This window comes from Taurulus bubalis (genome assembly GCF_910589615.1).
Source record: "Taurulus bubalis genome assembly, chromosome: 3".
Taxonomy (NCBI): Eukaryota; Metazoa; Chordata; class Actinopteri; order Perciformes; family Cottidae; genus Taurulus; species Taurulus bubalis.
The window spans coordinates 21,241,051-21,313,139 of record NC_136591.1 but is presented as its reverse complement, the minus strand read 5'-3'; the positions used below and the strand labels follow the sequence as shown (position 1 = coordinate 21,313,139).

Here is a 72,089-nt window from a genome sequence, read left to right as displayed (position 1 = left end):
ATTGTGTGCATCGCCAGCGAGAAACACAGCGGCAAGCAGGTGGCCGTGAAGAAGATGGACCTCAGGAAACAGCAGAGGAGAGAGCTGCTCTTTAATGAGGTGCGAAAGACGGACAGAGCTGAACACAGTGCATCTCGAGCTTGTGGCTCTGGCTAACATTGCTGCATGTTATTAGTTCGTACAACACATTCACTGTAGGTCTGGTTTTGGATGTGATGAACGTGAGAATTAGGAGAGTTTTGATTCATTTGGAGGCTCGATGCTGGATGTTGTGCTGCTCCTTGTAGGCCAGCTGGACCCAGAGCATGACACCCACTCCCCACATGTGAGATCAGAGCTAACGTTTGTCTGACTGCTGAGAGCTCAAACAGGGAGCAGCGGCAGAGACGGAGCCGCTTTAAATAGCGCCGTTAAACATGGCTTGTTTTCTGTTAAATACATATAAATATATCTTGCCATCGCACAGCAAAACAGCAGCTTGCTTGCTAATGAAAAAGAAAAACACACACAAGTTCACTTCTGCTTCTCGTTCCCTGACACATATCGATGGCAATCAAACCGCGAGCACATTTTGTACATGCTCGCAAAGGAAATTATTCATAACTGTCTCCGTTCACGGTATGCAGACTATTGAAAATAATGAGCTCCGTATCATTTGCACTTGAACATATTAAATAAATTGAAATAAATCATATTTGCAGACAAACTTCCTGATTGCTTGTTCAGCGGCGAAAATGTGAACTGAGTGAGGGGCGAATCTTATCAAGCAATATTGCACTGATTCTATTTAATGTCTGAGTGTGTTTGTGTGTGAGAGAGCGAGAGAGAGAGCGAGAGAGAGAGAGAGAGAGAGAGAGAGAGAGAGAGACAGAACTAATTTGCTTTGTGTAATCGTATTCATTTCTGAATATAATCCTTTTATAGTCAAGCCTCCAGAACATGTTTACATTGGAAAAAAGGAAAGTTAAATTAATAGATAATTAAAAATGACATGACAAAATGTAATACGTTATTGAAATAGTATATGATTTATTTGTAAACATATATATTATTAAATGAATATATTATTTATTGCAGTCATAACATGAATCCATATATTTGATTTAGTGTATCAAAACAAACAGTTTTGAATTGAGCAAATATTATCGTTATTATTAATATTATGGCAGTTATTATTGCTGAAACAATAATACCCGTTACATGAAGATATACAGAATAAAGTCCTCTCTGTCTCTGTGCTTCAGGTGGTGATCATGAGGGACTACCATCACGAGAACGTGGTCGACATGTACAACAGCTACCTGGTGGGAGACGAGCTGTGGGTCGTCATGGAGTTTCTCGAGGGCGGGGCTCTCACCGACATTGTGACTCACACCAGGTAACACCTCTCTTCAATATCGAAATACACAAGACCCTCCTTGCTTTAAATACCAGGATGTGATTGAGTTATTGTTAGTGTGTCGAACTTTTATTGTGAAAGGTAAGAACGGAAGGAGTGAATCTGCTCTGCCTTCATCAGAGTAATTACGTTTGTAAACCATCATGTACATTTATATATATATATATATATATATATATATATATATATATATATATATATATATATATATATATATGTGTGTGTTTAAATGCTGCGACACACAGAGGAAGCCACCATATGGAGTCCATTTTTATTTTACATTTCTGAATGACAGAATGCCTAAGATGTTCTGGTGATGCTCTGGTAATGGTGGCGACATCAAACAGATGAACTGGGAACCAGCAAGTAAAGCTGTTGTGCATTTGATAGTTTTTGAATTATTGTTCTCCAACTTTTCCTAATTGCCTCTCTGTTGTTGAGTCGTGTTTCTGAGCCGCCGCCGCCTCATTGTTTTAAGCTTACTTTGTGCTTGGTGTTTAATTACAGTCATTTGCATGGAGTGTCAGCATTAGCGCTGCGCGGTGTCGGGTGCTAATAACACGCTTTGGCGAGGCTGAGCACCGCTGCTGCCGTGAAACGCTCTCCCACACAGATGTTTGCCTGTGTGTGTGTGTGTGTGTGTGTGTGTGTGTGTGTGTGTGTGTGTGTGTGTGTGTGTGTGTGTGTGTACTTCAGAGAGAGAGTTTCAGTTCACGCATGAGAGCTTTTAGAAGTACTAATGAAAATCTCAGTAAAGAGGAGATTATTGGGCACGCGTGTTCTCTCTTTTACTCCCCTCCCCCCATTTTTCTGTGAATGTGGACCTTTTTATGCTTTCAACAAGATGCTCTTGCACTTTTCAACATCAGAACAAAGACACAAAGAAATGACAACATGTTTGTTAGATTGATCTTAGTAGCTAAAACTTTTTTGAGTTTACTCAGCAACCATACAAGCTGACCACTTGATTTAATTATCAGGCGTTTTACATCTGCATGGTAATAATATAAGAAATATGGCAGTGTGTTTTTTACTTTATATTTATATTTGTCCAGGTGAAGGCTTTGTGCTATTTCTGTTAGCCTTTTTTTGTGGAAATAACTGCCTTGCGTCGTGTAAGCCTCATCAGCATGAACACACACACACACACACACACACACACACACACACAAAGGCACGTTAGAGAATAGAATGGGCGTCCGTCTTCCTGAACTATTGCAATCACGTTCAGATTTCAATTATCCTTAAGAGTTTGTTAATGAGCTGCACTTCACAGGGACTTGAACCAATATAAGTGCGAAAGCATATGTTTGTGCGTGTGTGTGTGTGTGTGTGTGTGTGTGTGTGTGTGTGTGTGTAATTCTCCCCCTGACAACCTTTTCAGGCTCATTAAAAATGCTTTTCACAATTTTCTATTTCAGTGATTCTGTTGTCTGGGGGGGGGTGTAAGGCGGGGCAGTAAGAGGTGAATTGTTTTTTGCAGACACGTCTCCATCCCGTTCACTTTGAGTTAGCCAGTTGTTTTTCCACCAGCATAAGGCTCATTTCTCATTTATCTTTTGTGATTGTAAATGCATACATGTCTGATTATAAAATCTGCGTGTGTGTGTGCGTGTGTACACACGCGCATGTGTGTGTGTGTGTGTGTGTGTGTGTGTGTGTGTGTGTGTGTGTGTGTGTGTGTGTGTGTGTGTGTGTGTGTGGTGGCCTGGGGGTTGTTTATAAGTGACTCCTCCAACAGTGAGATGTTGTGTTGAGAGTGTGTTAAGAGTTAACGATGTATACTGTGTGTGTGTGTGTGTGTGTGTGTGTGTGTGTGTGTGTGTGTGTGTGTGTGTATTCTCTATGCATTAACATGTGCATGTACTACACATGTATATGTTTACTATGCTCGCAAATGAACATTTCTCTATTTCTGTACATGTATGTGACGGCAGCTCAGAGCGCACACACACACACACACACACACACACACACACACACACACTCATAAACACACGGCATGGCCCGGCCAGCTGGGTCTAGATGTCAATGTTCAGTGGAGCTGGGAGTTTCTGTGTGAGCTCAGTCAGACGCACTGCATCGCCCTGTCTCTCCATATGGGCCCCCCCCCCGCCCCCCTCAACCCTCTGCACATCACAGCTCCAGTCGCTGCCGGCTACACAGGGGCATTTCTGCTCCATTTTAGTTGAGTTGGACTGTAATCTCTCTAAAATGATAGCAAAATCTGGAACAGTGATAATTTCTACCACCCAAAAAAGTGTGTTACGATTTAAATGATATCTTCTTCAGGTGGTAGATGTATGTTCCTTTTGTTGTGTGATGTGTAGATTTACAAATACTTAAAAATAAAAAAATAAAAATGTACCTCTTTCCACAATGCCTCACAAAGAAAGTACAGCAAATTACCTAACAACACATGGATTAAAAAAGATTAATATAAAACACTTGAAAATAAATATACTTTGATAAATAAGTGATTAGAAAAATAGTTTGTATTTAATTACAATGACAAGTTATCATGAACGTTAAGTTGCTATTTACTACATCACAAGAGAGTGAAACAATACAACAAATATATAAATGTATATAAAAGCATAATAAATACATGAAAAGAGTAAAAGACCCAACACTGCACTTCCAAAAATCCATCTAGCCTCACCTCCCCTCAAACTACAATACCCTTCCTATATGACTCCGCCTCTTTTTTGTACAGTCCTTAAACGCCTCTCACATTTACAGGTTGTAGGCTTTACATCCTCCACTCTGATTTATCCAGTTATTTTCTGTATATCTGGACAGATTCAATGTTTCAAATTGAAAGTAGTCTTAACTTTTAAGTTTGTTGTTCTTATTACATTTCAACATGTCCAATATGGTCCCAGATGCCGTCGTCTACTCACATAGTCACTGCTGCTGACACGTATGAATGTGCGTTTTTCTCCTCGCAGGATGAACGAGGAGCAGATCGCTACGGTGTGTTTGTCGGTGCTGAGGGCTCTGTCCTACCTGCACACGCAGGGCGTCATCCACCGCGACATCAAGAGCGACTCCATTCTCCTGACCAGCGACGGCAGGGTAAGCGCACACGAGGATTGCGAGTGTGTTAGATATATTATTCATTCACACACCTCACATCGGGATGTTTATTAAACCCGAATGTCCCTGTTACATCAGGTATTAATAACCAATGTTCCTCCCTTGTTCCTGTCACTGATGATTTCAGTCACACACACATACACACACACACACTCTCACTGACCTTCTCCATGGGTGCCACTCGTCAACAGCCAGTGCCAGAAAACTCATCATCATCATCAAATACCACTCGTGCCCCAGTAATTAAATCCCGCCTAATGCCTCCTAACGAGCTGATAAGACGTGATTAATTGAAGGCTAATTAAGCGCTAATATGGGAGATTAGTGTCTTCTATGAAAGCGCTTTCCCTCACAATGGGCTCACAATGGGTCAGTGCACTTCTTGACATCCGACATGGAGGTTCTGCACTAATACGATCTGTGCTGTGCGTCCGCACACCTGCGTGGCGTTTTGCTCGTGTGTGTTTTTTGCAGATCAAGCTATCAGACTTCGGCTTCTGCGCCCAAGTTTCCAAAGAGGTGCCCAAGAGGAAGTCGCTCGTGGGAACGCCCTACTGGATGGCACCGGAGGTCATCTCTAGACTACCTTACGGGACCGAGGTGAGGACACCAGACACACAGACACACAGACACACAGACACACAGACACACACACACACACACACACACACACTGATGATGGCATACTCTTGTGTTTCACTGCGCTGACTTTGGCTCCAGCACTCAGAGTGAATGTTTTCGTGTGTGTCCAGGTGGATATCTGGTCTTTAGGCATCATGGTGATCGAGATGGTGGACGGAGAGCCGCCTTATTTCAACGAACCCCCTCTGCAGGCCATGAGGAGGATACGAGACAACCTGCCCCCTCGGCTAAAAGAGTCGCACAAGGTACAAAAAACACAAAAACAGTCAATTTTAGTTTACTTCTTTTACTAAATGTGTCTTTTATTGTTTTTCTATCAGACACAGGTGAGGGTATAACCGCTTATAGATGGTGTATTTTGACTTGTTTTCTCATTTTTATTTTATAAAATGGTTCTTACTCTTATTGCTATTCAAGTTTTCCCTGGTGTCAGTATTACTCATTACACACTTTCTAATATTACTTATTATATATTGTTTATTTGTGTTTGTATTATTTTATTTATTTATAAGATAGAAGTGTAACAATCCCTTTTGGGATTGTTACACTTCTATCTTATCTTTTCTCTTTGGACATTCATCATACATGTAGATGAAGGGAAGGGTCAAAGATGCATAACTTGATGCATAACTAAATTAAGTTTGTATGGTTGACCTGACCTTTTGAGGAAGGTCATGCCTGAAACATAACTCAAATTGCAGTGATTGTTCGTTACATGAGTGCAACTTTTTTTTTTAAATAAGCTTTTTATGAACGATGAGTTTACGATGATTTATGAGACTATTTATGACTATTACCTCTGTTCTGCTTTCTAAAATATAAAATTTAGAATTTTCTTAAAAAATAATGAATCTCACAGGCAGAGTGTGCGAGGAAGTCAGTGGACTGCAGTTGTCTTTTCTAATTTCATGATAAATCATCCATGAGCATCCCTTCTGTTACTGTAGGGGTGGAAAATATACGGTTATTGAATTTGACAAGCCAAAAAAACTGAATACCGTTGCTCAGTTTTAGCATTTCAGCTTGAATAGAATGCCTTGAACTCGTCTGGGTTTCATGTTAATTGATTTGTTTGAGCGATAGTTATTTGGCAACATTATAGGCGACAGTCAGAAATTAACACAACAGTTTGTTTACATAATATACATCTTGCTATCAAATATGGTTTAAGAATCTACAGATATGTCTGGAAATATGGGACCCTGGGACTGAAAGCATTTCTTCGCGTCCTCAGGTGTCCTCGGTGCTGCGGTCCTTCCTGGACCTGATGCTGGTGAGGGAGCCCTCGCAGAGAGCCACTGCCCAAGAACTCCTCCAGCACCCCTTCCTCAAGCTCTCTGGACCCCCGTCCTGCATCGTGCCCCTCATGAGACACTATCGCCACCGCTGACCTGCTGGCCCCGAAACCTGGCCCCTCCTCCACACAAAAAACAACAACAACAACGCACACATACACACACACTACCAGGGTGGCACTGCCCTCAACCAGCCGAACCACCCCATCGCTTGGTGGAGCGCCACTAACACTCACACCTGTAACCGTGAAGTAGATTAGCTAGAGGAATATCTAAGAAATAACACTTTTAAAATAAATAAAAAGACGAAGAAGAAGAAAAAATCAATTTTGAAACTATGATCTGGAGTAGAAGAGTTTCCAGAGGAGCTCACTAGTCGTCCAGTAGAAACGTGTGGGCTGGCTCGCCTCATCTTCTCTCTTCCCAGACTGCGAGTCCTCGGCTCCATGTAGAGTTGTTGTAGTAGCCATCAGCGAGGGCTCCCAGAGGGGCGTGGCGAGCTGCTGGCACGGCGGAGGAACCTCTGGGGTGTGCGGCGGCGCTCTGCTCCAGACCCGAGCAGTGGAGAGGTGGTCTTTGACTGGTCCTGACTGGTCCTGATTGGTCTTGACTGTTGGACGGCTGCTGGTCAAACAGGGACGAGCTATCTCGTATCTCACACACTAACAGTGAAAATGTATTTTAGAGAAACTTGTAAGTTTTTCTGTACAGTTTTGATAATTTGCAGTATTTTATCGTGTCGTAACCATTGTGATATGAGCAGTATTAAATAGTTTCTGCAGAGATCTTTCCTACTGTTTATAATCCAGTTTTTGCTTAAAGATACAAGAGATATCCCAAATAAACCCACCTAAACCTAACTGTTACTAAAAATACTAAGTATATTTATTATCTTACATTTGTAGACAGAACTTCCATTAAGTGTTGGAAAAAAAGGGTAATGTCAGAATTTTGTATGACGTTTTAAAGTGTTTATTTATTTATTGGAATAGAAGGATTCTTTTGGTAGTGTGGCCTTTTCTTCTTTCTTTTTTTGGGGGGGGAGCGGTTAAAATTTTACATTTCTAAAAGCGCATCGCAGACAGTGCTATCAGTTGTTATATCATCCAAGCAATACCCCGATCCTATTTATGAAGCCCTGTATTTATGATACTGTAATTACACCATGCATTTAAATGTAGCAAAGGAGGAGTGGATTTGACGGAAGGGGAAAAAAAGAAAAGATTTACTCCATGCAGACCTGTTTTCTTTTATATTTCGAGTCTCATCCTGTTTCTATAAATGCCAAGAGGCGCCCATCCAAGACACCCGCCTCCCGCACAGATTTTAGGATGCCGATAAAAGGTCTCGTTTTCTACTCACATCCTCACTGTCATCATCTCACTCCTTATCCTCACCTCAGTCAGACGCACTACTCGCTATCACTGGAACTGTGCTGCCATTCCCATCTCTGGTCGGACTGGGAGAACAGTGTAATCCTGCTCCCCACATCGTTTTTTACCCATCGTTCACTGTGATATGTAAATACGACTGTGCATACGTGGATGTGAGTGAGTGAGTGAGTGTGTGTGTGTGTGTGTGTGTGTGTGTGTGTGTGTGTGTGTGTGTGTCAAAGAGCAAAAGAGGTAGAGCGTGTTTATCTCTGTACAACATCTGAAAGTGTGTGTGCGTGCGCTGCTGGCTAATCCTTGACAATGTGTCAAGACTTGAATGAGTAACACTTATCTGTGGTGTTGGCTTGTACAGTGATATTGCATGTTTGTTATCAGTGAAGCTGGTTTCAATTAAAAAATGCCCATAAAACATTGAGATGTGTTGCATGGATTTTTCTTTCATCACCCTGTGGTCTCTTCTTCTTCTTCTTCTTCTTCTTCTTCTTCTTCTTCTTCTTCTTCTTCTTCTTCTTCTTCTTCTTCTTCTTCTTCTTCTTCTTCTTCTTCTTCTTCTTCTTCTCTGTGTCTCATATCAAGCTGAGATTCTTTTCCTTTTTTTTTAAACAGCACACTGTCAGATTATTCAAGGAAGTCCCTTTCAGTCATCAACAGTTTTATTTTCTCTTTGTTGTTTGGGTCTTCCATATTCTATAAATTCAACAGTTCTCATTTCCAACTATTTCACCCTAACTTCACCTCCGAAGAGAGAAGCAGAAAGACCCATCCATGGATCGGCGTCGCCATAATATATGAGGTGATTTCTCTTTCTTCCCTCGAAGCCATTTCCCTCTGAAACACTATAATGGGATATTGATTTAGCTTGGACAGAGAATGGAGCCTCTCTCTCAGAGGAAGATACATCCGCTGACAGCCCAGTAAATATAAGCACAAGTACTGGTGGGACTGCAGGGCATCAATGAGCATCAAACTCAAGACTGTGGAGTCCCTGAGTTACTGTTTAGGTGAATAGTGTAACACATTTACACATTCTCAACAGGCCAACTGCTCCAAACAAAGCAGGTCAGCATCACATTAAAGGTACAGGTGACTCAATTTGTTGCCAACGAGGTGCGTTGTTGGTCTTACACAAGCTTCAAATGCCATTAATTAATATATATATATATATATTAAATATATTTGAAATGTTATTTTCCTTTTGACGCGCAGGTGTAGTTAATATAATTAAATAATAGCTTCATCAGAGCAATGTAATGGAAGACAATGAGGTCATGCTCTCTGATTTGAAGGTGTTTCATTACGCAAAGCAATTAAGTTGAATTAAAAATAAATAATAAGACATTTAGTGTTTCTCGCTCTAAATTGTACAAAGTGGAGAAGTCTCTGGTGGGTTTTGACCATTTAGGGATGCATGGCTCAGCGGCGTTATTTCCCGGGTTACTTAAACGAGCTGTCTTCATTAATTAATGATATTTGTTACACCTTTGTGTTTCCAACTACCTCACATGTCCCAATACCTGCTGCGAAAAAGGTAATAGAATATTATGATATATATATATATATATATATATATATATATATATATATATATATATATATATTTTTTTTAATTTATTAGAAACCTAAACCATATCATCGTTAAAAAGTTGACAACTGCATTGTTATAACAATTGTTTCAAAATGAGGAAGAAAAACGGATTCAAGCTAGAAGGCGAATCCATTGTTGGAAGTGAATGAAGCTCAGCGACAGGTGAGTTTTCTAAAGGTAGCAGTTGGCTGTATCGTTGTAGATTTATTGTCTATTTAGTTGGACATATAGGCTCATTCATCTTCTTAGTTGTGGGAATTGAGTACGAGCTTTTTAATTAAAAAAAATTAAATAAACTTGTGTAACGTGTTGTACTGTTGAGTGTCGCAGGTTGTGTAAAATGTCACCTCCGGCCATTGTTACTGTATTTTCATAGCTACCTCAGTGTCGCGTGACTGTCGCTGTGTTCAGGTCAGCTGGAGGAGGAGATGGGATTAATCTTGCATTGGTTTGATTTTAACATAATTCAAATAGGGCCTTTAGTTGAGCCTGATCACTTTCTGACCTCAACTCTTTCGATCATGATGCTTTTCCCCTCCATGTTTACATTTGAGCAGTTACAAAAAAACACCTAAACTCAAATGGTTCAGGAGGACACGTTAGGACTTCCAAGTAGATCAACTCAAATTTGACTTTTTCCACTTGTTTATCATCACATGACTGTGTGTGGCCATTGCAGACAAACTGCTGTATTATGTGAATGAATGAGTGAGTGTAACCCAAGATTGCCCAACTCCCCGTCTAGATGCAAATGGGCGTCTTAAAAAACAAAACACACTTCATTTAAATGCAGGCTCAAGGTCATAATATCAGACGCCAAAAGCAAAATGAACCTCACCAAGTTGCTGTCCTTGTAGCAGCAACTGAGTGGCAGCGATGTACTCAGCAGTGTATGTCCTTGTATCGTTAATTACTGTGTCAAACACTAAAAGTGAGTCAAAAGGTCCACTGTGTCTTTGGCTGCAATTTAGCGGCCGTGGCTCAGCAATGCAACTGTGTTGTCACTAGTAAAATGTTATTATGTTCATCATATTACATGAAATTAGGTCTCTGCATTTAACCCATCCATAGCAATTTGGGAGCAGTGGGCTGCTGAGAGGCGCCCGGGGAGCAACTGGGGGTTCAGTGTCTTGCTCAAGGATATTTCGACATGCGAACTATGGGGAGACTGGGGATCGAACCATGAACCTTGTGGTTGCAGGACGGCCACTCACGACCCATGAGCCACAGCTGCCCCTATGTAGTGAGTGAACAGGTGACAGTTGGCAGTAAATTGCAGTATAAGGTGTCAAACTGTATACTGCAATTTAAAGGTATACTGCGATTAAAGGTGTTTTTGATAAAGTAGGAGTCACCGCAACTACAAGCGGTCCTCGAACATGCAGCCACAACTGGCCACCCAAAATGTGAGATTATTCGTGAACAGACACATGTTTAACCTCACAGGCACACACAACCGATAAGATGATCCTAAAATCCTAAAGAATTAAAGGATGCTTTACCTTTTTTTCATGATGATGATGATGCTTTCCTCCTCTCATTCAGACTCTGGCGGTATGTTCCGCCTGTTGTATGGCTCCACTGATGTGAGCAAATCGTCCATATTTATGTATTTTCGACCAAAGGCATTGAAATTGTAGATATTTTTTGTTTGTTAGCTTTCTGTAAAAAAAACAACATACTGATGTGTTTTATTTTTTAAGAAGATGCAGGTCTTCAGGTGGAGTGGTCGTCCTATATGGGTCAACCTTTAAGGTCCCCTGCTTTGTGAATGGTCGATCATTCTGGTTGATCAAACTATGTTCTAACACGCTCTCGTAAGAAATCGCATTAAAATCTTGTTCAAATTGAAAAGGATGATATCAGAATGTAATTGATTGCCGACCCATTTTCTTAACAAAAAAGACAATTTCTTCAAGATCTCTTCCAACAACCACTCGACTTATGAGTGAAAAACTGTGATGAAGAGCTGATGTATTGCTGGAGCTGACACAAATGCTCTATTTATTTCCAATCAGACTTTTTCATATTGCATTTCCTTCAAAGTCAAAGAGTCGGTGGGCAAAATCAATACTTCTTCCATGTCTCCTCCTCTGACGGGGTATCGGTCAACTTTTTTCCCATTGTGCTATTTTATTTGTAGTCTTGTTTATTTATATATATGTATGTATGTATGTGAATATATATATATATATATATATATATATATATATATATATATATATATATGTGTGTGTGTATATATATATATATATATATATATATATATATATAAAATATCAGAAACATCTGGTTTTTAATGAAATATCTACATATGTATATGTGCATAGAGGCCCATTTCCAGCAACTATCACTCCAGTGTTCTAATGGTACATTGTGTTTGCTAATCGCATAGAAGACTAATGGATGATTAGAAAACCCTTGAAAACCTTTGTGCAATTATGTTAGCAGAGCTGAAAACAGTCATGCTGGTGAGAGAAGCTATGGCCTTCCTTTGAGCTAGTTGAGTATCTGGAGCATCGAGTTCGATTATACTCTCAAAATGGCCAGAAAAAGAGAACTTTCATGTGAAACTCGCCAGTCTGTTCTTGTTCTTAGAAATGAAGGCTATTCCATGTGAAAAATTGCGAAGAAACTGAAGATGTGTCTGGGTGAACCCAAACTTTTGAGCGGTAGTGAATATTAATTTTATTATATATATTTTCATATATATTTTTTCATATATATGTATTTATATAAAATATATATTTATTTCATAGATATATAAATCGTTTTAGTTTGTATGTATATGTAGGGTTTAAAAGATTGAAGACTGTGTGCTGTAATAATGTGATGGTTAATAAGAATAACTTAACAGCTGTGTAGAGGTGATTCCAGCAATTTATTTCAATGAACAGAAGAATACTGCACAAGATTGCATCAGCAGAGGTGTATGCATAGACTTTGATTCTGAAAATATTATACACATATTTTTTTTTATTTGATAACCTCTCTTTTCATAAACACTTTCATATGGCGTTCTGATCAAATTCTTCACTTTTTAGTACAGAATTTTTGTCAGATGTTTATGTATTTCTTTCTTTCTTTTTTTTGATATGTTCCATACATCGGTGTGGAGAAACGATTTGTCGAAGTCAAAGCAAAAAACATCGCAACTCTGAATGCCACTGCACTGCACACACTACAAGACTGTCCACTGTGAAACACTATGGCTGCATTAAAAAAATCTAAATAAAAGTTCAAAATTCTTGAACAAAAAAAATATACATATCAAGATTAGCGAGTACAGAACCAACAATATGTATTCAAATTATTTAGCAGCACTTTCAGAGAGAGGAGGGAATGTCAAACAGTTGACAAATGACAGCAGAAGCTCTTGCAATTTTGGAAATTTCTTTCAAAGACAAGCTGGATAAAAGTAGCCGAGGTGATAAACTAGATCCCAGTGATGTTATGGAGGAACAAAAAAAAGGTAAATAAAATCTGTAACCTCAGATGACGCCCGTCTGATCAAAAATCTATTATATTTTCATAAAAGCATAAATTTGTTTACATTTTATTACAATTCTAACTACTGTAGTACAGACTATGGATTTATGGCCTTAAGATTCAATTCAGCAGCCGGGAAAATTAGCCCTGCAACTATATCCATAGGCCCCAAGCCGTCCCTTTAACTTGTGTTTTCGCTGTTCCAAAGTTCCAGTCAGCCTTCAGTACCGGCTGCACACTTTTCTCTGTGAAGGTTTCGGTCCGTCACACGGTTCCTTCATCTGTGGTGTTAGGCCGGGGACATCGAGGAGACAAGTTTTTTTTTTTTTTTATCAGGTTAGCTTTGGAGAATGCTGAGGGAGCCGCCGCCGTGCTGCTGGCTACATGTTCTTGTACATGGAGCGGTCTCTGGGTAGCTGGGGCTGGGTCGCCGCCGTCAGCTTCAGGTGGAAGTGGTAGATGGTGAGCGTGATGACGATTATCAGCGCCAAAATGAAGCCCAGAATGAGGGGGAGGGTCTCCTCCAGGCGCTCCCGCTGGTCAGTGATGCACTTGTAGGCTGCAAAAAAGAGAAATAATGAACACAGTCAGCACGCTGAGGTTACTGAACAACAATTCATGTGTCTCATCCTTTCGGTATTCTTTTCTAATGCCTTTCAATGGAATCGGATTGAGGTGATATGATCAAATCATGTTGTTTTAATCAATTATGTCCAAATTAGGGCTGCAGCTAACAATATTGTTATGGTTGTTTAATTGTTTACCGATCACATACTTGATTGATTGTTCAGCCTAAACATGATTCCGAAAAAAAAGGAACTAACAAGTTCCTAAAGCCCACGAAAACATCTTCAGATGTATTGCTTTGTCCGATCAAGGGTCCACAACCCAAATATATGAAATTTGCTCTTGTGAAAGATTATTGAAACAAGCAAATATTCACATATTAGAAGCTGGAACTAACTAAAATGCTTAAGTTTTTGTAACACAAGTAAAGAGTTTTATTTCCATGCATACAGTAAAACACAGTTGATTGCATTTAACCTCAGTTTGATCATTTGAATGTCATTTAATTGAATATATATTTGCATGATCAGTCCTAGTGGGTTATCATCAGGTGTAGATTTTAGTACGAAGCACATTCTCTCTGTGTGGCCCCTTGCAGGCATTGGCCAATGGAGGTTGTACGTACCGTATGTGCAGCGTGCATACTTGTGTAAGCATGTGTGTAGTATGTCTGTGGAAAGAGGAGGTAGCATCTGTTTCACAATGCTTTGTCTCCCTTTCATTTATACAATTAGTCACAATGTTTTCCTTATTACGTGTTCAGCTAAAGGTTAAAGGTTAGTGTGCACACATATTTTCTTTTTTCAGTGTATTTGCATTAGTTTGTGATTTATCTGAGATTCAAAGTTTGCATTGTGTTCTCATTTTTTGCTGTTGTGTTGTTTTTATACTGAGATTTATTTTTAAAGTTTTTAACACATTGGTAGCTGCATTTAAAAAGTTTACACTTTAATTGTAATTTCTTTTAATTTGGTAATCTGGTCATTTTTACCAAATTGCAGGTGTACAATTGTATTATTTTGATTTAAAAAAGAAAGTCAGTAAATGTATCTATATTTATTGGTTACGTTTTGTTTAACAAAGTGAGAAAAGCAATGTTTAAGTCAAGCCTGATGTTGCCTTCCACATCACAGAATGACCACAATCACGGAGGCACTCAGTTTATTATTTAAACACTCGGTAGATATCTGTTGATACTCAAAGTGGATGAAAAGGTTAGATTGGTGCTTCCCTATTGAAGCACACACAAACACACCTTTAGGCCTATATGTTTTGTTAACAATGTGTTTTACATGTTTACGGTTCCCCCCTCCTCTGCCTGCACTGCGCCCCTGGTGGGGAAAGGAGGACACCTACACCACAACTGGCTGCACAGGTTGGTTTAAAGTTGGTGTTCCTCCCTGCGGAAAGCGGTAACACACACAAGGAGGGAGGCAGTGAAGCATAGCACAGCCTAGTTTACAGCAGCTCAGAGCAAATGATTCTTCCAAGGTGATTGGCTTCAGAGGACAGCCGGGTACATTCAGTATGTCTATAAAAGCTTCATTGAGGGCAAGGATATGACTGCACTCATAAAGTCCTAACCCCCTCTCTCTCTCTTTGTGTCTATTTTGTCCCCCTTGCATCCCCACCTCCTCTTCTTTTCCCCTCTTGTTTCTCCCTCTCTGCAGCTTCTCCTCATACTGCAGCAATAACCCCCTGATGGGGTGGGTGTGCGTGTGTCAGAGAGAGATAGACAGATGTATAGTTGTTAAACCCTCACCCCAGGATTCCTCATCATCATTATCACAATGGCAGCATGTGGCAAAGGTTGACTTGGCTTTCTCATGGCAGTGTGTTTCTCAAAAGGGATTTTTGTAGATTGGTTGTACTTACGTTCACTGAACATGAAGTCCGAGGTGATGTCGAAGGGCTGGATCTGGGTGTCATACATGGAGACGGTGACGCCCTTCTGGTGGTCGGTCGAGATGAGGGTGAGGGTCTGCTGCGCTAGGCACACATAGGAGAGCCCGGCTGGGGTCACCAGGGCCGACAGGCGGTGAGTGGTGGCTGTGTGCTTCCCAGCTGGAGAGAGAGGAGGAGTTTGACTGTTGGTAGTGGTTATGGTTTGGGGAAGTCTGCAGGTAATGAATGTATGTCTATGTAATGTCCCAAAAAGTCATTAAAACACGTCTGTGTGTGTGTGTGTATATATATATTGATGATGATAATACAACTTTATATATTTTTCCATCTTAAACCATCTAAAATCTGTAAATGTAATGAATGTTTCGATAAACGTGGGCGAAATGCAAAATTCACCATGCGTGAATCAACCCTCTAATTCCATCTGAATGCAAATGTCACATGAATGAGAGCACGTTGCGATCAACGCAGACGGGATGGAAACGTGCACTATACTGTAGTACTGTACACTCTGCGGAAGACTCACGGTTGTACGCGTTGATAAAATGCGATGTCTCCGAGGTATCATAGACGAACTGGACCTTGCTAATCTTCCACACCTCAATGCCCTTGTCACGGAACTCCTGCAACACACACACACAAACAAACACACAGACACACGCGTCAAACTGGGCTTTTTCACTGCATGGAGAGGGCCGGTTGGCCTCCACTGAGGAAAAAACGCCATCTTGAGAGTCGTTTTAGGCTCCTGTCCACTGTTGAAACATGAATATATTCTGACGATGAATTATGTAATGAACATTCCATTAATTCAATGAATCAGTAAAAGCGACATAATTGCAGTATACGACCGTATAAGCATTTAATTCAGGGTAAGAAATTCAAAAAAATTGACACTGGATTACAAAAACACGATTCAAGGTGTTAGTGAATTCTGGAAAACGTATATTTAGGTAATAGATGTGTGTTTGCGTATTTATATCCCCATGAGATGATTAGGACTTTATAAATTATTTGTGGGGATTCATTATTGCCGCTTCAGGCGCGGTCTCGCCCACCTTAGAGAAGTAGATGCGAAGTGTGTAGGCATTGTTGTTCCAGGTTATGTGGATCTCTGACTCCGTGATCCCACATTTCCCCTCGATTTCTGCACCACGGGGCAGAGTAAACGCCGCCTGCTCGGTGATCAGCTGGAAAAGTTCACACAAAATGGACAGATTACAGTTGAGGTTTTTTTAATCCAGTGTAACCAAATATCCAGATACGGGTGGGGTTATTAAATACGTTTTTCTTATAAGTGGAAACAAAAAAGAGTATATTTAATCAATGCTAAAAAAAAAGTTGGATATCGAAAAAAATATTCCTTTTCTTGACAGATGGGTCCAACGACGTTAGCATTTTACGCACAACACACTACAAATGCAGTTCACAAAAATAATTCGTATGTACTCAACATATATACTGTCTTTGTTAATAAGAGCAAAAATAGTCAATTTAAATAAATGACTATTTCGTAAAAACAAAATGTTCCATTGCAGCAACCAGCTTTACGCACAGCGACCATTAATGACTTCCGCACAAAGCAACATTGCATTTTACATGCTTGAAATGTCCATTGCGTTTAATTTGGTCTTTCTCCCTCCTCGTGTGTTAAAATGCACGGGGGTTCCTTACGTCTATCCCATTGAGCGCGAGCACGTCATATGGCACGAGGAATCTCACGGCGAACTCCACCATCAGGCATGTCGTGCCGTTCTCCCGCACCGCGAAGATGGCTTTGTCTGGGTTGGTGGAGAGACCGGACAGGTTCTCCCCTTCCTGCTCCGCCAGCACCACGGACAGCGCCAGCACACCTGGCAACAGAATCGAATAATATGGAAGTTGGAGGTGGGGGCACTCATAGTAACAGATGAGGCACACACGCACACCAAAAACATGCAGTCAGCAACGGCGAAATCATGGTTATACCCTTAGTTTAGCTGACACATTTAGATCACTGGCATTTCACCTCTGCTTCCTCACGGCAAAGTCACAATCAGGTGAAAACACCGTGAGTCTGCAATCTGCAGTATCAGGGGAGCAACAGCACGCCACTGGCTGCGGGCTCCACAACGTCAGAAAGTGGTGAACTGCAACACGTTTCAACGACATTTATATCCATTCGAAGAAGAAATAACCGGTGAAATGTGCCAGAACGCAGAGACTTTGTCATGCCTAAACACGCACAGAAGGTGCACACGCATGCACGCGCACGCACACACTCACTGCAGTGAGGAGTCACGACAGCTGTACAAACACGCACACACGCGCGCGCGCGCGCGCGCCCCCCTCTCTCTCTCTTACCGAACACGCCGAGCAGCAGAAGCCGGGCGCTCTCCGTGGTGCTGAAACTGAGTCGTCCCATCGCTTTCAGCTTCCCCAACGCTGAACAAAAAAAAGGGGGCTAAATGACTGGGCAGCTTGTGCTGAACCCGCGACAAGAAAGGAGAGACAGAAAGGCAGAAGGGGGAGGCGGGAGAGGAAGAAAGAGAGAGAGAGAGAGAGAGAGAGAGAGAGAGAGAGAGAGAGAGAGAGAGAGAGAAAGAGAGAGAGAGAGAGAGGAGAGATTCCTCTACTCAGCGCCCAGTAGTCACGCTCAGATCATCGTGAATGCAGCAAAACATGACTCTGGTTCGGACGTGAGATCCGGGTTGCTGTGCAGAAGCAGCCGGCTCCGAGGAGTTCTGGCTGTCCAAACAGACCGCCCTCTCCAAGGTTGACGGGTTTTAACCCAGTGACAGCTGCAGGACCGAGCTCATTCAACACATCATTAACAGTATCAGGAATAATGATCCTTCTTGAAAGGAAAAAGTCCGTCACCTGAATGTGTCTCTTTTTAGGGACTCGGCCACAGTCTCAAGTTATTCCCGCAATGCTGTAGTCTCCATCTCTGTGGTCGCAGCTGTAGGTTGGGCTGAAATGATGTATGTCTAGAGGATAACGCCGACAACACCCCCTCCCTCCCTCTCTCAAATTCCACTTCTGCAAGGTTGCAGCTGAGAGTTAGAATGAGGGCTGCGAAAATGACTTTAACTTCACACACATCTTATTTTTGTTTTAAATGTATTATTCAATGGAGCGAGATTCTGTAGTATTTAATACAAATAAACATCTAGCTAGAAAACGTTATGGCACTATATAGGGTAGAATTTGTGGATGACTTTACGAATCGTAATTTTGGTACTAATTACACACACATTATTGACACTTGCGCATGCTATAAACCAAAACAAAAACGACATGCAGAATGACAAAAGTAAATATTGCTTGCCATAATGTCCCCTGATTGAGTCTCTCTCTCTCTCTCTCTCTCTCTCTCTCTCTCTCTCTCTCTCTCTCTCTCTCTCTCTCTCTCTCTCTCTCATCCAACACATGACACCAAGTTCATTTCATATTTTGAGATTTTATTCATACAATCAGTACTTGAAGAAGACAGACCACTTAACAGAAATTATGTGCTGACAAGAAAACCGAAACATTTACAAGATAGTAGCACAACACACGTAAATGCTGTATTTAAAAATGTTTGATCATCCCTCCACCTTCGATGTGACCCCCACCCTCTCCAAAAGGAGTGGCTGCTGAACACAGGAGCCAAAGAGCACATACACTGAAACTAGAAGTTACACATTGCGTTTCACTCTAGCAGCAGAATCCAGCTGGAAGGTGCTGGCATCTTTACGCACAGTTTACGCATAGTGGTTTGAGTTGCTGTAGATTTTTTTTTTTTACAATTTAAAAAACAACATTTATGTTCGTTTTACTCGCTTTATCCTTTGGTTGATGGCATCCGTTTGTGAAATGGCAGACACCTTTGCAGGACGGATATAATGTCACCACTCTGTTGTTGAGAACTGTAGATATAGATGGTGTTGAGATTAGTGGCCGATACGGATACTTTTTACGCATGGTTTTCATTTCAGGATGCCGAACTCGCACTTGACTGAGCTGATGCTGTCGATGCTGGGTTTACTGTCCACCTGGGGATGTTTCATTCCCTGAGGAAAAGTTTCCGATCGCGGAATCTGCCCTGCAGGCAACATCGGATTCTCCTCCAACTCTTTGACGCCAGTTTTAAACTCCGGGGAGGTAAATCGGCGTAAGAGTGTGTTGCTCAACAGCGAGAAAGTCGTGGTTGAAGTTGCGGCAGTTGGTGGGCTAAACAGAGGAGGTGCAGCTTGGCAGGGAGACGCGTCGCGCCTCCGTATGGTTCTGGATTTACGCACGGGCACCAGTGTGAGGTCCCGAGGCGGGCTGAGGATGCTGGTTGGCAGACTACATCTTTTCTCGTGAAATCTGAAAACACCGTAGTCTAACAATTTAGATTTTTCTTTCTCGGGTTCAGTTTGTCTTTTGTTGGAAATAATTGGAGCCAGTAAGATGTCCAGGGCAGAGGGCGCGCTGGGTGTAGGGGTGTTGCTGCTGGGACGGGGTGAGAAGAAATTAGATTTTTGAGCCTCGCAGCTCTGTTTCAGAGGGGGGTGATTGTCATCCCCGGTTATAGGATGCTTATAGTTTTGAAAATGGTCGGAAATCCGCGGAGGGGCTTTGGGGGTTAGGATTTCGGAGAATACCAACGCTTTTGGAGGCGAGGAGGAACCGCCATTCTCTCTCTCAAACTCATCCATCGAGTTTATCAATGGCAACACGCTCTGCTTTACGCATGGTTTTGGTTGCCAGGTGCACTTTTGAACCAATAGACAATCTGCATGAGGACACGTTTGGGGGTCCTCAAGTGTTTTCACTAAATGTCCAACTCTCTTCTCAAACTTGTCATGTCCATCACCACATCCCAAACTATGTCGCGGCTGCCCATCCCCCTCGTCCCCGCGGCCCTTCCGGGAGTGGTGCGTGAGCGCAGAGATGCACTCAACGTGGCCGAGGAACTTCGCCACTTCCACCGCAGAGTTGCCAACTTTGTTCTGCCGGTCTATCTGAAGACCCATCCTCTTGAAAGCTCTCACCAAAAACTCCACCACGGGGTAGTGACCCGCTACGGCGGCGTACATGAGCACGGTGTTCCCCCAGGCGTCCACGATCTCCGGGTCCGCATTGTTTCGGACCAGGATCTTCACGGCGTCCAGGTAGCCCTCCTCACAGGCGTGGCTGAGCGCGGTGCGCCCGGTGCCGTCCCGACAGTTGACGTTGGCCCCTTTCTGCAGCAGAAGCTCTGCAAACTTACAACGAGTCTTGCTGTCGGGCAGCAGGACGGAAGAGATGAGGGGTGTCTGCGCGCTCTCCGTTCTGGAGTCCACTATTTCCCCATCTAGCGCGTCCAGGACGAACCTCGCCAGGTGGACTTTATCCTTGGACATCGCCTCCAGGAGGATCTTGGTGCCCGTTTGCCCATCGGACTTCCCATGAGCCTTGAGCATGATTTTTTTTGTTTGTTTTTAATGGATCAAAAATCTGTCATGTCATGTCTCTATAATATAGAGCAGGTTTGGAAACCCCCTCCCTCCAAAACGAGTGCTGACAAAACGAACCCATTACCTCTGTTATATAGTGAAGGGGAAGCCACCGAGTTGCCGGGCAACACAATGACTGCGCTTTGTTCCTCTTTCTAATGGAAATGCGTTGCTTGTAGTGACAATTAGGCGCTTCTGCGCTGGATCTGGGATATAAATTCATCCTGCACTTGTTGAGTGTGATTAGTCAGCAGTGCTCATCGTTTGGGGAATAAGTGCGCAGGCGGTGTGTGTGTGTGTGTGCGCGCGCGCGTAATGTTGTGTATAAATCTGGCCTCCGGGCACAGTTCGTCCCCACTCGAGACACTTTCAATACACACTAGTGATCCGATGTCAGAGCGGACCAGATCGAGAGGAGGAACTCTCTATTGTTAGCGTTAGAATCACGTTTTAGTCAAAGAAAAGATGCATTTTCATAGAAAAGTCAATGGTGGTGCTGCTATTGTACACAAAGCCCCAAACACCAAAATGAATGTTCTACAGAAATTAAGATACACTTTAGCTCATGGCTATATTACATACAATAAATGGATAAAACAAAGTTTTTTGTTGTTGTGACAAATATACAAAATTACTCACGACTGTCCCATTTACACCTGCATTTATTGGTACACATATAATGAAACTGTATTCAAAGAGCTGGATAAACTACATGTCCATTGTTTTAAGTTGATCAATACATTATTAATACAAACAATCTACAGTTCAAATAGAAATCAAAGAGGAAAGACAGTCTGAGGAAATAAAATCTGGGATTTGCTCGGCAAAAACAGAGTTTTTATTTTTTTTTAACAAACCATAGCTCCATAGGTTTCATGTATTCACAGTATATCTCACTCATAATCATACTGCACAAAGTGAACATATATCAGAGACAGCATGTCTCTGGGCTGGAGAGGGCCATCAGCAGTGGAGTGTTTCTGCACCTGCAGGTGTGTGTGTGTGTGTGTATTTGTGTATCTATGAGTGTGTCTTGGTCTCATTCGCTCACACCACCGTGGCAGGTCTGCGGTCCATCTCCTCCTCCATCTTGCCCATCTGCTGCATGTTGTCGGGACAAGACAGAAAACACAGTGAGAAAACCACACAGATACAGAAACTAAATACACATGCAGAAGAACCACATTTTGTCTTTTGTGACCAATTTGATATCTTTACTAAAGTTCTGAAAGTTCTAATGCTCGTCAGTTTATCAATGAGATTATTTCCTCTATATATTAGGTATATAGGCAGTGACTCCAGTCCGTTTTCATTTCCGGGGCCTCAAATATCGATGCATCGTCCGTCCCCTCGGCGTCTGATACAACGCACAAGGCGCCCTTTAGCGTCTGCATGAGACACTCAAGTGACGACAATGTGTCATTATTGAACACTCAGAAAAAATGCTCTGGGAGTGCGATATAGTGTAAAGACATAAAAAAGCCACACACGGTGAGTGGGAGGTGTTCAAACACATGACTTTCAACCAGGAGACCTGTGTCCAAGTCTGCTGTTTGTGTGCCAGACTTACGTTGTTGCATTGTCTATACATTAACGTTAGTTTGTATACTTATTTTAAGCCCAGCCATGAAGTTTTTCTTAAACCTAAGCATTTTGTTTGAATTCACAAAGTTAACCACAACCATACTACTCGGTGCGTTATAAAGTGACACCAAAGGGTCTGACAAAGCGTCAGTATTGGAGTTGGAATGACGCAATATGTGTTGCAATGTCTGCAGTGGGACTCAGTCACAAACTATGAAAGCAAATTATTATGAGCCGGAGTGAAAGCACAGTGGGACAGGTTGTGAGCTGCTGTTTTCTGCTTAGTAATAGCTGAGTCACGGTGATAAATGACTCAAGCTGCTCGTTTGGCACCACTGACACCCTGAGAGCTGCAGACTACTAATGTGGGAACAGGATTTCTAAATACAAAGAAATCTGAATCACTTTAGTTCTGTTTAAAAAAATAACAATCTTGCAATCTCTTCAAAGGCAGATTTGTCGTGTACTATATTTCTCTGCTTTCGTCAGTGAAGTCAGCAGTTATTCACTTCAAGAATGCTCATTATAGCATTTAAATAGCAGGAAAATACGGATTTTAACAGGCTCAGCAGAAAACTGAAGGTATGGAAAAAGTTAACAACATAACAGAGAGGTATAAAGGGAAGGAAACATAACCAAGTGATACACTGATGGACAGGAGGCTTCAGATATCAGATTTTGACAAACTGTTTTCATGCCATTTCTTGACTCACTAAATTATGACCTTTGTATAACATACTGACTTCTTTTAATGCAGCATACTATGAAATTTATTTGACATACTGTGAATTATTCATGCCCGTTTTTGACCTACTGTATGATGACTTTTTCACATCATACACTATTATCCTTTCGTGACATAAATATATTTAAATATGATTTTTTCCATTACATCTTTTTTACATACTGCATTATGAGTTAATAGGGATTTTTTTCATTGCCAAACTATAATTTTCTTAACATACTATAATATGACATTACTTTGTACTCGTTTCTTTTAACACACTATGACTTTTTTTCATTATATTGTTTGACAATCTATACTTACTTCATGGCATATTATATGACTTATATGACATCTCATGACATTCTAAATTATAACTTTTTATGACATACTATGAATTCACATACTTAACTTTGATTTTGGATGACATATTATACTTTGTCCTTTTTAATAACTTTTTTGATTACATACAATATAATATAGCATTTAAATATTCTGGCTAGCCCTGAATACCACACTTAATCTTCCATTATACAGTAACATTACTGTTATCTCAAATGAAAATTGTACTTTGAAGGAACACAAATGAGCCACGTGGTTATATCCCATTTTACACCTGGATTTATTGGTACACATACTATAAAACAGTATTAAAGGAGCTGGATAACAACAGTATTTTCATTGCTTTAAGTTCAACAATACAATATAAATACAAAAACACGCACAGAATGGTTTGTTGACAAGCTACAGTTCAAATAGAAAACAAAGAGGAGATACAGTAGAAACTGAGGAAATAAAATCGGTGACTTGCACTGCAAAAATAATCGGCTTTTTTTGACAAACTAGAGAGCCAAAGGTTACAACAGAAACATTCAACTAGTGCAAAAAAGCCTCTAACAAACAGAATAACCTTAAACTACACTATATATATGCATTTATTCTCATATATATATATATATATATATATATATATATATATATATATATATATATATCTTCATATAAATAACCCCTTAATTTGGCATTTTGTCATTCATAAAATAATTTTACCATCCTAACAGACACGAGTGGCACATTATAAAGCGATGGGATAAAATTTAAAAGCACTTTTTTTTTTAAACTCGTTTTTATCTCTGCACTAGATATGTGGTGGGAGCTTTATACTGTGTTGTGTGGTGCAGTACGGGCAGACTAAAAAAACAAACAGACAAATAGAACAAAAATGAAAACCCGGTGGTTGATAAATGTCTTTCCCCAAACATCCAACAGACTCACTCTCTCCCCTGAGCCACAATTGGTCAAAAAGTAAATTATACTACATACATTCCAGTATCTACAAGAACATCCCGTCTACCCTTTAAGTGTGTTACAGCAGAATAATACAGAAGAAAATCTATAACAAGGCCAAAATGCCTCGAGGTGCTTCTATCCCCGTATTTTATTGTCTTATTATATCATCATGACTTTTGGTTGTTTTTTTGTTGTTTTGTTAGTGGTGTGCCATGCAATGTGAATGTCTGGCATGATTATATGTGTACAAATACCTACAGGACTACTTCATAATAGTACTTCACCCCACATGTCTCTCTCTGCTGTGGCTTCTTTGTCCGGCAGTGAGCACAATAGTGCTTCTAAGTTAGTGGGAACCAGTTCTGGACACTGGTGTGGAAAGTGTGTGGCGAGCCACGTCTCAGGCTTTGTGAGAAATCCGTTATTATTCAGTCTGATATCCCATGACCAAAGGCGAGCGGGGAAATTATGAGCATTACAAGAAGAGGTTGCGGTCGTGCAGTCAAGAAGCTATTAAGGGAGCACTTCACTTCAACGGCGTCTTTAACGACACCGACTAGACGAGGCAGCTTTGACTTCCGTCTGCAAACGTTCTCGTCTGGTGCCGACGAGCTGGTCAATTAACACAATGTCCTGACTGCTGATTCATTTTGTTCACCCATAATGCAAAACGTTTCATTAAGTCCATCTTAACCCTTTAATTTACTGGTAGATGTTCCCTTTATTACGTCGTCATGTTTTCAATTAGGTCATGTCATTGCTTTAGTTTGTGATCAACAATTTTATCACACAACAAAAAGCAACTACATGTTGTTACTATTGCTGTAATATTGTCACTGATTCTCCTTTTGGTCCCTCTTTTTCGGTATTTTGTACAACTTGAACTTTGAGGGAATCGTGTGTTTTTTGTTGTTGTTGTTGTTGCATAGTATACATGATTTTGAGCCCAAAATTAGGTGTACAATTAGTTTAAATGAATACGACTATCACATGTTACTTTCAAGTAAAGGTTTCGGGATTGTGCAGTTACACAATTTCTTGGGTATTTCCTCATAATAAAAAAATGTTTTGACAGGATAAGCGGCCATAATAACAGTAAACATCTATCCATCGTGATCCCTTTATAGTTTTCTGACGAGAGATAATACGCCTTTATATATATATATATATATATATATATATATATATATATATATATATATATATATAAATACGGCTGTGACATGAACATGAAAAGTCAGTAATACATCTTTGTGAAGTCACACAACTTGCATTGTAGGTACAGGTGACACTGGGGGTTGCCACTCCTTACAGTGATTTTCTTTTAAAATACATTCTTACTGAAATACAGACAACCTACAGTAGTGCACTGCTACATTTTCCACATTGTTATGATGGCCTATCACATACAAAGTGCTCCGGACAGGACTGGTGTGTGTAGCATATAGTGTATTTCACAAAGCTTTTAGTCATTTGTGCTGACATGACATTAAAATCCTAAACATATTCTTCTCCCCTCTTCCACACTATCTCTGGAGTGGTTAATCGGGTACCGATTTATTTTGTAAGAAATTAAAAAAACAAAGTAAAAATGGAAATCCACCTTCTGTGAATGTGTTTGTGTTAATGTCTCTGGGTTGTAGAGGGCTATCAGCGGTGGCATGTTTCTGTGTGTGAGTGTGTGCCTTGGTCTCATTCGCTCACACCACCGTGGCAGGTCTGCGGTCCATCTCCTCCTCCAACTTCACCATCTGCTGCATGTCCTTGGCCTTCGAGGAGACGGAAAACACAGTGAGACAAGAAAACAAGATGCAGACGTGCAGCAGTTGTCTCAGAGCCGCGGTTTGTATTTCGTTACCACATTTTGACGCGTGCAAGTTTGAGCTTCAGTCACGGTAGTACCTTGGTACATTGCTTCATGAGGTTGTCAGTTAGAGATTATTTCTATTGCATATTTTCACAGGTAATATAAACCACATTGTTGGTAGGCAGTGGGACTCAGTCACAAACTATGAAAGCAAATGATTATGAGCTGGAGTGAAAGCACAGTGGGGCAGGTTGTGAGCTGCTGTTTTCTGCTTAGTAATAGCTGTTTTTTTTAATATCTTCCAATCTCTTAAAAGGCAGATTTGTCACGTACTATCACGTCAAGAATGCTCATTATAGTGGTTATTTAAATAGTGGGAAAATACAGATTTTAACAGGCTCGGCAGAAAACTGAGGATAAGGAGAAAAAGGAGGAACCTTACAGAGGTGGAAGGAAACATACATCACCAAGTGAAGCACTGACAGACAGGAGGTATCAGAGGTAGAGTCGAGTGAGATGGAGATGCCTACCTTGAACCTGTTTGTTTGCGTGGTGTGATTTCAAAAGCTGTGCCGGGAAAAAAGCAAATCATATTAAAAATAAATGAATATGTGCATACAAGTAATGGAGCGTGGCAGGTGGCAAAATAAAATGTACAGATGGAGATATGAGACCTTCACATGCCAAGTAACCTTAACTTTCTTTTGGTTTCTACTATTTGTTGTGTACACTTGATGCATGTTGAGAGATATGGTGACTGAATAAATACTTAAATACAAAGTTATTCTACTGGATAAAGAGACATTGTGCATTTTGACTCTGGTTCTTCTTTGGGACCAACATGGTTGTTTCTCTGCAGAGTCTCTTGAGGCAATTCTGACCAGTTATGTGGAACACTTCCTGCAAAACTATTTACAGTTTACATCACAGATGATAGAGTGCAACCATCATCTAGAGAAGAAATCACATTAGTCCCCAGTTTGGACTTAAAAACCCAGTGGAGCTGAAAGGACTGTAAACTGAGCGATGTTCTGGTTTACGCAGGAAGCGGGTCTAATAAATACTGTGGCTGAACATTATTAGCAGTTGAGATGGAGACCAGCAGGCAGCTGATGGCAGACATGCCCCGATATCTTCAGTAGTTTCTTCTAAAATATACAGTTTATTGGTCGTAATGTTCAGTTTATTTTATTTGTCCTACCTGCTCATTGAACTTCTCCAGTTTCTCCAACTGTTCTCGCTGGTTTTTCTGTAGCTGCTCCATCTCCTTCTGCTGCTTCATGGCCAGCTGCAAAAAGGGACAAAATATTAAAAATCATTTTGTTACTGTAAGCTGGAATGTTTCTTTGCATGTAGCAGTACAATCTATCAAGCATTCAGATAATCTTTAAAAAGTCAATTAAACACGACCTACCCTCTTCCTCTCATCCAGGAACTTCTTGGTGTTGCTGCTGTTTAACTCTCGTACTCTCCTAAATGGCACAACGAGTGTTAACAAGTGTGATAACGCAACGATTTAAAAGCCAAGTCGACCTCCTGCTGTACATTGTATATGTGCGACCCACCTCTCTCTCTCTGCCTTGTTTTTTATGGACTTGTCCTGGCTAATGGCTTTACTGTTTTCCATGGACATCTTGGCCTGGTTGGCACGCATCTCTTTGCTCTGCCTACAATTGTGGATGGAAAAAAAGCCACATTGTACTGTAAAGAAACAACCTGTGTTTACAGCAAATCAATTCCCAGGGTGGCTGTCCCCCCTGGATCTGGTCCCCTGCAGTACATATATGTAGAGAGATAGATAGAGAGATAAATAGATAGATACTTTATTAATAAAGTATCTATCTATCTATCTATCTATCTATCTATCTATCTATCTATCTATCTATCTATCTATCTATCTATCTATCTATCTATCTATGGGAAATTTCTTGTCATAGTAGCGCCATACAACTTGAAGACAAATAAAATCACAAGATAAAAGATAAAATATATAAAGAAGCAACAGGGATGAAAGATATATACAAATAAAAATAAAGTAAAATATAAACGTATATATATATATATATATATATATATATATATATATATATATATATATATATATATACACACACACACACACACAAAAGAATAGAATACAACTAACTGGAATGAAATATATTTATAGCCGCAGAGTGTATTCATTAATTAAGCAAATTAAATGTAAACAATAGATAGTGCAAAATGCAAAGTATGTATGTGAACTGTAATAGTATACACGTAAACAGTGATGAATTAATCCACAGAAGATCTAGCAAGCGGTGACTTATTGTAAAGTCGTATTGCCGTAGGCAGAAAAGTTCTCCTGTAACGGTCCTTGTTGCAGCAGAGCGTGAGGAATCTCTTGGAGAAAGTTCTCCGCTGACCCTGCAGTAGGTGGTGGAGAGGGTGGTCCGGGTTGTCCAATATGGACAAAAGTTTCTTCAGCGTCCTCCTCTCCACCACCTGCTCCAGAAACTCCTGCTTGCAGCCGATGATGGAGCCGGCCTTCTTAACTAGCTTGTTAAGTCTGTTGGTGTCACCGGCTCCAATGCTGCTCCCCCAGCAGACAATGGAGAAGTACAGAGTACTGGCCACAACCGACTGGTAGAACATCTCCAGCATCTTGCTGCACACATTGAAGGATCAAAGCTTCCTCAGGAAAAAGAGTCGACTCATCCCCTCCTTGTGTGTGTGTGTGTGTGTGTGTGTGTGTGTGTGTGTGTGTGTGTGTGTGTGTGTGTGTGTGTAACTCTCACCGCTCATGGATGAGTTTTAGCTGCACGGTCTGCTGCTCCTGGACGGTGGTCAGGAGTTTCTTGAGGTGTTCGCACTGCTGTGTGACGTGGCTGTCCTTCATCTCCTGTTCCTCGCTGCTGTGACTGCTTAACAACTCGGACCACTCTTTAGTGTGCTGCGCTGTGATTTCCTTCACCTGCAACATGCACATAGGTGTTACAGACACACATCTGAGGCACGTGTCATCTTCACAGATAACGACTTTGTAAAGCAGGGGTGTCAAACCCACACATAAGTGACAGGCTTTTGCCAACATTAGCCTAACGAGGAATACTGGGACGGATAGGATTTCCGATCTTTCAGCAGATTTGGACAAACAAAAGAAGCATAAAGTAAAGTCATTTGTAGCATTTTCAGTTGCAATCGATGAGAGCACTGACATTACTAAAGATGTTGCTCAACTGGCCATATTCATTCGTGGTGTTGATGAGATTTTAGCAGTCACTGAGGAGTTCCTTGAGTTGGTACCCATGACAGAAGCCACTACAGCGAATTACATTTTTAGCGCTCTCATTGAAGCGCTGGACCGGATCGGAGTGGACTGGACCCGTGGTGTCAGTGGGGCTACAGACGGCGCACCATCAATGATCGGGAAAAAAACTGCCGTTGTGATTCAGGGAGAAAGTACAAGCTGCAAATGGAGGATAACGTTTTTGGACATTTCACTGTATTTTTCACCGCGAGGCATTGTGTTGCAAGTAGGGCTGGGCGGTATGGCCAAAAATTCATATCACGTTATTTTGTAAGATTCTGGCAGTTTCACTGTATTTTTTCCAAATAAACACATTAAATTTATTGACGCCGAAAAGGACCGCTGCCGTCGTTATTCACCGCTCGCTAGTTGCGCATGCATAGCCGTAATGACTATTGTCATTCTTCGGCAGGCGGCAACATTTAACGTTTACAACCACAACTGCGTACACAGCGGTCTGAGCTACTTACGTCTCAGGATTAGAACTTGACTCAGGGTTTGAAAGAAATTACATCACCGGTATGACGGTATATGAAAAATTCATACCGTATGGACATCTGAAACCGGTACCCCACAGTCCTATAGTTGCAAGTCGTTAAAAAGGATCACGTCATGAAAGTCGAGTGACAAATGCGTCACAAAGCGAGGGAATCTGCAGAGGAGAGCCCAGGCAGATAAACAGTGGGCTGATGTCGGAATTTTTGGTCTTTATGTTTCTAGTTTATTGTAGAAATACCTTAAAATAGGGTTTATCATCCAAAAACATTCACCAATGATTTAATCATAGAGAAATATTGTCGTTATGTATGCGTTATTATGCTATGATTTTATTGGTCTGGCCCACTTGAGATCAAAATGGGCAGGATGTGGCCCCTTAACTAAAATGAGTTTGACACCCCTGGTGTAAACGGTTCGGATTTTTCAAGTTTAGTGTTACCTTGACTTTGTGATCGGCGGTCAGTGTTTGGATCTTATCCTCGGTCTCTTTCTTAAGCTCTTGGCAGTTGTTTTCCCTGTGAGGAAAAAAACAAATGCATATAAGTGATGATATACAAACATGTGCGTTTAAAGGGATGGTCGTGGTTTCAAAGAGGCCTCTTTTGTTGACCACACGCTAAGGGCCCTTTGGCGTTTTATAGAAGCTTGTGTAAAAGTATTTCCTTAAATTCAGCTGGAGGAATAATGTTGATTTTACATCCGTCCCAGCCTCATAAATGGCAGTAGAGAGTTTGGTCAAATTTATCATAAACGTCAACTTGAACTCAAGGAGAATAGAATTTGGTAAAATATTTTGACATACTAAATTATGACTTTTTTTTCATGCTTTCATAACTTTTATTATAGTATATGATAGTAGTAGTGCCATATTTGTATCATTACATTTTGCAACATACGATAGTTTGTTGTTTGTTTGAGTATATGAATTATTCTACATTCTATAATATGAGTGTGTGCATTTTTAGATATTATTAGAACTTCTTTATGAAATATTCTTTGATTTTTTTTGGGAGATTATTACTATTACTTTTCCACAACATTTTCGATATACGAGGCCTTTTTTTAATGATTTTTAAAGACAATTCTACATGACTTTTTTTCAACAAACCTGGGCAATACAATTATGACTACGGTATGTATGCATGATACATCTTGGATTTATATTTTGTGAAACGTGTCTTTCTTTTATTTTTCAATACCCTCTTTTCTTGATGGCTTTCTCCAACAGTTTCTCCAGGGTTGTCTTCTCCTTTTCATGCTGAGACATCAGCTTGTCTACCTGGCTGCAGTGGGCTTTCTGCATTGTAGTTTGATCCTAATTTAAGAAAAAAGAACATGTATCGGTTCAGTATTTATACGGTGGAAATGAAGTTATAACCTATACCCAAATTGCATCAACCTCCTCTATGAACAGATATGAGAATTAAGCTGAAAACATATATAACACAGTAAACCTAAGATTAACTTAATGTTAAATGTTGATACTTTTGTATCAATGTTGTTCATTTACGTTGTTGTCAACAAGTAATGAACCAGCAGACGTTTTCATTTAGTCAATAGATGGAGGCTGGATGGTACTATTATACATGGGTTACGCAATAGGACTTAATGCTATGGTAATTATTGAGCCAGCACCCGCCATGGTCTCTATGGTAAGCAACTTTAGCAAGTCTAATTTCTAACAAATCGTTAATTAGGTGGCCACATTTACGCATGTTTGTAATGAACAGATTTCATAAGCAGGAGAAGACAATGAGGAAGCAGTGGTCAAGGGAAGATGAAAGGTGGCGTGGGCCCCCTCACTCTCCTTCTGTCGCTCTGAGCATCAATGAGCATCCACAATAAGCAGCGAGCGGCCTCTTTGCATTACCAACAGACATTGAAACCATCACCAACCTTTGACTGCTTCTTCTTTAAAGTGGTGAGCTCCTTCTGTTGCTTTTTAATCAGTTTAAGGTACGTCTGCAGCGGGAGAGAAATGCATTATTGATCTTGTGCAGTTCATATTGAGAATAGTCTTTTTGGCACAATAATCAGTATTTAGTACAGTGGTTATTTTATGAGGTAATTATGAGATCGTTGTTTTATTTTATCAAAAGAAAAAAAGAAATTGCAAAGAAATAGTGCAGTATTAGATGCTTGTAATGATTTATGTTTTGCTGTGACCTAATTTGATTATTCAGTAATTCTAAGACTATCGTGGTACTTTGGTATGATAACATTACACTTCCATCCTACGCATATTTTACCATTCACCAATATCATAATTTTGCAATAACTCTGATAAATACTCACCTGATTTGTAAATATTTATAGTTACCTGATAAAAGTGTACATTCTTGGTACTTAAAATAAATAATGAGTAAATAATGCAGCAATTGTTAGTTCAAATGGTAATTGTTTCACTTTTCCACATGTACTATGTCTTACAGACTGAGCCGCAGGAACCTTGTTATTGTGTTAAGTTATTGTGTTTGTTTACATACCTTCATCAGTTTTAAGTCATCAATGCTGACATTAGGCACGAGTACATTATCTGAAACAGCAGAGAAAAGTGAAGTTTAACTCTTTGTGCACATAGTGTACAAATGTTATGTGTTTGATATGTTTTAAGTCTGTGTATATACCCTTCTTGATTTCTGCTGTGTTATTCTGAGCAGAGTTGGATGTCTGGGCCATGTCTGAGCTGGCCTGCGGTGTCACACTGGTCTTCAGAGTGTCTCCTTTACCCTTTCCCTTCTTGTCGTTCTTTGAGCTTCCACTGGGAACATCTGCTATGTCGTTCTACAAAAAGGAAATTATAAATTTAGCTGGTAAGGGACACTGTTTTTATTGTATGGATGCAGGTGTATCTGAGTTAATGCTGGTCGGACCCAGTCAACAAGTTACAATTCTTTAAACCAGTATGGAGCTGGTATGTGTTGCTTCAGATGTATGCGTTTGTGGTCATGTGTACCGTGTCGATCCCCAATGCCTTCATCTGGTCAGCTCTTTTTTCTGCTATGGTCAAGAACTTCTTTGGGTCCGATAGGGCGTCCACAATTGCTGAAATGCACAAAACCACTTGTTAGTATTGTAAAGGGCAAAGAAAAGATTCATTAATAAAATCGGTGGATTGAGAGATTGTTTCTTTGACACATGTATAAGATAATATCCAAATATCCACTATGACACATTCAAAACTACTTTTAGGAACCATCTCTGATGTATTTAAAACAATATTTTGACTATAGTAACAAATTATATTTAGAAAGGTAGTAAACAAAGAGCGTTATCTTCAATGTCACTCCGCTCAAACAGATCTATCACAAAAGCTGTCCTCCCCTTGCATGATTAATTACGGCCTCATTATGCTGAGAGTATACTCGTCGAACTGGCCCTGGGGTGGCATCTAACCGGGTTTAATGAAACTGTTTCTTAGAGATGGATTATTTCTGAGCTCTTAATACAGTGATGTGTTTGCCAGGGAAGTGATTCTGGCAGCAGATCTTATGGAAGAAAGCTAATGGTTACAGTAATGGTTCCTCAGCACGAGCCCTTTGGCTTTATTTAATGACAACTCCAATTGTCCTACTCATTTGTATGCTTGTGCCTGTTTTAAACTGTCTATTACTGCAGATTCACTGTCATCATCATTTGCACCATGCCATTACTTTGAATGTTCAACCCAACCAAAGGCTGAAAGAAAGTGAGCGAGCGGGAGAGAGTTGCCCTGCTTGCCTTTTTTTTCCTTTCTCTCTCCTCCCTACAGGCTACAGAAACAACTTTATTATCGCTTAAGAATAAACTTATTATTATTATAAACTTAAAAACAAAGTGTCGGTATGAAGCAAACTTGTATTTCCGCATCAACACATCGTAGAACAAAAAGCAATAGACACAACGTTTTGTAATTAGTTTGTTCACGTTCGCCATACCTCCGAAGCCATCGGGCACGTAGGTCTTGAGGATGATTTGGCAGAAGATGGTGGGCAACGACAGGGGCTTGTTGCCCTCGTTCCTCAGCGAGATGTGGCGGTAGCCAGCTTGCAGGCCATCTAGAGGCAAGAGGCGCTGACCAATCAGCTTGTTGTTGTCGTCGTAGACGCCGATGCGCAGTACCGCTAAATCCGGTAAGATCACCTAGGAAGGAAGTAAGGAGGGATGGAGGAGAAAGAGACAGAATAAAAGGAAAAAAAGGTGGGTTGAGGAACGGGGCACAACAAAATGTGCAACAGGAAATAAAAATCACAGTTAGGAGGAGTAGGTCATCAGCCCTGTGGGAAGTCTACTTACAGCAACGCATTCTGCTCTGAAAATAAACAACAAACTACTTCACAGCCATTGCAGTAAAATGTTCTCTCTTTTCGAGCTAAAGCAGAAACGGCATCAGAAGGTCAAGGATGAAGCTGCAGTGGACGGTCACAGGGATACAGGAAAAAGGCACGATAGCGCAGCAGCACACAGCATATCTGACTACTGACAAGACCATCTCCACCGCTAGTAGAGTAAATCATGTGTGTGTGTGTAACGTGTGTGTCTTTGAATGAGCTTGCGTGCACACCCTTGGAAAACGGTGAGGGAGATAGTCTCAACTGGCCTTGTGTGTGGAGATAAGTGAACGACGAGAAGAGGGTGATTAATACCTAGACGAAGAGGAAGGTAGGCGATAAGACCGGAGAATACTCACGAGAGATGAATGGGTGGAAGCGGCCGTGCTTACGCAAACGTAGCCCGGCTGATGTGCTGCTGGTGTGTATTGTTCGCTCTGACTCATCTTGACAGTGTCATGTATGCATGCATGCAAAAGGTGTGGCAGTATCTGAGGGCATTTGTGTCTCTTTGAGTGCACGCAAAGATGTGAGAAATGAGCTTTGCCAGCAGCTCTGCTTGTGATGCCCCTCTGATATCGCTGTGTAAGTTTATATGTGTGTGTGTGCGAGCAGAGCAGCACTGCGGCAGGCTGTGATTGATGGTGTGTGTTAGGAAGCTGGAGTCACAGTCATGGCTGAGAGACTCCTCATTCTGCTGAGAGCAGCACTATTGCACACTATTTCTTTCTCTTTCGCTCCCTATATCTCTGGTTTTCCTCCTTTTATTCTATTCTTCTTCCTTCCTTCCTTTCTGTAAACCAAAACACAGGTAAACAATATGCCTCGTTCTTCCTCCTCTTGTCACCCTCTCTGTTTAGGTTTGTGATATTCTGCAAAGAACACAAGACAATCCCAAATCACTCCCTCAGTTGAAGTCAAGTTGAAGTTAGATTTTCAACCACCGAGTGAGTAGCTTTCATCACCACGAGACCTTTTCTTCAAATTCAAATCACGTCTGTCCTCCACCCCTCTTTGTTTTCTTTCCCTCCTATTGTTCCAACTACCGCAGCTTTCATCACAATGCAGACGGCATTCAAATAAGTGCAACACATTTGTTTTGCCTCACTGTATCCGTTATCACCACCTCCTCCGCTCCTTCCCTCGCCTCTCCCAACACCTCCTCCACGTCCTCCTTTCTACCTTTCTGAAAACAAAGGGCTCTTCGTTGTAGGCGGGGTTCAGTCCGTTGTTCATCACCATACGTGTGCGGAACTCCTTGCGGATGGTGTCCGTTGGCAGCCCGTACATGTCGACCTCAACATACGTGCCGATTTTCTTGTCCGACAGGAACTGTCCAGAGAACACCTGAAGTAAAGAGGAGGACGGCATGAGGAGTATTTTTTTACGTTGTAGATTTCACACGAATATTGAAATAATTCTGCAATTGGACCTTGTCGCAGTAGGTATGAGGTACAATGAAGCACCATCTACTAAAGTAAAGATATGTGTAATAACACCTATATGATACATCACTGTAGGTTTCTTTATATTTATAGGATTTAACAGTTTTGCTGCATGATTTAAGAGTCGGATGACCTGACCTGTACGCTGCAGGTTGCAGCGATGACTCCATCCACGGGCGTCTCTGAGAACGGGTCAAACATCCTGTCTGACCGCCGCATAAAGTCGGGCTTCAGCAGGTACCTGGCACGCACGCACGCACGCACGCACGCACGCACGCACGCACGCACACACACACACACACACACACACACACACACACACACACACACACACACACACACACACACACACACACACACACACACACACACACACACACACACACACACACACACACACACGATGGAGATGAACCAGGACATAGCACAAACAACAATCAATCTGCCTATTAGATCAAATGTGGGAATACTGATAATGTTAAAGACATACCGTAATCCTAATAATTAAATACGATGTTTCTAAAATACTTCACTTAAGCTCAAACAATATCTGGAGCGAGGATGTACAGCATGAGAAGGTACGAAGGCTTTGTGCGTGGGAGTGTGTGTGGTAACCCCGGGCCCAGCAGAGTGGCATTAGTAATGATGGTTGTCTACACGAGCCCTGATCTTCCCACATATGAGATTCCCAGCATTAGCAGTAAAATCTCTGCCTTCAGGGATGGTATTAGAGCCAAGGGACGGAGAAAGGAAGAGATAGATGACTGCAGAGAGCCTCAGAGGCGGTTAAGAGCAGCGCGCTTCCCCCAAAGCACTCATTGGCTCTCACGGCAGACAGTAGATACGGTCGCCTCTGGCAACCACTAATGAGATGTGACAAGCTTTAATTGATGAGCTTTTGGAGAACGGAGGGGTGGAAATGATCTAAGGACGGGAGTGAGGAGCCGTTCTCACCCGCAGGAGCCGTTGTACTCAAACTTTCCCTGGTTCAACTGCATAGCCAGATCTGAGAGAGAGAATGAGAGAAGTGTTTAGAATTCCTCACATTTCTCACACGGATATCAAATCTTAAAACTATTAAGTTCACATGCATTGGCTTCTGTGGAGCTTTTTACATTCGTCCTGACATCTCCCTCCCGCTTTCTCCCTCATAACTTAACCCTGCCTTCACAGAAGCTCCACCTCTTGTGTCACCCCCCTCCAGGCTCGCACATGCTCATCTGCCAGCAGGCCATATGGTCGCCCCCGTTTGCCTCTGGCCATGGGGCAGCAGCTGTTTTCCAACAGGCATCACTCACAGTATAGGTGTGTATGTGGCAAAGTCGACACGCGTTCGTGTGTGTATAACGGAGATAATCAGAGAGAAAGATAGATGAAGCGGAGTAGGAGGTGTGTGTGTATGTATGTGCGCACCTGCTCGGTTTCATGCATGCATAAACTGATGCTGCAAAATTACATGCACATTATTTGCAGAGACTAGGAACAAAATTTGTGTTATGTCTCCACAGGTGTGTGTGTGTGTGTGTGTGTGTGTGTGTGTGAGTATGCAAGACTTTGCTTTTTATGCCACAATATGGTGACATAAGTGAACATCAAGCAATGTGGCAAGAAATGCTTTTATTTAAAGACTTAGTTCACCTAAATCAGTCCAAATTAATTTACAATTAATTACAAATAATTTACATGTTGCTGTTGAGTATTTTGTATGCATTACATTGGAATGGTGAAATATATTTGTAAACCTTGGCCAAGGGTTTACAAATATACTATCTATGCTTGTACTATCCTAGTACTATATGCTATCAGAATGTAGTACTAGCAGTAAGTGAACTGACCATTTTAAATTCAAAATTCAAAACGGATCCTGAGTAAGTAGAAATGTCCTGGTGTATCGGTAATGAATCGGTGTATCGGGAGTGAAGCTTGTTGATTAGTGGGCGTGTTCATTTAGACACTTTCAATATGTGAGGTCACAAGTTTACTTCATGCTTAGATCAGAAGAACGCGTGTAACATGTATCTGCTACTTGACATGGGTGTGTTTGAGGTCAGAGGTCCCATGTTGTGTGCTGTGGTACCTGGGGTCTGGAAGTTGAGTGAGACCATCTGGCAGCCTGCGTTCCAGAAGATCTGAGGCATGTAATTACTGGAGTCCACCCGGCCCCCTTTGGGGTAGATACGGCTCATCTGACGCTTGTTGTAGCTGCACTGACGCTCAGGAAAATAAAAAAATGAAAAAGAGACGGGGAGCATGTGCGTTCCACACAGGCTGTAGGACTATTCTTAGTGTGAACAGCTTGGGTCAAGCAGTCCCACGAGAGAGAGAGAGAGAGAGAGAGAGAGAGAGAGAGAGAGAGAGAGAGAGAGAGAGAGAGAGAGAGAGAACGTTTGTGTGAATGTTGGTGTTAGGTCAAGTCACACTGGCCTCGAGAGGCCTCCTGTGCTTTTCTGAGAGCAGAGTGGAAACAAATATGGTGAAAAAACATCAGATCTGACCCATCATTCAGGTCTCATTTAGATGACCTCAATCTATTAAAACTCTAAATGTATTAGGTAACTACAAACAAGTAGCTTCTCGGTGGCAACGCAACTGTGCTCAGTGAAGGATAGTGGACGTCTAGTTAGCGGTGATAATAACAAAACATCCAAGGTCTTGTTGATTAAAGCTATAATACAATTTTATAATTTGTCAAATGGCAACATTAATAGGGAAAACCGCTCGTAGAGATGAATCTACAGAGGATCATCATCAAATTGGCAGTTCCTTTCCAACCCACACTATACACACTATCTGCTCGGCAGACACAGTTAGCAGCTAGCAGGTGAACGTAGTGGAGCGTTTAGCAGCTAAAGAACCACATATTTATCTCAGGAGTTGGTGAAAACCAAAACCAGAGCGAATAGGTGACCTGTAACCATGTGAAGATCACAGTAGCATGGATGCCTTCAATTTCAGTCACCTTGGATTTTGTTTATTATGCTAGAAAAAGAATGGTAATTAAATAAGTACTGTAACAATTAACTGTACATTTCAGATAAATGCAGCACAGCTTTGACTTGAAGCCCAAAGGATACTTGACAAACTCTATGGCGTTAGTCTTCAGATAGCCCAGACCGACAGACTCGTTAAAAGATGACATGTTATGGTGAATGTTCCGGTCTGAAAGACAGAGAAAAAGGGGAATGAGACGTGCTAATGGCATTTTTGCAACACATTTTTGCAACACAAAGAATATACAAAGATGCCAAGTGAATAGGTCGGTCCCACATCATCCATGTATTCATGAACAAGAAGCAGAAATGCATCAGGAGGAAGTCAAAGCTCACCCTCTGCCACATCGAAACTCTGGAACTTGACGGGCTGTGCGTAGTTGACCATTGCTGAGAGCCACGGGTGGATGTTGGTGGTGGCTCCTACATAAGTGTACTGAGCTATCAGAGCCTCTTCAGAGTCCTCCGCCTCTTCCACAGCCTGCAGGTGAGGGACAAACACATATTCACATACACGTAAAACTGGATTGGTCTGATGCATTAACCCAGATGTGTTTTTTCAGTCATGTGCTCGCCTTCTTGTTGTTGTCTTGGTCGGATGCTTCTGAGATATCTGTGGCGTCTGTTGCTTCTGTGGCTTCAGATATCTCGGTCACTTCATCGCCAGGCCCCTAAAAACCAACACAAAGATTACGAATCTCTCAAAAGTCATGTCAGAACTTCAGTTCTTAAATGACGGAAAAATCTAATTATTTTAACGAGTGTATCCTAAAAATTAAACATAATATCGAGTGATTTTAGAAAAAGACATTTCCGACGATTTTTACTTTACTCTTTTTAGTTTCAGTTTGCTTTTTTTTTTTTTTAATAACAGGAGGATTTGGGCCACATATACAGCATGTTACATTCATTTCAATAAAGTATATTGAATTGAATGTACACATAATGTCATGTTATCTTTAGAGTTCGCCCTTACGAGCCTTCATGTTGTATGTTCTATTTAAGTCTTAAAATTTTGAGAGTTTTGCAGATCTGTGTACTGGGGGATAATTGGCACAAAACATACTGTATGGATGCTCCATTCATACCACAAATGTAGGTAAAGATACTGAAGGAAGGAACCCTTTCTGAATCTCCCGTCTTCCCAGTGAGATCTAACGGAGGCCTGAGACATTACTGGTTCATTTGACAGTCTTCAAAGTGGCAGTTCACCTTCTTGATACCGTTGTTGTGTTCTTCTTTTGTCGTGCTGACTGCGTCACTCTGGGAAACACTGTTGGCCAATTTCTCAGTGGTCGCCTCTGACAAACTGCTGGGGGTCTCTGAATTCAAATCCTTCTCCTCAGCCTCCTTCTCTCCTACACACACACACACACACACACACACACACACACACACACACACACACACACACACACACACACACACACACACACACAAATCCAGACATTTATTCTGGAGCACGAATGTTCTGCTAATGTTAGAATTGGTTGGTATTTTTGCATGACTTGCTACATTATCTTCATTTGGACAAGCTAAATTAAAAGCCATTAAAATATGTGTTCATCTATTGTTTTCCATTCAAACATGATTGTTTCAAAGATCTTTGAGGTGTCATGATGTGTACATGTCAGCACAAAACGTCAACACATATGTGTACACACACACACAATCATTTAGCTGACCGTTCTCCGTGTCCTCTTCATTTTCCTCTCCCATAATGATGGCGGGGGTGTTGGTCTCTCCTGCCTCCATGTGTTTCTTAAAGGCCTCTAGCTGCTCTGTATGACACACACACACACACACACACACGTTAAACCATATTATGAGCATATGAGATTTAACTATTCAACAGACTGAGTTGTTTACGTACTCTGTTCAACTTCAGGTTTCAAGCGTTTGTTTTTTATGAGGATTTTGCGTTTGAGGTCGTTTGGAGAGGGTAAGGGGCGCCCCGATTCAATCTGCCAAATGGAACATAGTCATACATTTAAATGTAGAGGGCTATCATCCAAATTCAGTCAACTCTGAGAGACACTGAATCAGAGAGAGTATATTTACCGGGTAGTTTTCCAGAGGCTGTTTGAGGAGGAACTCACCGAAGCTCTCCTCACAATACTTGGCCATCTTGTACTGCTGTGGTTTACTGGTAATACACACAGAATGCATTGTGTCCACATACTGTATACGACTTACACGACTTAATAAAAATAGCAAAAACATACATTAACACCCTTGCTTATTACTAATTGAGCACATACCTGCAATGGTTTTCAAAGGACAAAATAACAGGATAGTCTGAGGTCACAAATGCTGTCTCTTTGATGGCTTGTATAACATCCTGTCGGAAGAGGAGGGGAAGGAAAAGAAGCAACATTAAGAAGGAAAAGGTAAGGAGGGCAAAGCTGTAATAGATGCAATGTCATACTCCCAACACAAGGGGGCAGGCACACCTTATGCAAAAGTATTGAAGCAGCCAGAAAAAGGTGTGTGTGTGTGTGTGTGTGTGTGTGTGTGTGTGTGTGTGTGTGTGTGTGTGTGCGTGTGTGCGTGTGTGTGTGTGTGTGTGTGTGTGTGTGTGTGTTTTCACCTTGAACAGGATGTCTGTGCACATGGCCTTGCCATGAGTGATAATGGGCTCCTGGTCCTCTCCTTTCCCATCCCAGCAGTCCAGCTCCACACATCTGCCCAGATGGAAAGCACACAGAAAGTGTTCATGCACTGCAGCCGTCCACTGATGATGCACACGTAATAAGTTTTACTATAGCTGTTACCCATTCAGAGCATGTGTGTGTTTGTATCCAACATCTTTTACACACACACATTTACTCACCTGCATCCAGACAGCAGGACCTGCCGGTACATCTCTACTGAAGACTTTCCTCCGAACTGTCGCCCTGTCAGGTAAGTGTTGTGGGAGGAACTGATGAAGTAGTGGGCCAGCGGCTGTTCCATTTCCTGGTACAGCTCCAGCCGATCCAAGAAAACTGGAGCATTTTCATCTGACATCAGGTACCGGCAGAACCCATCACTGGACATGCAGGCTGTGAAAGAATAAGGGGGGGCAAATTAACAGGATTGAGGGTAAATCTCAATATTCTTCATCATATTAGAATAATTGGTGGTGGCTACAGTGAACTTCCTTAAAAAAAGACCATACGGAAAATCCGCTCAGACGAAAAGCAGTTTCACAACTTTGTCAGTTCCTGACCGAAGTCATTTGTATTCATGAATTAGAATAAAGTTGAAAGAATTCCTCCTGGATATTTATATATTTTCTTAATAAATGCTGGCTTTTAAATTGGGATCGCTTACACTATGCAAATAACCTGACGCAACATACTGAAGTTGCAGAGGTACACCTGCAGATGGCAGCACAGCCTAAGATATCTCTACCTTTCTTCTTCAGCTCATCATCCCGCTCGTATTTCTCGATGATCTGCATGGCTCTCTTGGGGTCGTAGAACGGGAACAGGATCTCATTTAACCTCGGGTCACGCTGGTTCTAAGGAGCAACGCACACACATTTATCCGCAGATGTATTGTCAACACACAAACTTGAGCTGGGACACAAAACATCCACTTACACACATAGGCCTGGGGACAACTACAAACAGTGCTCACTTTAAGAACTGTAATTACCTAATTTTGTATAATAAAGTAAAAATAGTTGATTTTGATGTTGACTGTGGTCTTGAATGGAGAGCACTTGTGGGTATAAACAGGATTTCACAGACAAAATGTCATTATGAGATGTTGAAGGGAAGCGGTGAGCCACACTAACAGGTGCAGTGTTCTGCTTAAAAGCGAGGAAGTCGGAGGCATCTCTACTTTAGCAAAACAACAACAACATCATTATGATGCCAGTGCCCGCCCACAAAGCCACTTGGGAATTAATTGAACCGAAGCTTTGGCTCCATCGGGCGGCTCTACAGCGTGATGCACAGGACTGGGCATGAAGCGACTTCACAGTGGAGGGACCAAAGCAGGTTTATTCATCCAAACAGAAGGGCACAGCCACAGAAAACAAGAAGACACAGACGGGGCAGGAAACGAGACGAGCCGAGCAGGAAGCAACAGGATAAACCTCTACCCTCCCGTTGCCACGGCAACACCAATCAAACACGAGAAAGTATGGAAGAACATGGGGGATGAGGGCGGTAATGCAGAATAGGGGAGCTGGTGGAAGTTGCCCTTGCAGGTTGACTGGAGGTTAAATACTTTGTCCACCTCATTAATTGACTTTTAATGAGGGTCGGCTGATGTCCAGTCCGGGCCGGAGAGCAACTTCTTCCCAGAGCAGGGGGGTCAAAGCAGGGGGGGTTGCAGAGAGGGGGCGCGAGCAAGCAACACACAGAGAAGTTAATGAATAATAAAGAGCTTACTTCATTCAGAAAGCTGACTAACTGGTCTACAGTTAAATAATCAGTTTTGTTCCCATTGCTGCAAAGGAATTAATTAGAAGAGGAAGAAAAAAACAATGTTATGCCTCTTTAAAAAAAAAATAGACATCCCCCTCAGTCATTCACACAGTCTGTCAGTTAAAATCAGCAAGCAGTCTTTGAGGGTGATCATACTACAATGTTACACGTTTAGTAATAACATAATTAATGTTGAACTGTGGAAGCGGGTTAGGCTGTTCAGACATTGTTAGTGCAGCAGGCGCAGAAACATTTGTTCTGATTATTTCCAACAAGATGGAGTCGCTCACACTTTGGGAATATTTCAACAGTCACCGCTCTATGTAGGCACAGGGGAACATGGGTGAGAGCAAGGCTAGGGTGCTACTGTTAGAGGGTTGATCACTTTCTAGTATTCACTTTGAGGTATACAATCTGTTGACAACAATAAAAACAAAAGGACACTCACATGTTCTTGAAGAGTTCTTCTATGTCTGTGCGAGGGCAGATCTTCTGCGTGAGCGCGTAGAAAATGTCGTAGGTGAAATCTGATGGTTCGATCTCATCATTCTGTGGACGAGAAGCAAGTCGGCCGTTAGTTAACGCGAGAGCAAATAAACGTACGGTTTTAAGTGCCACGTGTGATCCGTCTGACCGCTACTGTCCACGGTCAGAGATGTCTAACCTTTCCACTCGGAAGGCCGAGATCCTTTAGAGCCTGGAAGATCCCCTTCTCTGTTTTTCCTGATGCAAACGTTCGAGTGATGCTGTAAAACGAGAGAGGAAGACGGAGGAAAGATGAAGAAGAGTTAGACAAATTAGAGTGAACTGGGTTGGCACAATAGACATGTTTCACCGATTTTTAGGTGCATTTTGAAGTAATGAATTAGAAAAGCCTCATTTTTTGTATGCTCACTTGAGCCTGTTTTTACATTTTGCCGGAAAAAGAGTTGATGTGTTAAATCGAATATGGAAAAGACTTCTGACATAGTTTGTATGACTGATCAGCTGTTCCTGCTATTGCCATAATTTTGGATCTATATTTATACACTGTCTTCATTTACAGACATGAAACATGTGAAAAATTGGCCATCAATCCATCTAGGACAAAAATTGGTCAAGGCGACTTGTGTCATTTCCAGTCGGTAACTTCTACTCTACCTCGTTTTCTGGGTGGATTACAGCCATCTGTAGCTCATAGGGCCAACTTCTCACCAAATTACGCTGTAGCAGAGTTTATTCGCTGAAGGAAACGCCCCTAATTTGCATTTCTTTCTTTTTTTGCGTCATTTTAAATGTCTGCTCATAATTTGCGCGACAATTGAATGCAGACATAGCTAATGGTTGACCAAACATCTCATTCATTTACACTTACCCTCTCACAGGAATCTTCGCATTCACATTGGTCTGGAAGCACATTCTCATCCAACTAGAGGAGAGAGAGGAATTCAAAAATCACATGTTAGTGCGAAAGTTTCATAATTATATAGAGAAAAACAAAACCTAAAAAAGAATGTATATAATTACTACTCACTGTTTCTTGAGGCAGGTCATCGGACAGACGTTGTTGGCCTTAAAGTTGTGAATCACAGACCTCAGACCCTCGATCCACTTCTGCAAACAACACAAGCAGCAGTGTGAAGTCTTAACACACGAACAAACCAAAGCCCACATACACACACACAGTAGCCCAGAGTGTACATTGTGTTTAGAAGCTAGTGCCTTTGGGGAAATAAACACAAGCAAATGAATTGCCTCCTAATTCACACACATGGGCGAGTGTCTTGACAGGAAAATTAGGAACACACACACACACACACACACACACACACACACACACACACACACACACAACTACTGCAAGTCCACAAGCAGCGATGGTAAACAAGAGACGACAATCTGAAAAGTTTTGACCCCTCTATCTCTGTGTCTCTGAATGTCTTTGATTCTAACTCCGTCTGAAAATGATGGCTGGCATTATTATAAAAACATTAAACAAGATAACGGGTGCAGTAGAGGTAGCCTGGTTGGGCATGTGGCCGTGTGTGTGTGTGTGTGTGTGTGTGTGTGTGTGTGTGTGTGTACATGTCCGCTGATGTAAATAACTCATCTCCCGAGGTCTGCTACTCAGGGCCACCTGCATGCTGGGAAGTGATGTTGGTGTCGTGGTGTGTTTGTGTGTGTTTGAGTGAGAGACAGAGAGAGAGAGGAAGAGAGAGAGAGGAAGAGGGGGGAATGCGGGGGGGCAGAAATGGCAGGAATAAATGTGTGGAGGACGAGGACATGAACCTGGATCTGCATGTATGTGTATGCGATTGTATATGTGTGTGTGTGTGCCTCCATGCTGAAGGCCGTTGTACAAATATCATGGCAGCCCTGTGGCAGGGAGCTCTCCAGAGCGCAAACATCGTTTATAACAGCCATCACTACAAAGACACACTTTCATGGGCGATGCATCAACACCAACGCTGCAGAGACAAATATCAGATCTCTGCCACCACAAAAACATGCATTTTCAGTTCGGTTCGACTCTGGCTGAGATTCTGAATTCTGGGGGACAATTTCTTTGTCAGAACTGACATCTTTAATAAATAAATAAACATAAACAATAAAAAGATAAATTCCTCAAGGCTGATTATTAATAGCTCTAGCTGTGCTTTGTTCCTACCAGTCGGCTCGTCTTACTTTTCTCAGCACCTGAATGATCCTCATAGACATATACCATGACATATAGATCCATACCAGCAACTAGTTATTTACTCTGCATTGACAGCCCTGAGGCTGAGAAAAACGACACTCACTTTATGTTTCCATAGTGCTTTTTCTTGCTTTGGCTCTGTGTCTTTCAATTAATGCTCAGCCTTTTGGGTCGCACTGGATTTGTCACTAAATGGAATATAGATACTTTTTTACGGTTTTCTTTACAATGTCGAATGATAAAGATGGCTTTTCATTTTCAAATCCCATTAAAAATGTATGTTATATATTATTTTAGTTCAGTTATTTCCTACATTGCTTGCCCAAAACTATTCCAACACATCAATGAGTCACACATGTTTCTTTATCATGATGAACATGGGCAGTGGATTTTGAGTCAATCCCACATGCATACGTCCAAAATAGTCCCCAACAAACGGGTACTGCTTAGACCCTTTAAAAAAAATGAAGCTATTATTTTTGTTTCTGTTGAAAAGATTTACATCGTCAACAGGAACAAATGGGTTGGTTGAATGGTTTTGGTCTTTTCAGAGGATTTATATAGAATGATGCTCACCTCGTCTTTTGAAGAATTGATTTCAATTCTTCTTGTGTAAAGCATCACTACTAACAGTGCAATTATTTCATCTGAGAAGTGTCAAACTCCAAATCCGGATCAATTCGGCTCCGGGAAATTGAAATTGAATCTACACGTAGGGTTGTTTACTGTGGGCTGTACAGGATGTGTACAATGTTTGGAGGTTTGCCAGCAGGAGTTATCAATAATAATGTCTGCTGATTAAGAGAGAGAGAGAGAGCGAGAGAGAGAGAGGGGTGGAGAGGTACAGACGGATTTCTTACAGCGCTTTTACTTTGATGTGTGAAGAAAAAAGAAAGAAAAAGAGAGTTAGAGCGCGAGACAGAGAGAAAAGAGAGCGAGAAAAGACGAAGAGCGAGACAAAAAGGATACAAAATAACAAGTGCAGGAGGCACACAGGGAGGTAGAGATGGGGTGAGACGCTCAAATGACTCATTCTCAATCTGTCTGTTTGTCAGAGTGAATCAATGACAGATTTGCTCTGTGTAGGAGTTAGCATATGAACCATTCACCTGGCAATTTGCTTTGTTTCTGAAAAAAAACATTAAAAGATCTGCCGTGTCAGGGTTCTTTTAGCCTTCATACTGTTTGATGCAGAATTAATTAATATGCTGAACAGAGTTTACATCTGCTTTGTTTCCAGATCACGTATTTGTTGTCTGATTGTCATGAACACCCCCCTTAAAGAAGTAGATACACACATACTATACAAGTTAGATTTGACCAATAACGCACCGACTATGGCTGTGAAAAGAACAATTGTTGCGGAGTACTTCCCCACTCTTAAGTGGTGGAAAACACAGTGGATGCAAGTATTTACCCTGGCTGTGTCCGGGTTCTCCGCCACCATGAACATGAAGTTGAGGTTGACCAGGTCTGTGCCGCTGCAGATGCAGATGATGCAGCCCTCCAAGTCCGCCTCCGTCTTCCCGAGGGCCTCGAACGATGACAAGATCTTGGGGTCCTGAGAAAAAGAGAAAGCAAGTTCAGTAAAACGGCGTCAGCTTCTCTGTACGTTCCCAATACCCACACTACCACACTAATGGGTATGCTAGAAAACTATTTAATATGTCCCAATACATAGTATGTCTAACGCAGTATGGCAAAAAGAATAGCAGGATATCGTACTGCACCCGGCTGTATGTTAGCCAACATGCCTTTCTGGACATTCTAATCGACAATCCTCTGGCAGATGGTCACAGTTCAAGGTGAAATGTCACGACGAAGTGTCCAAAATGAACACATACTGTATGCACAGTACGTACTTTGAAACGCAGCTGCAGCTGTGCTAGAAGTACAAATAAGAAGTGATTTGGAACGAAGGACAATGATGAAGGAGATGAAGACAGAAACGGAGAAAATAAGATAGAAAACAAGTGAGAGGTAAAACCGTGGTGTCGGCCGTCCAGGACGGTCCCAAGTTGAACAGCTTAGAACTGAGAAGAGAAAATGGAAGAAAGATGAAGGGAGATTTCGATCTCCTCCTTTGGTATTGTTGCCGTAAAAGAAAACACAATGGGAAGGAGTTTAGAGAGACGGCAGTTGAAATGTTTGGTGGTGCTGTGGATAAGACTCAGGGTGTTGAAAAGAATGATAAACATTATGAATCATGCATGGGAGACTTTTGAAGCTCGGCTTAAAAGGGATACATTAACATATTATAATAGTAAATTCAAAAGAAATCTTAGCAGCTTGAAAAGTTCCACTAAATCCAGACGTGGATGTGTTCAACGGTGCTGGAAAGCAGACACCCCTTTACTGGAGTCGGTAGTGTGATGAACCCTCCCTTCCACTAGGGGTCTGGGTCCTGTTTGCTCTGTGTTTTGTCTTTCAGGCTGTTCATCAGCTGATGAGTTTGACTGGCTGGCTGCTCTCCTGTGGTCGACACTACAGCTGATTTGTTTCGTTTGTTTAAGTTAGTTGTGTTATTCTTTAAATAAATATTTATATATATTTATCTCTTTTAACTTGTCTGATCTCCCATCCATGTTGCAGTCTCTGAGCCAGTAAGTCAGTCAACGTGAGGAGGATTGACTCAAAGGACGTCAACGGGTCAGCTCTGTTCTGTTAAGTAAATGTGCAGAATTTAACTTCACTCAAAGGCGAAAACCAATCACCAGTTAAGACACTGGTTGTCTTTTATGTTGTTATTTCACATCGTTTGGAGCCGTATCATCGACACATGCCAGGCTACATAAGGTCGGCTTCTATTCACTTTGCTCATGGATACAAATACAAAAAACAGTTTGGTGTCTGGGTTTTAATGTCTGGACAGGACCCTCGTGATGTCTGAGATCGGAGGATGAAACAAAGAAAATCAACAGGTTTCAGACAGCAAAATTGATTAATTGATGATTGAGAACTTTTCTTTTCAATGTTATCTTGACAACCAAAAAAGAATAACAAAAAGCAGCAAATACAGACTGCTTTGGATCCTGATTGAGCGCACATAATGAAAGGCAGTAAGTGTTATATAATTGAGCTATATAAGAAAAATCCCATTAGGGAAATGTGCAAAATATTTGACACGTTATATTAACCTCAGAAACCATTTACATGTGCTTGAGCATTATCTAATTCTAGAACAAATATGAAACCAGCATCATGCACTTAAGAATAAGACTGTAAAGCTGTATTTGATACATTTAAATTACTTGATAAGGCGCTAAATTTAAGGCAAAATAATTTCAAACAATTTCAACAATGCTGAAAAAGTAAATAGCTCTATTTACACTCTCCTATATGTTATTACACAAACATTTAAAGACCCGTAGTACCAGGCTCCTCAGGACGATCTACAGTCCTCACCACAGGACTGCAAACTCCTGTTTAGTGAGACAGAAATCATTGAAAACATTCTCTCGCCACCAAAAACCAGGCACGACTGCTCCCTCCCATGTTTTCAGATTTCCGTCGGCCACCATTGTCACCGGGGGAAGTGCGTAATGTTTTTGTGTGTTTGTATGATTGAATTAACAGCAACAGGCAACAGGCTGAGCCGTTTTAAAACCCCAGCCAGTAATCATCCAATGCCATTCATCCTTTCTCGCTCATTGGATTATCTGAAACGGCTTTCGGGAGCTTGTGTAACTGCGTTAGCCTCTGAAGAGAAGCCCCGGTGCTCTCGGGCGTTCTTCGTCTGCTACTTGCAGAATACTATGCGCTACACACACACAGGAGGAGCTGCAGTGTCTGTATACGTGCCCTTACACATGTACATACACACAGCAAACAGACCCCCTCCTGCTGTCAACACAAGCTGGTAATGCTTATGTACACGTTACACATCAGTATCTCCGGTCAGGTGTTTGACAGGCTTGCGTCATAATTACAGACAGGAGTCCACAGAAGTCATCTGGTCTATAAGGTGCAATACTACGACATAATGCGTCCCCGTCCAGGCTAAATATGAATCAATATTTAATTCACTGAGAAACCGTACAGGTTTGTGTGTACCAGCTCAAAACATCGGTTGCCAGCTGCTCTGAAAATGCACAACAATGCAGCTGCTTTGTTCACATTGGCTATTTCTAGATCCGTTTCCTATTACAGGACGAGGAAAGGTCATTCTGACAGACAGAACGACTTATACCTGAGAGAATTTGATCCCACAGTGTGAACTCCTTAACCCAGTTGTCCTCTGACAGCCCATCATAATAGGACCGGAAGCACAATGTCTCATTATTCCTAAAAAGCACACAGACAAAATCACTTTTTATTATTATTTTTTTATTCAGATAGAACCTGCAGCTAAACCCAGCCGGGGTGGTATAAATATTGATGAGTACAATATTTTATGTTTACGTTCTGCTAATGCCCCCGGTGGATCCGGGAGAAACTCAACTGAGAGTCCCAGATCAGTCAGTCGATTGAAAGAATGCGCCGCTGCAGCTAATTAAAGCATGAATAATGCACCCGACGTGGCAATCTCCCCAGATTTTATTTTACCAGGAGAGTGACTGAAACGCTGGGTGGTGTGTGTGCGGAGAGCGCGAACGTTGTAAAAACCGAAGCGGGGAAATTGTCTTTCCCGAGGTCTCACCTTTGGCACAGCACCAACGCGGATACTGTTGATGAGGGAACACTCGAGTACCTGGCCTTCCTGCAGGAGAGATGACAGAAAGATGCGGAGAAATTAAGTACACAGAGAATATGATAGCAGGAGAGGGATGGGGAGGGGGAATAAGAAAGACAGATGGGTCAAGGGGCATTTTGTTTGTTTTGCAATAATTTGGTTATTATGCAACACTTCCACATCTTTCTCATAATCAAGTTCCCAATTCCTCATAACAGAACATGTCTTGTTTATCGCCGTCAGATGGGGCGTTATAACACATCGGTTCAATTTGGGAGTTTAATTCCCAGAGAGGTGGCCTGCAGTCCCCTGCAGCAGCACACAGGATGAGCAGGTGTAAAGAATGCAGAGAAAGATATTTGTTTTCCTGTTGAGCAGCGGACGTCGACTGGAACGAATTACCTTTATTCTGCCCTTGTGGATTTTAATATCATACTTGCATGATCTGAAAACAACTGGAGGGGAGGAAATCAATCTAAAAAATATACTTTGGAAAACAGTCATCAGTGAGAATTTGTAGGCCTTGATGGTCAGGTGTTATATTTTTCTTATTTACTCAATATCGCACACATTTTTTCTGTCATGGTGACAAAACACTGTTGTTTTTAAGTGTCAGACTATTTGTGTCCTGTTTCAGCTGTAACTACAAATACCCACAAGCCACTGAGCGTTCCTGTAAAATTTGCCTAAAACACCTATCCAGTACTACCCAAAGTAAATAGCAAGCTGTACTTGAACCATTTGGAGTAAATGCATGGTCTTGGTCTCTTTTGAAAGGTAACACTCTGAACCCCCCCCTCCTCAATAGAATCACAAACATTTCTTTGCAAATAGATGCCTGCAGATGACTATAAATGGGACTTATGAACTGGAAAACACAATGGGACCATAGTATGAAGCCTTATCTAGTCAAAGTAAAAAGCAGATAACAATCCCACAGAAAATTAATATTTTATACATGTCTTTCTAATGTTACGTCTAGGCAGTTTGCCATTTTGAGACTGCAAAGAACCCAGAGTATTTATGATGTATATACTATATACAAAAAGGCTTATAGTCTTGCAAACTTATATAGGTACTATTCATATTTACTACCGGTATTGCTGACACAGAGTAAATGAAGTATAAATGCATTTTCGTGCTTATTCAATGACAAACTGCAGGTTCTGTCTGCAGCTGTCTGTTCTCATGAAGCCCTGTTCTGCTAATCCCCACCCCCTCATGATTGTATTCGTTTTTTGCGCAATTTCATTGGCTATATAAACGTATGTCATCCGAGCCGTATGACGTGACAGGCTTGACCCATATCTGGAAGAAGAGGCAGACCCTGTACTGCCGGGATCCTTTTTTAATGTGTACGGCAACATCTTTATGAGTCAGTAGAGTACAGGACCAATACCGGTACATCTGTAGTTCTTATTCAAATGTACTTGTTATATAAAAGGTTAACAAAGAAGGTTAACAAACATGTCACTGGATGTTGTAGAACAATACCAGAACGTATATTACTCTGTTTCTGAATGTTCAGTACTTTGATGATGTGTTACAAGTTTTACACGTTTCCAGGGACAAAGGAATGTGAGAATAGCCTTTTTACGACGAAATACAAAAGCATTCTACTTTGGAGGACGAGAAAATACACGAACACAAAGAGGTGGCGATCATACCTTTCCTTCACTCTTCCAGCAGATGAAAAAGCCATACTCGTCCACCCTCATCTGACAGTTGGGCTCAAAGATGAACGGGTCCTGCAGAGGGGAAGGAAATATTTATAAGAGAAGGGGCTTCATCAGTCACAGTGTTTTACTTGACATGAGAAGACATTAAACAGTCAACCTGTTAAACACACGGAGCTTCACAAACAGATGCAGCTAATTCATTTCCTAAGATGTACCTGATTGTCCAAAGACACACACACCCATGTTGCGAGTAGAGGAGATGAAACCTTTTGCTCGGGCAAACATGTGAGATATAATATATATGTGATAAGTGATATAAATGTGACTGCTATGAACTGTTAAATGCAAACATCCTCTGGCTGCGCGTTAGGGACAGATGACAACCCCGGGTGAGAAGCACGTGTGTTTGAGCAAGATTAAAAGTGTGTTCGCCCAGCCACAGTGATGCTGCTGCAAACGCACGCACGCACGCACGCACGCACGCACGCACGCACGCACGCACGCACGCACGCACGCACGATGTTGCTTCCATGAGACACTGCTGCGGGTAGGGCTAAGCAAGCTTTTATTTGGCCATATCGTGTCTTCTAAAACCATCATAAAAAACTATTGAACAGTCTAATTTCCATTATAAGAAATTGTAAAATGGCTCTAAGTGCAGTTAAAAGCTGGACTCTTTCATCTGGATTGGGCTCGACAAGGGCTTCAGTGTCACACAGTGAAGCCAACTCAATGAAAGAGATGGTCCCAAATGAGCCCCGACTGTTTAGACCATGCAGCAAGCTACTGTTACACCATCAAACGGCTTCTTCTTGTAAAACTAAAAGCTTTATGGGAACACTCCGTCTTTCCACACGCAGAGGAACAATTAGGCTGAAGCTTCAACCGTCTTTGGGTGGACGTGGACGGAAAGACATACACACCGAGTTGTGGCAGTCCAGGTCCCACTCAACATGTGTACATTCCTTCCTAAGTGTCTTTGTAAGTGCAGCCCAGCGCGTCTCTCTCGTTCGGTCCCCTTCGTACATTGATCACTGCCACAATGACAGCAACCACAAACCCATTAGGTCTACGTTATTAAGTTAAGCCTTAAACACACACACAAGTTTGTTTACGTCTGCAAGAGCATCAAGTGGATGTAAAACACTCCACTCGCCACACTCTTTTTTGCGTTATATCCTAGTTTTGCAATCAGCCAAGTACATTTATTTTTTATGTTACAATTCACAATGCACGTTATAATAATGCACAGAGAGCAAATGCCCACGCACTGCATGTATAATAGGCCCATGTTGCCCAACAGTCAACTTCAGAGTACAACTGCTTTCTAATATTTGTTGTTATATATATATATATATATATATATATATATCCATTTCATGGATGGAGCGGATCGTTTTTTAGGCATTTTACACTCAAATCAAAATGACTAAACCAATAGTGGGAACTGATAGCCTACGTAGGAGTTACAGTAACATCAATCAATATTACAACACATTTTGAAAGAAAGAAAAGATTAAAATGACCAACAGAAAGCATTGATTCTGTTTTCAGAGTCTCCACATCTCGGCCTTCATCAACTGTCTGTCATTATGAGGCTGTTTAGTTCCCATGGAAACCAAACACCGGCCAGATCTTAAGTGATTGATTTCCAACTAATGAGACAATAAATTAAACACACATACACAGACAAACACACAGTGATCAGTCATGCTGACAGCCGAGGGACCTTTAAAGATCTCCTTGACATCTGACCCCAAGACAAAAACTAATACATTCTTGTAAATCTATAGCTAATAAGTATCTGCCAATGCACTGTACCATGTAAAAGCTACACAGAAAAATCATCCACCACATTTAGTCGGATAACAACTGACAAACGAGCAACATTAGAAAGACACAAGAAGAAAATGTTAGCAAAAAGAACTAGCACCGCTAGTTGTTGTGAAAAATATCACAACAAAGCATTCTGGAAAATGAAAACACTCTCACAAATAGCCCATGTTGTGTATTGTTTGTGCAATGATAAGAGGTCCCCTATAAAGTGTTGAATTGCACTGTAAACTATGTATTAACACACACACACACACACACACACACACACACACACACACACACGCACACACACACACGTACACACACGCACGCACACACACGAAATACACGAGGGCCCCTACGAAATATAAGTTTGCCCCTGATATCACTAGGAGAGGGGCAAAAAATGCCCCCCAAATTGCCTCTAATAATTATGATAATTTAATGAACTCGTCAAAAACATCGTAGCCTATAAGACCCGGTCCAGTTGCCATAGGATGTTTTCAATTTTCGCCCTGACTGATGTTGCGTGTGCGGAGTTCGGCTTTTGACAAAAAAGCCAAGATTCGGCAATTGTGCAAGCGCGATTGTGCAAGGCAGCAGGCTCATTTTTGGGTACAAGACACAAGCACTTTGGCTCGTTTCTATAGAACCCGGAGCAGGAGAGCTACTCTGGTGCTCCTCGCAGGAGAGCGAGTGCTGCAGTCTTCACCCTGGGAGCGTTTCAAAGACGCTCTGCTTTCCACGCCACATATTTTTCGACTCTCTCTGTCCACTGGTGTGAGTGGCTCAGCCATGTCATGCTGGTAAGCAGATTTCCCCGTGTGTGTATTTGTATGTGTGGACACATGAGAGGGTCTGATAAAGAGCATGTCTGTGTCTGTGGGTGGACTCTCCGTACGTCATTCCCATCGACGCAGATGTCCCCTGCAGGCATCGTGTTTGCCGGGCGCAGGCAGCAGAGCGGTAGCACACGGAGGAATTTTCTCCAGAAGCATGCCGGCCCAGTTTCACGGCTCACTTTGACACGGCTGTGGATTTGATGATGCTTTTCCCCTACTGTCGCAAACAGAGAGGACTGATGTGTGCGCATGTGTGTGTATGACACACTTTGCCTTTGCTCGGCAAATGTCCTAGCTGACCTGATTAAGTTAGTCCGAGGAAACGTGGGCAGAAAGACAGGAAGATACACACGGGGTCAGATGTACACACAGTGTACACACAGTGTACTGCAAGATGGATATCTGGTGACACTTTTGCTCTTGGAAAATATTTGTTGAAATCATTTCTAATTATATTGTTCTTGGATAGATGGGCAATATATAAGCGGTATTTTTCCACATTTTCTACCGATTTCAAATCACACTACTCAACTCCCCTTCCACCTATAATAAATCTACATACCAATGAAGAAAATTATTTGATAGTTGATGTGTAAATACAAAGAACACATTCGCTCACCGCGATCTCTTGTGTGCCGCTGCAGACGAGCGGCCACCATGCCTACTTCTAGAGCTCTCACTACAACGACGACGTATCGGGTTATGCAGGGGACGCCTCTGCTACATTATCTGTGTGTGTGTGTGTGTGTGTGTACGCTAATGAATGATAGGATAGCAGGGGGGAGGCGTCATTAAGGGTGACGGATGATAGAAGGACATAGCAAATAACCTGGAACAACAAGGTTATTGACAAACTCGTACAGCGTGCATCACAGGCCGAGCCTTCCCGCACTCATCAAGGACTAAATGTGTTATTATTAAACAATATATAAGCCGGTTAGGAGGCTGATTATTTTGACATCCTGAGCCGTTATATTTGTGTAACGCAATGTAGAAACCTCATGAGGAACCAAAGATATGCAGCATTTTTACCTCATCAAACCTATCGAAGGAGGCGCCCTCCTGCATGAACTCCGGCAAGTGCTTCTGCCAGTTGAACTCGTAGGATTTCGTCATGGCTGCTCAGAAACCTGAGAGACAGAGGAGAGACAGGCACATGCAGAGAGAGAGAATTAGTGAAAGCTCTGCAACAAGCAGGCACACTGTAAGTGTTGTGAACATGGAGAACGCATCCTATGGAAACACACACAGTGTGTCTTCTTCTTTCCTCCTTATAGCCACTGTACTACACGCAAAACCATTTACCAACAAACAAGATCTGATATGCAAGATTTGTGGATCATTTGGGGGTAAAACACACATGTTTAACTCAGATGTTCAAAAACTTGAAATGTTTTGATGACAAATACTGAATCACAAATAATAAACAGTTGGTCCAGTTTGCCCGAAGGAGGACATGCTGATAAACATGTCACAGCTTTACAATAGTTGTTTGTGGCTTTTATTAAGATGCACTGTGTAAAAACTAGAAAGGGGAAAGGCAGTAAACACGTTCTGTCGTTGCACAGAAAGGTCAAAACTCAAATCCCCTTCAGCCAATGAAACAACCCGACAGAACTCAGGGATTAGGAGTAACTGCACGTGCTTTTAAAAGGTATATACTAAATGATATGAACGTGCTGTGATTGCCCAAAATGATTAATAACATTAATAACTGATACATGCATCCACAGCAAAGTAACTACCTCATGTATATAGTAAAAATGCACAACTTTACTTCTGACACGCTACTTTACTGTGCAACACTTTTGCTGTACTTCAACAAAAGGACGATAGGAAGAAATGCACCACAAAAAGCTTGATCAGTTAAATGGTGAACAGAAAAAGAACAATGTGTTTACATTGTAATACATAATGCACGACATAATTACTTTGGATAATGAGATTTAAACAAGGTCATGACCTTTTCATTCTAGTCTAGCCTTGGACAAGTGCACAGAGACATTAATGGGCATGTTTAAAAGTAGAAAGAAATCCATCAATACAGTCATAAATCTGGCTCATAGTAGCAATCACTTGATTAAGCAACAGCCCAACAGCAGACGTTCTAACACCACAACACAACCCTCCTCCACAACCTCTCTAAGCACATATCTTATTCAGCCTCACAGTATTTCAGTGCAATGTTTTAAACGACAAAGCAGACATTGCTGGGTTGAGTTGCTATTCAGTGGCTAGAATAATGTTTTGCATATTTATGTTTGAAGGAATACAATCCCTGGAAAAAAGATAATTTTTCTATGTTTATCTTAGCATCGCTCCGATCGCCATCACCATTTTGTGACTGTGCCGTGCAGTAAGACATCTCTTCTAGATATTTACAAAAAGGAGCAATTCACTGTAAAAAAAAAAGATCAGAATCTACACCAGTAGCTCACTACGCCAGAACGAAATGGAGCTGTAATATGTGCAGCACACAGGGCTGGTTGAGGAGACGTGGGCGCACCACATCCTCACTGGATAACTCCGGGGTGACACGGGTTGAGCATATCTGACAGTCAGAACCTATTTGAGGGTGGAATTTTCCATTAAGTCTACTTTTATCTTGCACTTAGCCTGAAGCAGTCTAGATGGGCACTGCACTCCTCTTCAAACACACGCACACAAAATAAAAAAAGTCAGACTTGATTCATGTGACACACCTGAATGTGTAGCATCATGCTAGACTTCCCGCTCAGGGAGGGGAGGGGCTCCAGACAGGAAACCGTAATATTGTTGATGTCACCACCAAAATATAGGCCTCAAACACGTAAGGCAAACTGAGAGGGTGACTGTGACCGACCATGTACAGTCTAAGAGCTTAGCTGGTAATAAGTCGTTATGGGAATACTCTGAGGTGTGATTTGATTTTGATTAGGATGTGTTTCAGGGCCAAGATTCGTTCATGATGATAGCTAATACAGACACTATATGCATTGTATAATACACAGGAAATCACTGTCTAACAAATAATCTAACATATGCGAAAACATTCACATACTTTCCAATTGGCATGGCTGTAATTTAGTTTCTAAAAATACTCCAAAAGGTTTTTATGGGAGAAAATATCCACCTGCATAATGTGTGTGTATGTTTGTGTACATGTGTCTGTGAGTGCAAGCACCCTGCTGTTAGTGCCGAGATTGAAGTCCCACATTTTAAATCAGAAACCTCCCCATTTCCCTCCCAGTGATAAACCCGAGGGAAACTGGATGTTGACAGGTGAGATGACAAAGGAGGGAAACAGAAAACAGAAAGAAATAGGGACAAACAACGAGTACGTGCTCGAGAGATGGGAGGAGAGAAAGAGATAAAAGAGGCAGATGAGAGAGAGGCAGGAGAAAATAAAAGCAGTGCACTTAAAGTGAAGTCAACGAGAGGTTTGAAGGGCTGAGAGACAAAGAGATGGATTAGAGAGAGAAATACAACAGAACAGTGGTGGTTCAGGAGAGATGGACGAGTGAAACAGCTGTGTGTGACAGAGGGTGGCTGGAGAGGCTGGCGGACAGCGGGGGGGATGTCTGCTTTTGATGTGGGGAACACAGAGCAGAGACAACATCAACAGGGCTACAGACAACTACTTGCCGAGTAGGCTTTAGTCCAACCCCGACATGACAAATGCAGACGAAGACAGGGTATTGAGATGTCTGTGGGATGTCGTTAAGGTTCAGGATCACAATTACACAGCAGCTAATAAGAGCTAATCTCACCCACCATGTTCGGGTTCATTAACAAAATTAGTCTATAAACAGAGGGCGGACCAACCAGACTGGCCATCTGGAAGTTTGAGAAGATGACCGATCCATTCCAGGCTGAACCGGCTGGCGGTCATATAGTTTTCTTTAAATGTATTTCTGCTGTCAGTAGTAACTGTATCCTCGGCCTGGACCTGGCAGCCGCAGGCGGCACAGACAGGCCAGGCGCATGCCTCGAATACAGCCCCTACCAATTTTGACTGATCCTCGTTATTATCCATACCTCATGTGACAAAACTGTGACTAGTGGCCACTGTTTGGACTTGCTCACACATTAAGAAGGCAGGTGTCAACAAACCACCCTTAAAAAAAAAACAATCCGCCCCTAGGTGGGCAAGACTGACCGATTGTTATATAAATCTGTAAATCATAGCTTGTTTTATGAAAAAAAAACTTCTGTATTTGGATGTATTGAACACCATAAGTAATATATGGTTTGGTACATGAGAAAATGTAAATGTCACAGATGTGAGCAAATGTGCCCCAATGCAAATTTTGGAGACCTCGTCTGAATTTTCTTTGTACTAAACCCTCTTTAACTTTGTTCTGCTACACTTTATCAAAGTCAACCTTTGCAGAGAGAATGGTCCCATATTGTGCTATGATTTGGGTTAGAGTTAGACCTTACAGCTGCAAAGAAATAATCATCCTGAAAGTGCTTTTTTTCTAGGCCGACCTGAAACCTTTTATTTTTTTCTGTGTGTCATCTTCATTTACTCTTAAACAGTAACATATAGACTGATATTTACACATCTGAACAACATCTCACATTTTTATTATAACCAAAATTATTCAAATAGTCCTAGTGGTTGCAGAAAGACACCCTTTTTAGTTTGGGTATGCAATTTTTGAGGAAAGGGCCTCAAAATAGGTTGGTTTTCTATTGGTTAAAGGGTGTTGATGGTCTTCAGCCTCATCAGATTCTCTTTATAGCAAAAACAACTATATTGCTGTTCGTGCCCTCTGGGCACTCACATAAAAAGGCATCTCCATCTCAAAGCCCTGCGGCTGGTTTTCAGTCCCAGTACGCCCAGTGATGTACGAAAGGGGAGCCAACTTTATCAAACCCGGCCCTTCGCCATCTGTGGTGTCCTTCCAGGGGACCATAACACAGACACACACACATCCTGTCAGGGGAATGAAAACACAGATGCAAACTTCCTGTGGAGATTAAGAACGGAGGCCAGGCACGGTGCCAGTAACACAACCCACCGAGAGCAGCAGGCTAGTGTAAATAGGCTGCACCCTGTCTAGATTATTGAATAATACTAAACCAAATCTGAAAGAGATGTTATGAATTCCTAAACCCGGATTCAAAGTGATACAAAAAATCGCACATCTAATTTGGACTAATTGGGTTGTGCTGTCCTGGCTGATGTTAGCCCAGATCTGGCCACTCAACAGTTTGCATTAGATAACATTTTCCTCAGCGGGATGAAATGCGTCCAATGGCAGCGTGGCCCACTGAGGTTCTGTGAGGTCATGCCAGCGCCACGCATCGGGGCCTCTGAGCTCCCGGACGTGCGAGTGTGTGCACGTGAGGAGCGGAGGGAAGCTGAAGGAAGCGAGTGAGGTCCGAGCCCCCTGTCCAACCCCTGACAGTGAGATAATTATGACAGATAGGAGCCCCGTGAGGCGCACCGTTTCCAGCCTCCTCATCTAAAATGGCAGCTAGGGTAACACCCAGCGGTCCCACACCTCATAAACTAAAATTAGGCTACCACTACATCAGTCAGCCAGCGGTGGAAGGTTGACCGGGGACACACTCAAACACCCAGAGAGGCACATCAGACGCGGCTGGTACAATAACCAAAGCTCTGCTTTAATGCATAATCCACAACAGGTATTAAGTAAAGGGCTCCGACATTAAAAAAAACACATTTTGCAGCTCTGGTTAACCAAGAGAAAGCACAGGAAACTGAGGTAGAAAACAGGCCTTTTTAGTCAGGCCTCATTTCCTGCCTCACTTGATCTTACAGCACAAATTACCTCCCGATGTGTTTGGCGACACAGTTATCATGCACTAATTTCAAATCTGACCCCATCCAACCCATTTAAGTCCACGTTTTGACTTTTTTTCATATTCAGTTATGGAGAAACAAGGATCTCCTACGCCATATTAAAGTACTGCATCTCTGCAATATCTCAAAATGATCTAAATTCACAGGAGTTTCACTCTCAAATATACAACGATGACGATACGTTATGGGCTACTAGATACCGTATTAACATTACAATAAAACTTCAGGTAAGACCGAATAATAATAAATCAAGACCCTTTCTGTTTATAACTGCTTTTTCCCACGTACCTTGAATGTTGCCTTCACTAGGCTGGTGGCCAGAACACTACACCATGCATGTGCAATACTGTAAGTGAAGTATACACAGAGTCCCTCGTCTATTAGCCAATGGGCTCCACTAAACCCTGATTCACAGCAGCTCTGTTCCAGCTGTTATGAATGTTCGGCCAACATACAAGCGGAGCTGAAAGAAAAACCTCCTGCATCAATGGCTTACTAGAAGTATTTAAACTATTCAAATTCCAGTTCCCATAATTGTTCTTCAGTCTTCTCCTTTTGTAGCCTCAGAAAGCAGTAACAACATTGTTTCTTTGCACAGTGTTTATCTTGAACAGCTGGTCGGAATTAGAGCGCAAGATAAATGTTACGTATGTGATGGTTTTCATCATGTAACTTGACAATATGTTGCCCAGGTGCTCCTTGTTTGACCATGTATGGCCAAACCACTGGGAAAAAAATCCCAAAGTTACAGTCGGTTGTGTGGCTGGACCAAGAATTATTCATCTTACTTTTGGACACACACTGCATTTTGTGTTTGTTACGCATCTTTCAGGTCCAAAAACTTTTTAATTTGGCTACTCAAAAACAGACAGTTAAATATAAATCGTACAACAGAAGACAATCAAAGGCGAAGCAAACTATGTCAGCAGCGTAGCATCGGACACAACTTGGGATTTCTCTCAGATTTTGTCATCTGACTGGGTATTTTAAAAAAAAAAGTATGAGTAGCGTCTTGACACCGACAAATGTACATTATTCCGTTTCTCCACCCACGATTCTGGACCACAGGCTAGCGTCTCAAATCAAAACATTAACTCACGCGCTCCATTTCATTATACAATACTACACCCATGAGTATTGCTGCTTTGATACACTCGTGTCTATTATTTGTAGAGGTTTTTTCAAGCGTAGCTTTCCTTTTTCTGAGCATGACTGTCAAGCATCAAAGTAGAAAGAAATACAATATCTTGTCGTGATCTTTAACTGTACCGCTTCGTGTGACCATTTGAAGAAGAGATGCAGTTTGTTTTCACCTCTGGTTCCAGAAATGGTTAATGGTTAATAACTGGTTGGTATGTTTATAAGATAACAATGTGTCTGGCATCAAAACTAAACTCAGGAAAGCGTGACACCTTTAGATGTTATGACTCAATTGGTCTCACCCTTGATACATTGTCACCTGCACGGTAAAATATTTGTAATTTTGGAGATGAATAAAAATGATCTGAGATGTATAAATCTATACTGAACTTTGTGATCTTAACCCTTTAAACCAGGTCTGCAGTGTGGTTTAGTCAAACTCCCGATACAGTGACTCTACAGAGTCAAGGTGATTTCTACAGGAAGCAGCAGCTGGGTTCAGACGAAACCACCGGTGCAATTCAAACCATGTCTTCGGAGGATACGGCAATGGGTTTTAAGTGATCAGGTGAATTTAAGCCAGACAACACAGGTTTAAACTGGTTTAAATCGCAGCTAATGACAGAGGAAACAGCCCTGTGGCGTAAAAATATCCATGAAACGGAGGCAAACTAGAAAAACCGCCTTGCGGTTGTGTGGCTCCGCCTGTCTGTGTCTGGCCAAAATGTCAGTACCTGATCTGGTAGGAACAGTGTGACATATATACATACTAGGCATTTAAAGAGCACGCAATATAAAAAAACAAACATGAATTGTATATTTCTCAGTTAACTTCTGAAAATTTTGCTACAGGATGGGCACCCGCGAGTCCAACGGAAAGAGAATGAACCATCTGAGCTTCCTCCCACAACTTGACAGTGATCTCAAATAATCTATCAATCACAGATGTTACTGATTGAGCAGACGATCTACACATCATCAAAAAATACTGAATTGTAGAACACCGCAGTAGCACTGACCACTTTTAACAGATCATAACCTAGAAGACAAACTAAACAACCTAATAATTTGACCAAAAAAAAATTGGAACTGTAATGTTGGTAACGGGGCCTAAAGAGGAGCCTTTTCTAATCCATCCATTGTGATAATCCGTAATGTTCAAGCGGCCTTGTTTTTGTTTTGTTTTTATATATATATATAGCGAATACAAATACAAATGTAATCTGACAAATGATAACAATCATCATTCTTCCATCCAAAATGTACTTTTGATTCAATGTTATTTGCTTCTCCTAATCTGATAAGCAGCCTGCACGCTTCAAACATTCCTTCCGATTCGTTCGGCCTTGAAACACAATATAGGAAAACAACTATACGTGCATACCCACCTGATTATATTATTCTCACTCGCCCCACATTCTAGAAACTTATGGGGAGTGTACAAGAGAATTATGTTTGTTCAAACACCAGCCAAGCTGTGTCTACGTACACTGCACAATGTTCTTACACGATACTGCTGCTCCACGCGCTGCTGGCTAAGCTTTAGCAAAACAAATGACAGGAAGAGCAAACAGTATGTGTGCAAGTCAAACACGCTGTAAAGTAATGTCAGGGTGGCAGCGTCGTCGCTGACGTTTTATTGCACATGTACATAGAGTACAATCGCACGACTGTCTCAGTGCTGCATCCGAGGCTCTAATCTAAACTGCACACATGACAGTGTCATCATGTCCTCTTGCCTGTTTGTCTAGGATATTTGCATTGTCTTGCGGCTGCAGGCACGTAACACACCTCTCCTATCTATTTACATCAGTTCTGTATGCATTCCTGTTTTAAAGCATAGAAAGACAGACATAGAACAGTTCCTGTGCGGACCCCCTACACCGTTTCTTAATGTGCCTCTCCTACAATAATACCATCAATCTTCCTCTCTCGCTAACAGGGTCAGGGCCGCCCTCGAGGCCGAAGCCATCTTAGGACACGCACGTCTACCAGCTCACCTGCACCGACTCTCTGCTAGAGTCCACTGCCACTAAGAACTATTTTAATCAGAAATGTATGCGAATATGTTTGCCTTCTAAAAGATAGGTAATACAAAAACGGCATTCATTGGTTCTTTGAATATAAAGAATGGTGGAAAGGCACAACTTAAACCAATGCTGCCATTTCATTGTTACGTTTAAAATCCAGCTGTATATTTCAAGCTCCATTTTTTACTGTTTAACATTTTAGATTCTTAAATTAGCCACTAATTGTAATCAAAGAAAGCCAATAATACGGAATGTTGACACATTTATGACTTCTCATGCACCATGTAGTGTATTATTATGCAGTCTGGCAGATGTTCCTGAAGAGCCAAACACTAACACTGCAAGGGTCAAAGGTCAAACCCCACTGGAGCCACTCTTCTAACGATGCTTCTGTGGCACTCGACGGGTCTGAAAACTTACTGGCTTCATGACTTCCTATCACGTTAAAATAAAACAATGATGTTCATTATTCCGCAGCATCACAGCACAATTAAACTTGCATCTTAAAAGTTAAAAATTAAGCAGCACTTTGGCAGATAGTTTGGAAAGAAAGCCATGACGCATGGCCGCTCCCTGCTTCTGTTGTTTTGGGATATGAGAGAGAGAGAGAGAGAGAGAGAGAGAGAGAGAGAGAGAGAGAAAGAGAGAGAGAGTTGTTTGGAGAAGCATCAAAACAAGATTAAGATGCGATCGAGCATTTAATTGTTATAAGATTTGAATCAATGAGTGACCAGTTTGTCTATGATGTCACGTGTATAGCAGGAGTTGTACCGGTCTGACGTGTGCAGAAACACAAAAGGTATGTGTGGTTATCTTGCCCTGCAGATATGCCACACACTATTTAATAAGGGTAACCACAGAGCTACCGGTATGAACCAGTTTCCATCCAGCCTTGCATTGCCTCATCTGCACCCATCTCAGTACACCTGTCACATAAAATAGGCGGGGAGAGCAAAGGAGGAGGAGAAACCCAGAGGCCAGAGGAAGCCAACTCCCGTAAATGGCACACAACACTGACAGGATCATGTTAAGTACCCATGTTGTACTTTACTGTAATGTGTATGCGGCTGTTGCAGTACATTCCCATCTCTACATTAGCCCTTTTAAAATGTACAACTTGTATTTAACTGCATTATATTGTAAGGTGCTCCTGTTGTTGTGGAAACCCATATGCACATAACATAGGTAAAATATAAGTAATAACATAATAATATATTGCAATTCAACACAAACAAGCATCTGGAATTGTACTGTTTTGGGGAATCAACACGGTTCAGAGAAACATTTAATAAAAGCTGCAGTAGTCCCGCAGGGCTTTTAATTTCACACCAGGATGCACAGAAGAAAAAAAGAAAAGAAGGGCAAAAGGATGCCCTTCTTGGGCGACATTGATTCAAGATCGTAGACAGGACGGCAGCATTCTGGTGGTGGCAGGTTTGTTCAATTGCATTACCATGAATTTGATTAAACTCTGCCCTATCAGATACAATCCAGTTAGCAGAAGGGTTGACGTTTGAGCATACGGAGCTGCACACATCAGTCACACGCAGCTACCGCAAGACAAGAGGGCAATACCACAAAACTGCTGCTGTTTAAAACTGGATGAAGCAAGTCTCTAATTTGATGAGAGCCCTTAGCAAGACATACAGTGTTGTAATTACACCGAGAAGACCTTTGTTCTCTGAGCAGTGAAATCAATGTTACTATCGCCTGTGTCTGGGTGCATTGCAGGGTGGTGTAAGATGGGCTAGTGATCACTGTGCAAACATAGGATGGAGATCCTGTATTCACCCTGTACGATCTCTGATTTCACGCCTCCTCAACTAAAGCTGTGTGTCGCACAGCAACTTGTGGTCTACATGTTACTACACAAAACCCTGGAACATATTTCTGAACAATGTCAGTGAGGAGAGGTGCAGGATGGAGGAGAACACAAGTAGAAAAGCTGAATGGGGAGACCAACCGCTAATCTCTACCAAAATTCCCTTTCCCCTCGTCCGTATTGATCCACATTTGGGCTCCACTGTGCTCACCGACTGTGGAGTGTCAACCGAGGTTTGTGTGGCCCCTCCAGCAGTGAGTGACTGTACGTGTGTGTGTGTGTCTGTCTGTATATTTGCCCACGCCTGTTGGAACAGTTAAAAGCAAGAAGCAACTTGTTTCACCCTTCAACAAAAACACAAGTTGATTGCCCAAAAATGTATTACTGTTTATTTGTGAACTAACCTTGGAGAGTCTGCTGCATTCAAAGTTTGGCCCAATGACTCATCATAGAGACAATAACTTTTTCTTCTAAAAACAACCATAGAAATGCCATCGTGCCAAGGACACAACGTGACTTATGTAGCTGCTCCAGTGAAGCTGGTAACTAGCTAACAGGTGATTGTGGCCGGTCCCAGGTGTAAATGAAAAAACAACAAGCCAACACTGTCCACAACCTTACACAAAGGAAGGATTAAGGGGGAATGAAAGGTAAGAGGGGTTTAGTGACCACAAAACTAAATGGATTGCAGCTCGCTACCACACTCCATACTCTAGTTCTTAAATTACAAGCACTGAATAATAATCATGGTGGTTTCATAACTACTCGTTGAGAGAGAAATTTCATTTAGTTGCAATCTTTTCCACAGTCACATCAAATTCGCAAGAAAACAAAAGCTTGAAAAGTTAAACTTTTCTTCACTATGTCTATACGTTTTATTTTGAAACCCTCTTAAAGTTGATGTACTTATAGTTGAGTCTATAAGCATATCTCTGATCTCACAATGATGGCAATATTGCTCCCTCTTTTCAATATTGATGGAGAGAGATCGTTAAAAGAGATGAGAAGAAGAAGAAAAAAAACGTTCTTATGTCAGCTGGCTGATGTATGCTGGTTTTAAAAAAAAAAAATCTGTTTTCACTATTTGCTTCTTTGGGACGGCGGATGAGGAAGTATTATGCTGTGGAAGGGAAGAATGTCTTTTTCCAAGCCAAGTGACCCTCTTCCACCCTCTTTCTTTGCCTTTTATAGTTGAGGATCACCCTGCTCACTCACGCTCCTTGGTCCCGGGTTAACTCGAGCCTGGGATCCTGGAAACCGTCCGGTACAGTGCCCAGCTGCCGGCAGGCGGAACATACAGTATGTGCACATGCAAGCACTTAGCACACATGCACAAATATCAGATACCATGTGCACATACGTAAATAAGAATAAGACTTTCCCACATTCACACACTGCAGCAGGCGCTCCCTCACTTTCACACGCAAGAGACATTTTTTAAGTCACTTTCCAGGGTTCATTCCCACTGAACAGCAGATGAAGATGTAAATTAGTTCATAAAACACACCCATACTGGGAAATCCACGTGTCGAACAGAGTCCTATATATAGGCATCCACATCCATCCTCTGACAAATTAAGTTACACAAAGAATTTAACACATGGCCTAATGGACCGAGCGTTCACCTAATAAATGATGGCCTGAAGCCTCTGCCAAATGGGGGATGTTAGTGAACGTGAGTGCATGTCAGAGAGAGGCTGCTGACCCTGAGGGCCAATGACTGCCCTTGTTGAGGGAATACTGAGGCCCCTCAGCGGGAACACAAGGGATGGAGGTGAGAGAGGGCTAAGGGCTGTCCCCGGGTTATCGGCAATCTTAATCGAAAGGTATTTAGAGCACTGCATGTGTGTGTGTGTGTGTGTGTCTGTCTGTTTAAAAAGGCACTTATTCAGGGAGTTCCCTGAATGTAATGAGGTAGAGGGGCCAGGCTGACGCATTAGCACACTTAACCTCACCCTGCGATTGGGACACAGCTCTCCAGCCCCACGACCGTATTTGCATCACAACTACTGTTATTTGCAAGTTTAACGAGTGCATTTGGGAAAGACAAATTACAGGAGAGCGTAACTAATGAACATGTTACGGTGGAGAACAAACTGCATCAATGCAAACCTGGGGCAATCTTCATCACAGTGATGCATTCATTGGCTTTGTGTGGGGAAAAGCCGTTTACAATATAACTAGAAATCCTCAATCTTTCGCACAGTGATGAATATGTGTAACTTAAGCCACCAAATGGAATATGGAAAAGAACATTTCTCATGGAGGTGATGGTGAGGAGATGGTATCCGTGTCTGGTTAATAATAGAAACATCCCGCCGGAACACTTGTATTAGAAAGACTTTAACATCAAGGCAGTTGATTTAAAAAAAGAAGAAGTGTTTGGACAAACCATGGGTAGGAAAGGGAAGAGAAATAGCACAGATAAGAGTGATGTGGATGTGACTGAGGCGTGAGCAGCCGGTGTAAATGGAAATACTGTTCTGACCGATGACTGCAAAATTAATCTCAGTTTATTCTAAAACAGTACTTCCTTTTCCTTTTCTTTCACTTCTATTTCTGCAAAGCTCTTGCACAGGAAGGAACGGTGGACATTTTGATTTTCTACTACTTTATAGTTTATATATTTACACTGCATCACTTTCCTTGCTTAGTTGTCCCATAGTCATTTTAAACCTGTGCTATAATATTCCCGGAGGACAAAAGAGGACACGGTGAGTATCTAACTCCAGGCTTAGTCTAATCTTGGCACACATGGATTGATGTTTCACTCGGAGGTGATGGAGGTAGGTGCAGGGCAACCTGCAAAAGCTAGTTAATTTGGGCATGGAAGTTAGGTAACTGGCCTTTGCAGAGCGATGCCTTCAGAGTGAAAATACCAAATTATCCCCAAATTGCTGTGTGCGACAGGTTCATTTAGACAAGATTAGGGGGGTCGAAGGTTTGCTTTGCCCAACTACACACTCTGCCGAGGGTGTTTTCAGGGCCAGGTTTGCCCAAACATGGTCAGAAATACTGAAGATAGAGAAACACACAGACAGACACCATATTCCGCTTAACATATGAGTGTTTGAGAAGCCTCTGAATTTCATTTAAAAAAGGATTAAATTCTCTTCAGATAAACTCAATCCACTTGGAGTTCACTGTTTGTGCTGGTTACTGTGAAATGGCACCACGATGCCATGACCTGAGACCTAAAGAGAGTTTTAAATGAATGGATACTCAACCAAACTCCATTATGGAAGAAGATTGTCACATCTGAAATTATAGCCAAAGGGGATGCAACCTTCCACCCATTTGCTTTACTGGTGCCCATCTCAGAGGGGGACACGGGCAGAATGAGGGATAACCCAGCAAAGGAATGACAAAATGAGTAATAAATAAAGGCTTGAGCGTTTGAGAAAAGGGGGGGACTGGGCAGGAGGGAGTAGGAGTTGCTGAAAAATATAGGATTTCTCCCTTTGCCCAAATAAGCACCTATGAAAAGAGAACATGTGCCCCGCTGAGCTGCCGATAAGGCAGCCGGGAGAAAGGAGCTGTGGAAATAGAACATGTCCATATAGAGACGGGAGCTGCGAGGAGAGGGAGCAGGACGGGGGTAGGGGTTAAATGCTTCCCCTGAATTTGTGCTTTCCACTGGCGTAAGCCCAGTGAAGAGTCCCCGTGTCCCCGCTGATTGACACAGCCGGAGGGCCGACTGTGAGCATGATGGAGCGCAGGCAGCTGAACTGTTGCCCAAGAAATTGCAGCTTATAAAAATCGGTTCCAAATTCAAGTTGTGCCGTGTTTACCAATGTTTGAAAACACAGATGATGAGGGACAGCAGGGTATTTCATCAGGCTTTGCAACTTCGATCAGCAAGGTTTTGACTGGAAGGCCGAGAGAGAGAGAGAGAGAGAAACAGAGAGAGGAAAACCTGTCTTGACAAACACCCCGCAGATGTTGCTCCTCTTTGACACCACTGGTCTCCATAGCAACCCTGCTGGCCAGTAATAGCCTACAGCTCGCCTGGCTGTAGCGGCGTCATGAACACACACACCAGGCAAATTCCAGCCTCTGAATGGGATCCCAGTGTGCATGTATTTTTAGAGACAGAGGGACTCACTATCCCGCCCAGCCGTCCCATCAGGCCTCACCAGAGAACACACATATCTAAACAGAGGCTATCTACACCCATTAAAAGCCCTGGCCCCACACACACACCCACACCCACACACACACACACACACACACACACACACACCTCGCTGCTCGTAAACAAGCCCTTTAATTGGCGATAACAGATAGACTTTTACATTAGCTGGCTTGTGTTGCTGCTTTCCTGAGTACGTGCAAAAAGCCGATTAGCATGTTTAATAATAAGATGTGCACTCATTTCAACATTGATAATGGTTTTCTCCCCATTTTGCAAGGCACCATCATGAATTCAGAAGAAGATTCAAATTCGTTCAAAGTAGTTTTCACTCGCCCGTTTTCAACAGGTGTCCTTGGCTACGAGGACACACCCCAAAATGAAATGGATCAATGTTTGTACATTTCTTATCCTGCCTCAGTGGGTGAAAGAAGGCTTATGTATCCTACACTTCTAGCTGAGGGTGTTAACTGCATGTTCCATTATTATTATGACCTTTTATTTCATGTGCGTTGTATTGTTGTAAATATTCATTCATACATTCAACAGGTATGGCTTTGCTGTGGGGTTGTAATTAGAGAAAACAACCGTCGTCTCTTTGGCAATCTTACAACGTGTGTCACTACGATCTGAAAGTGGCTAATAGTACCATAATTTGATCTGTGAAGCTGCTCTGTGAGCATTAAGAGAGGCATCCCAACCTGTCACAGATGTATTAATAAAAAATTAAAAAAGGCAGGGTTAGATTCATAACAGGAAATATATGTCTAGGGGAGATGCACTTTTGCCCCATCAAGAGAAAACACAAACGTCATACAATGTCACAGGAAACGATGCTCGATAAAAGGTGACGACACTGAAAAGTCTCTAAAACTGTATAAGTGGGAGGTGAATCTGAGTGTACTTGCCGGGTGACAAACAGAGGTACAGAAACTTGAGGGCAGGGCTAACACTGGTGGACAGCACCGGACCACTGTGGAGAGAGACAAACAGAAGGAAAAGGAGAGAGAGGAATTAGAGAGAGAAATAGTGAAATGTCATTTGCAGTCATCCACTGTGCTGCCAAGTCCATTATTCAGCTTCATCTTGTACACTTACAGTAATATTACAGATGCTCGTGCTGCCTTCTGGGGAGACACACAAACACATCTCTGCACAGCATAGACAGGGGTGTAATCACCCCCCCTCATGCTCCTCATCCTATTAGGCTATTGGAGAATTTTAATCATTCCCGTGGCGTCTGCTTAATAAACTTTTAATAGGAAGCTGCTTCCCCGAAGAAAGGTTGCCTTACTGAGAGAGTGGTGAAAATGAGCTGGCAAATTAGATGAACGGCAACGCCTCCGCGTCTGCTTTGCTGTAGCTTTTGAGTGATGGGTATGTCGCCGAGAAGGAGGGGCGTCTACTAAAAGCTTCAAACGTAAATGTAAAATACAGAATGGGTCAAAGGTACAGACAGAGAGGAGTGAAACCGGAACAAAAGCAGCTATAGACGGAGGAGGATAATCCCCCACTTGGCAAGCCATTTTATATCCTTATGTCTGCACCGAGGACGAGACTAATTTCTTAACATTTCCTGTACTTGGCAGCGACTGTGACTCTGCTTGTGGCTCTCTTCATCTCGTCATCACAGCTCCATCTCGCTTTGCCCAGTGCAGGACAGGAACTGTGGCGATAATGGTTCGCAGTCACTTTGCAAGAAAAACGTTGCCAGATAAGCTTTGACAAGGCAGGATTGATTTCAACCACGAAGAGAGAAAGTTTTTTTTATGTCAAGTTGTGTAGTTTTTTAAGGCTTAAAACGCTGTCCTTTTGCAAATACCAAAGATTTCAAATAAATACATAATTGAAGGAAATTCAGACAATACAAACAAGATGTTTTTGATTATTTCCCAGGCTGCACGTGATAACATAATGAACAGGGTTCAAACAGGGCTTGGTTAAAATGCCATCTCATTTATATTAAGTTCTGCTTTTACTCACAATAATCTGATATTATGAACATATACTGCTTCAGCTATCTTTATTTTTTAAGATGAAAACACAAACCATAGGAACAACTTCCGTCTCTCTGTGATTCGTGATTCGACAGTTGGTCCAAAGGACACGTATTACTCTTTGAGGGCTTCAATAGATGTAGTGTGTAATCATCGTACAATAGTGTAAACTGAACAAACTGTGCCTCTTCCGAGCAGGCACGTCAATGTGTACACAAGGAGTATTAGGGAGAAAACGCTGCATACATTCACGGACCACAAGGAGTTGGGTTATATAATACAAAGTTT

General features: G+C 41.8%; 4 protein-coding genes across 4 annotated transcripts in view; 1 reads left to right on the top strand and 3 right to left on the bottom strand.

Annotated features, from left to right (window-relative positions):
- Positions 1-6,897, top strand: part of pak5 (p21 protein (Cdc42/Rac)-activated kinase 5) — a 47,437-nt gene extending 40,540 nt beyond the window's left edge. The window contains exons 6-11 of the mRNA XM_079216327.1: positions 1-99; positions 1,245-1,378; positions 4,351-4,477; positions 4,973-5,098; positions 5,251-5,385; positions 6,375-6,897. The exon at positions 1-99 is cut by the window's left edge and continues 56 nt beyond it. Coding sequence (XP_079072453.1) covers positions 1-99; positions 1,245-1,378; positions 4,351-4,477; positions 4,973-5,098; positions 5,251-5,385; positions 6,375-6,530 — 777 coding nt within the window. The 3' untranslated portion in view covers positions 6,531-6,897. The remainder of the gene's footprint in view (positions 100-1,244; positions 1,379-4,350; positions 4,478-4,972; positions 5,099-5,250; positions 5,386-6,374) is intronic.
- Positions 6,898-13,283: 6,386 nt separating this feature from the next.
- Positions 13,284-17,779, bottom strand: lamp5 (lysosomal associated membrane protein family member 5; the record flags this gene model as incomplete). Its single annotated transcript, XM_079215588.1, has 6 exons — positions 13,284-13,462; positions 15,346-15,534; positions 15,902-15,998; positions 16,434-16,565; positions 17,050-17,228; positions 17,719-17,779. 6 exons carry the CDS (start codon positions 17,777-17,779, stop codon positions 13,284-13,286), a joined length of 837 nt encoding a protein of 278 aa, XP_079071714.1.
- A 1,549-nt stretch (positions 17,780-19,328) lies between these two features.
- Positions 19,329-20,789, bottom strand: ankrd63 (ankyrin repeat domain 63; the record flags this gene model as incomplete). The annotated part of the gene is made up of 2 exons (XM_079215715.1): positions 19,329-19,412; positions 20,172-20,789. The coding sequence occupies 2 exons, from the start codon at positions 20,787-20,789 to the stop codon at positions 19,329-19,331; spliced, it is 702 nt and encodes a 233-aa protein (XP_079071841.1).
- A 5,197-nt stretch (positions 20,790-25,986) lies between these two features.
- plcb4b (phospholipase C, beta 4b) lies at positions 25,987-55,981 on the bottom strand (the record flags this gene model as incomplete). The annotated part of the gene is made up of 37 exons (XM_079216290.1): positions 25,987-26,189; positions 26,758-26,794; positions 27,429-27,515; positions 27,642-27,699; positions 27,793-27,894; positions 29,005-29,180; positions 30,454-30,529; positions 31,214-31,329; positions 31,911-31,976; positions 32,501-32,550; positions 32,642-32,798; positions 32,971-33,059; positions 33,932-34,136; positions 35,507-35,671; positions 35,908-36,010; positions 36,724-36,775; positions 37,847-37,971; positions 38,844-38,928; positions 39,096-39,240; positions 39,335-39,430; positions 39,972-40,117; positions 40,445-40,540; positions 40,633-40,723; positions 40,821-40,905; positions 41,021-41,100; positions 41,350-41,443; positions 41,593-41,803; positions 42,156-42,264; positions 43,145-43,202; positions 43,629-43,729; positions 43,845-43,926; positions 44,535-44,588; positions 44,694-44,773; positions 47,275-47,418; positions 50,497-50,556; positions 52,197-52,277; positions 55,898-55,981. 37 exons carry the CDS (start codon positions 55,979-55,981, stop codon positions 26,113-26,115), a joined length of 3,723 nt encoding a protein of 1,240 aa, XP_079072416.1. The 3' UTR covers positions 25,987-26,112.
- Positions 55,982-72,089: the final 16,108 nt, after the last annotated feature.